We start from the raw sequence: 72,089 nt of genomic DNA on the forward strand, positions 1-72,089 counted from the left end.
CCGTCATTGATTTAGAATTTTGCTGAGTGCGCGGTTAAACGAAAACCAAATATCCACAATATATTTCCCGAAACGGTAACGGTCCTTTCCACCAAAAGGTGCAATATGATTATACTTTTCTTTAAGCGAAGAGATCACAAACGACAAACATATATTGACTTTCTCAGTCATTATACTCTTCTTTAAGCGAAGAGGTGAGGCGAAATGGGGTTAAACTTCGAGTCCAAGATGATTGCACTTATATAGCAACGTGCATGTACGTGTGTGTATGTTGCTTGCACTAGTTCGGACTGATGCCGATTGAGATACCAAGCCGCAGTTTAACAGTAACCCACTCAGACACAGTATACTGACTCAGAGCTGACCAGTCCTTGTTTTAGGCGCTAAATGCCGAGCGCCAGACAAGGTAACAACAAGTACCATCTTTTAACGCCTTTTGGTATGACGAGGCCGGGAACCGAACCCCGGACCTTCTGCTCTCAGTCAAGCAGCCACACGCACACACACACATTCCCCACACGTACATGCACGTCGCTATATAAGTGAAGGGCAGTCGGATAGCCTAGTGGTTAAAACGTTCGCACGTGCCCGTGCATTATTTAATACCTGAGTCTTACATGAATGTTCCATGTGCAAATACCATGGATGACGTACAACAGTGTGTTTGTGCTTGTACTAGTCCGGAATATGCTTGTCGTAAAAGGCGACTAAAGGGATCGGGTGGTGGCCTTCGCTGACTTGGTTGATGCATGTCATCGATCCCTATTGCGTGGATCGATCTCATGATATTAATCACTGGATTGTCTGGTCCAGACTCGATTATTTACAGACCGTCGTCATATAGCTGGAATATTGCTGAGTGCGGCGTTAAACAACCAACCAACCATCGAACCAACTAGTCAGGACTGATGTCGATTTATAGTTCTAGCCCAATGAGATACCATTCTGCAGTTTAACATGAATACCCAACTCAGACACAGTATACTGACTCCGAGCCGACCAGTCCTTGTTTAAGCCCCTCAATGCCGAGCTCAAGACAGGGTACCATCTTTTAACGTCTTTTGGTATGACGCGGGCGGACGCACTACTACTAGACTACTACTACCTACATAAACTGCCCTGTTTAACATATGAGTGGCTGTAAATATTACATACATTCTTACCTTTAGGACCGATGTACTTGATGTGTGAAACATATCTGTTAGTTTTCACGATCATTGGCGGGGACTTGTTCTTTGTGTTTCCATAGTCCAGTTTGTATAGATCGGCTTCGCCTCGGTCCCAATTGGAATGGCTCCTCTGTGACCAGAATAGATACCTTCAAGTGCAGCAGAGTAATAATATAACGATGATGTATTATTTAGCCGTAGATTTTGATTCGTGATAGAATTGTAGGCACATAACAATTACCCTATATGTATATTGTAGATCTAGATGTTTCATTGCAACAGAACTGAGTTATATTGTGCAAAATTATCATCATTTATCGATAAGAAATACATTGTCATTGGCTCGGATTCTACATCCTCTCAGATCATGGCAATTGTCGCTTAATATCCTCATGTAAACGTTTTCAAAATGAATCAAGGGCACTTCTCACACAATGCGTGAGAAACACCAGGACACAATATGTGAGTGAGTGAGTTAATATTTAACGTCACATTGGCAATATTTCAGACATATCGTGAGGAGAAGTTATACATTAATGACACATATATTTAGACTTTATAAAAACCTGTCCTCGAAGGACAATATGACAACGAGAGTATCACAGATTCGATTTCAAGCCAGTTGAGGTACATATTAAAAGCAGAAAGAATAATATGAACCCCTGCTAAAGTATCTATAGAAAGTCAATTTTAGACGCAGTGATGTGCAGTTGGATTCCGATCTCAAGCAGTTTATTATAAAACTGGTCCTACAAACAGAGGTCGGTTGGGTGGTTGGCTGGCTGGTTGGGTTTGTTGTTTAACGCCGCTTAGTTATAATCCAGCTATATGACGCCAGTCTGTATTACAAATAATCGAGTCTGGACCAGACAATCCAGTGATTAATATCATGAGCATTGATCCACGCAATTCAGATCGATGACATGCATCAAACCAAGTTAGCGAGCCTGACCACCCGATCCCGTTAGTCGCCTTTTACGACAGGCATAGTCACCTTTTAAGGCAAGCATGGGTTGCTGAAGAACTATTCTACACCGGAATCTTCACGGGTCGAAGGATTTAAAACGGATATTAGTGCTATATATATACAGTGAACATTAATGTATAATTCTTGAGATGGTTTATTGCATTATTGCAGTTTCCTCGCACAGGCTGCTAACAGGAAAGGTCCTAAATGTTCCAAGATATAGTCTTAGGTTCTTCCATAAACATTGCTGCCATAATTCAATCTAGGGTACATAAGACACCTGCATACTTGGCATTTGGACAATGATCGCAAAGTCCGAAAGCGCTTCCTCTTTCAGATGTTTGTTAATTTTGTCAGATGTAGTTTGTAAGTTGGTTGGTTTGGTTTGTCGTATATACGCCGCACTCAGCAATATTCAGGCTATATGACGGCGGTCTGTAAATAATCGAGTCTGAACCCGACAATCCAGTCATTGGCATCATAAGCATCAATCTACGCATTTGGGATTGATGACATGCATCAACCAAGTCAGCGAGTCTGACCACCCGATCCCGTTCGTCGCCTTTTACGACAGGCATAGTCACCTTTTACGGCAAGCATGGGTTGCTGAAGACCTATTCTACCCGACTCTATTATTTACAGACAGCGGTCATATAGCTGGAATACTGCTGAGTGCGGCGTTAAACAACCAACAAACAAACAAATATTACAGGCATCGACAATGGCTTTAATACCCATGCTATAAGTCATCGATTATCACTTTCACTTTCATACTTACTGTACCTACTATGCTGTACTGCTTACTTTTCTTTAGGTAGGATCATCATATGCATCGGCTTGTAGACTTTTGTTACATGTTCAGGACTCTTTTTCCCCACTTGTATGCTCAGCCTTGTGCACGACATGTAAAATGCGACATCCTCATCGCACTTGACCAATTTGACGTAGCCTGCATATTTTCCACAAGAAAAATAGTGAAATTGTAGTCATGTTCTTCGGATAATCATATAATGTACCTAGTTATCAAGCTTAAGCGTAATCCGAATTTATAAAGAAACCAGGGGTAAATGGCGACAATCTACAGCTATATTCCAGCTATACGACAACGATCTGTAAATAATCGAGTGTGGACCAGACAATCCAATGATTGACATCATGAGCATCGATCCACGCACTTGGGATCGATGTAATGCATCAAACAAGTCGCCCGATCCCGTTAGTCGCCTTTTACGCAAGCATGGGTTGCTGAAGACCTATTCTTCACGGGTCCCGCTTTTTATAGCTGGAATTTGTTTGACTGCGGCACAAAACAGCATCCGTATCACGGGTAGTGCAAATCCATCGCTGAGGTTTATTTGCCTTCACACTGTTCATTATGAGGTAACGTTGTCATGCGTTATCGGGAATGTATGTAGGCCACCATCTTTGAGATGGCCGTTGATGATATCCGTGACCTCAGAACAGTGAGTTTATCGTGTCAGCACTGCAGTGATTGATATCATAAGCATCGAACCACGCATTTGGGTTGGTTGGTTTGTTGTTTAACGCCGCACTCAGCAATATTCAAGCTATATGACGGCGGTCTAAAGAATCGAATCTGGACCAGACAATCCAGTGATTAATACCATGAGCATCGATTCACGTAATTCGGTTTTGATTGATTGGTTTGTTGTTTAACGCCGCACTCGGCGATATTCCAGCTGTATGGCGGCGGTCTGTAAATAATCGAGTCTGGACCAGACAATCCAGTGATTGATATCATGAGCATCGATCCACGCAATTGGGAGCGATGACATGCATCAAGGAAGTCAGCGAGCCTGACCACCCGATCCCGTTAGTCGCCTTTTAAGACAAGCATGGGTTTCTGAAGACCCCTTCTACCCCGGAACTTCACAGGTCTCAACTAATTACAGATATGCATACCTCTTATAGAAATCTTTTCCTCGTGCCATTGCGTGTCCTTGAAATGAAACACTCTGCCATATTCGATTAACCATTTTAGCTGAAGATCAGCCATACAATACTCTATGCCAATAACTTTCCCTGGGGCCTTTATCTCCAGATAACCGGAGTAGTTGTAATGCGGTAGTATGTAGAAGTAGACCTTCTTCTTGTCCATGTCTTTGATGAGAAGGACATCATCTCTTCTAGGGACATCTAGGACAAATAGAGGTGAGGTGAAATTGGGTTTAACGTCGCGTTTAAGATTATTGCACTTGTATAGTGACGTGCATGCACGTGTGTGCGTGTATGTGTGGATGCTCGTACTAGTCCGGACTGATGCCAATTTATAGTGCTAGCTCACTGAGATACCACGCCGCAGTTTAACATGACTACCCCACTCAGACACAGTATACTGACTCCGAGCCGACCAGTCCTTGTTTTGGTCCCTTAATGCCGAGCGCCGGGTTACAACAAGTATCATCTTTTAACATTTTTTGGGTATGACGCGGCCGGGGATCGACCGATCCCGTTAGTCGCCTTTTACGACAAGCATAGTCGCCTGTTACGGCAACCATGGGTTTCTGAAGACCTATTCTATACCTTGAAGTTTGTTTCGTTTGTTTGTTGATTAACGCCGCGCTCAGCATTGTTCCAACTATATGATTGGGGTCTGTAAATAATCGAGTATGGGCCAGTGATTAACGTCGTTAGCATCGATCCACGCAATTGGGATCGATGCATCAACCAAGTCAGCGAGAATTACCAACCTATTCCGTTAGTCGCCTCTTACGACAAGTATGTCGCCTGTTATGGCAAGTATTGGTTGCTGAAGACCTATTCTACCCCAGATATTCACGGCTCCCTTCGAGTTTGTTTGTTTATTTGTTGTTTAACGCCGCACTCAGCAATATTACAGCTATGTGACTGCGGTCATACGATGACATGCATCAAGATCCCGTTAGTCGACTCTCACGACAAATATTGGCTGCTGAAGACTAATTCTAACCTTGATCGTCACGGGTTGCAGCGCTTGTACCAGTACCTGAAGGCGCTGGTGGTGCACTTGTCACTTCATGGCTAGCGTATACTCTGCTACCTGTATGTGATCCAGTGATTGAAATCATGAGCATCGATCCACGCAACTGAGCAAGTGAAAGGTGAAGACAAAAACACACTGATACATAGAACAAATTCAATCAGTTTATTTGAGGCAATCCTCTATACTTCATGATTAGTACACGGACACATTTCACTTACCTTTTGAAGAAACGCGGGTTCTTTTGTATGGCATTGCCTGGAAACCAACATGAAAGTTAGTTAAGAAGCAGTTCATCTGGAACCGGGAAACCGCCGGCAGCCTGGCGATGTCACCAAGTCTGATAACCCGAACCATTAAGTCATCACATATAACCAATACAGGTTGCTTGGACCCTACATGTATTCTAACCTGGAATTCCAACAGAGCCAATTCACACTATGGATAAAGTGCGTGAACCCAATAAATGACCATTACTAGTGAGTGAGTATGGTTTTACACCGCTTATAGCAATATTCAAGCAATATCACGGCGGGGACATAAGTGGTGCCCATTGAAACGAATATGACAGTATGAACAAAACAACACTTACCTGTAACCCTCCACGTGTGATCCTTCCTGACTCCTGCAGCTCATGGTAAACGTAGTTATTCCTATACCGCTCACTAATTACTTTCCTATGAGAAGAAAAAGTAGTACAAATAAGTATAGCTAAATGTCGATTTCTTGACAGGTGAAAAAACCCAATAGTCTTCAGACTTGCTCTAAATATTAGTGTTAAATACTAAAAGACGGACCATTTATTATAATGGGTTGGGAATTTACCGTCACTTTTTCAAGGCATACAACTATTTTCTCTGAAACACATTATTTCAGGACCCAATCATGATTTCGTTCTTGCATGTGGTACAACGGTGATCATAAACTGCATTCTGAACAGCTTTTATCTACCAATGTTGATACCATGCTTGCCGTAAAAGGCGACTATGTTTGTCGTGGGAGGCGATCGTGTATTTAGGTGCAGTCACCGTATCCCAATTGTGTGGACTTATGCTCATGTCTATCACTGTCTGGTCCACTATCTATTTGTACAGACCATCTTCATATAGCTGGAATAACAAACAAACAAAGAAAGTATTTTTCCTCTAACCGCAAAGACAACTCATTTACCTTGACGTAGTCAAGAAGTACATTGTGTCTTCGAATTTGGCAATATCAACGCATGGATCTTTGAAGTCTTTCAATGAGTAAGATTCGATTCTCGTTCTTTCCAAGGTCTTCAGTGTCGGCGAGGGATCGCACAGATAGGCATGGTGGCCTACAATGATGAATGAATGCATGTACTTACCGAACTTAAATTGACACAACATGGAGTCCCCATGGGGATTCCCGGGCCCAATTGTCCTCTGCAACCTATACTTGTCGTAAACATTCCCCAATCCCCCTTTCGGCGTGGATCGTTGGTCATAACATCAATCATTTGTCTGTCTGGTTTAGACTTAATTTACAGACAGCCGTCATTGATTTAGAATTTTGCTGAGTGCGCGGTTAAACGAAAACCAAATATCCACAATATATTTCCCGAAACGGTAACGGTCCTTTCCACCAAAAGGTGCAATATGATTATACTTTTCTTTAAGCGAAGAGATCACAAACGACAAACATATATTGACTTTCTCAGTCATTATACTCTTCTTTAAGCGAAGAGGTGAGGCGAAATGGGGTTAAACTTCGAGTCCAAGATGATTGCACTTATATAGCAACGTGCATGTACGTGTGTGTATGTTGCTTGCACTAGTTCGGACTGATGCCGATTGAGATACCAAGCCGCAGTTTAACAGTAACCCACTCAGACACAGTATACTGACTCAGAGCTGACCAGTCCTTGTTTTAGGCGCTAAATGCCGAGCGCCAGACAAGGTAACAACAAGTACCATCTTTTAACGCCTTTTGGTATGACGAGGCCGGGAACCGAACCCCGGACCTTCTGCTCTCAGTCAAGCAGCCACACGCACACACACACATTCCCCACACGTACATGCACGTCGCTATATAAGTGAAGGGCAGTCGGATAGCCTAGTGGTTAAAACGTTCGCACGTGCCCGTGCATTATTTAATACCTGAGTCTTACATGAATGTTCCATGTGCAAATACCATGGATGACGTACAACAGTGTGTTTGTGCTTGTACTAGTCCGGAATATGCTTGTCGTAAAAGGCGACTAAAGGGATCGGGTGGTGGCCTTCGCTGACTTGGTTGATGCATGTCATCGATCCCTATTGCGTGGATCGATCTCATGATATTAATCACTGGATTGTCTGGTCCAGACTCGATTATTTACAGACCGTCGTCATATAGCTGGAATATTGCTGAGTGCGGCGTTAAACAACCAACCAACCATCGAACCAACTAGTCAGGACTGATGTCGATTTATAGTTCTAGCCCAATGAGATACCATTCTGCAGTTTAACATGAATACCCAACTCAGACACAGTATACTGACTCCGAGCCGACCAGTCCTTGTTTAAGCCCCTCAATGCCGAGCTCAAGACAGGGTACCATCTTTTAACGTCTTTTGGTATGACGCGGGCGGACGCACTACTACTAGACTACTACTACCTACATATACTGCCCTGTTTAACATATGAGTGGCTGTAAATATTACATACATTCTTACCTTTAGGACCGATGTACTTGATGTGTGAAACATATCTGTTAGTTTTCACGATCATTGGCGGGGACTTGTTCTTTGTGTTTCCATAGTCCAGTTTGTATAGATCGGCTTCGCCTCGGTCCCAATTGGAATGGCTCCTCTGTGACCAGAATAGATACCTTCAAGTGCAGCAGAGTAATAATATAACGATGATGTATTATTTAGCCGTAGATTTTGATTCGTGATAGAATTGTAGGCACATAACAATTACCCTATATGTATATTGTAGATCTAGATGTTTCATTGCAACAGAACTGAGTTATATTGTGCAAAATTATCATCATTTATCGATAAGAAATACATTGTCATTGGCTCGGATTCTACATCCTCTCAGATCATGGCAATTGTCGCTTAATATCCTCATGTAAACGTTTTCAAAATGAATCAAGGGCACTTCTCACACAATGCGTGAGAAACACCAGGACACAATATGTGAGTGAGTGAGTTAATATTTAACGTCACATTGGCAATATTTCAGACATATCGTGAGGAGAAGTTATACATTAATGACACATATATTTAGACTTTATAAAAACCTGTCATCGAAGGACAATACGACAACGAGAGTATCACAGATTCGATTTCAAGCCAGTTGAGGTACATATTAAAAGCAGAAAGAATAATATGAACCCCTGCTAAAGTATCTATAGAAAGTCAATTTTAGACGCAGTGATGTGCAGTTGGATTCCGATCTCAAGCAGTTTATTATAAAACTGGTCCTACAAACAGAGGTCGGTTGGGTGGTTGGCTGGCTGGTTGGGTTTGTTGTTTAACGCCGCTTAGTTATAATCCAGCTATATGACGCCAGTCTGTATTACAAATAATCGAGTCTGGACCAGACAATCCAGTGATTAATATCATGAGCATTGATCCACGCAATTCAGATCGATGACATGCATCAACCAAGTTAGCGAGCCTGACCACCCGATCCCGTTAGTCGCCTTTTACGACAGGCATAGTCACCTTTTAAGGCAAGCATGGGTTGCTGAAGAACTATTCTACACCGGAATCTTCACGGGTCGAAGGATTTAAAACGGATATTAGTGCTATATATATACAGTGAACATTAATGTATAATTCTTGAGATGGTTTATTGCATTATTGCAGTTTCCTCGCACAGGCTGCTAACAGGAAAGGTCCTAAATGTTCCAAGATATAGTCTTAGGTTCTTCCATAAACATTGCTGCCATAATTCAATCTAGGGTACATAAGACACCTGCATACTTGGCATTTGGACAATGATCGCAAAGTCCGAAAGCGCTTCCTCTTTCAGATGTTTGTTAATTTTGTCAGATGTAGTTTGTAAGTTGGTTGGTTTGGTTTGTCGTATATACGCCGCACTCAGCAATATTCAGGCTATATGACGGCGGTCTGTAAATAATCGAGTCTGAACCCGACAATCCAGTCATTGGCATCATAAGCATCAATCTACGCATTTGGGATTGATGACATGCATCAACCAAGTCAGCGAGTCTGACCACCCGATCCCGTTCGTCGCCTTTTACGACAGGCATAGTCACCTTTTACGGCAAGCATGGGTTGCTGAAGACCTATTCTACCCGACTCTATTATTTACAGACAGCGGTCATATAGCTGGAATACTGCTGAGTGCGGCGTTAAACAACCAACAAACAAACAAATATTACAGGCATCGACAATGGCTTTAATACCCATGCTATAAGTCATCGATTATCACTTTCACTTTCATACTTACTGTACCTACTATGCTGTACTGCTTACTTTTCTTTAGGTAGGATCATCATATGAATCGGCTTGTAGACTTTTGTTACATGTTCAGGACTCTTTTTCCCCACTTGTATGCTCAGCCTTGTGCACGACATGTAAAATGCGACATCCTCATCGCACTTGACCAATTTGACGTAGCCTGCATATTTTCCACAAGAAAAATAGTGAAATTGTAGTCATGTTCTTCGGATAATCATATAATGTACCTAGTTATCAAGCTTAAGCGTAATCCGAATTTATAAAGAAACCAGGGGTAAATGGCGACAATCTACAGCTATATTCCAGCTATACGACAACGATCTGTAAATAATCGAGTGTGGACCAGACAATCCAATGATTGACATCATGAGCATCGATCCACGCACTTGGGATCGATGTAATGCATCAAACAAGTCGCCCGATCCCGTTAGTCGCCTTTTACGCAAGCATGGGTTGCTGAAGACCTATTCTTCACGGGTCCCGCTTTTTATAGCTGGAATTTGTTTGACTGCGGCACAAAACAGCATTCGTATCACGGGTAGTGCAAATCCATCGCTGAGGTTTATTTGCCTTCACACTGTTCATTATGAGGTAACGTTGTCATGCGTTATCAGGAATGTATGTAGGCCACCATCTTGAGATGGCCGTTGATGATATCCGTGACCTCAGAACAGTGAGTTGATCGTGTCAGCACTGCAAAATGTCTGTGTCAGGGCATCTCTTTCTGACATGTCTCCTGTTTTCCGCAATATACACGCACTCCCCTAATGAAAGGTAACTATATCTCTGTATTACTTTTTTCTCCATTTTCGTCATTTATTGTCTGTGTGTAAACATCACAAGTATATGTTTGAACGTGTACATGTACCTCCTGTGTACATGTACATGTGCTATCACAAAACATTGATCGGGTGGTCAGGCCCGCTGACTTGGTTGATGGATGTCATCGGTCCCAATTGCGTGGATCGATGCTCATGATATTAATCACTAGATTGTCTGTCCAGACTCGATTATTTACAGACCGCCGTCATATAGCTGGAATATCCATGTAATTGGTACTCTTCAGTGGAACCTCAACAATTTATTCTATACAATCGAAGGCTTAGATACCACAAAGTAATAACATTGATTGTTTGTTGTTTTAACGCCGCACTCAGGAATATTCCAGCTATATGACGACGGTCTATAAATAATCGAGTCTGGACCAGGCAATCCAGTGATTGATATCATAAGCATCGATCCACGCATTTGGGTTGGTTGGTTTGTTGTTTAACGCCGCACTCAGCAATATTCAAGCTATATGACGGCGGTCTAAAGAATCGAATCGATCCACGCAATTGGGAGCGATGACATGCATCAACCAAGTCAGCGAGCCTGACCACCCGATCCCGTTGGTCGCCTTTTACGACAAGCATGGGTTTCTGAAGACCTATTCTACCCCGGATCTTCACAGGTCTCAACTAATTACAGATATGCATACCTCTTATAGAAATCTTTTCCTCGTGCCATTGCGTGTCCTTGAAATGAAACACTCTGCCATATTCGATTAACCATTTTAGCTGAAGATCAGCCATACAATACTCTATGCCAATAACTTTCCCTGGGGCCTTTATCTCCAGATAACCGAAGTAGTTGTAATGCGGTAGCATGTAGAAGTAGACCTTCTTCTTGTCCATGTCTTTGATGAGAAGGACATCATCTCTTCTAGGGACATCTAGGACAAATAGAGGTGAGGTGAAATTGGCTTTAACGTCGCGTTTAAGATGATTGCACTTTTATAGTGACGTGCATGCACGTGTGTGCGTGTATGTGTGGATGCTCGTACTAATCCGGACTGATGCCAATTTATAGTGCTAGCTCACTGAGATACCACGCCGCAGTTTAACATGACTACCCAACTCAGGCACAGTATACTGACTCCGAGCCGACCAGTCCTTGTTTTGGTCCCTTAATGCCGAGCGCCAGACAGGGTTACAACAAGTATCATCTTTTAACATTTTTTTGGTATGACGCGGCCGGGGATCGAACCCCGGACCTTCCGCTCTCCGGGCGGACGCTCTACCACAAGACCACGGAGGTGAAGATATCAGTGAAAATAATAATCATGTATTTCCTTCCAAGTTTGTTTCTTTGTTTTTTAACGCCGCACTCAGCAATATTTCAGCTATATGATTTTGGTCTGTAGACAATCGAGTCTGGACCAGACAAACCAGTGATTGACGTCATTAGCATCGTTCCACGCAATTGGGAGCGATGACATACATCAACCAAGTCAGCGAGAATGACCAACCGATCCCATAAGTCGCCTCTTACGACAAGCATTGTCGCCTGTTATGGCAAGCATGGGTGGCTGAAGACCTCTTCTACCCCAGATCTTCAGGGGTCATTTGGCTTGCAGCCTTGGCTTGTAACGTTACAGGCACCTCTAGGTGAAAGTAGTTGTCTTGTAAAATAAAATTATGACTTTTTTGTTTTTTTCTTTGTTGTTGAACGCCGCACTCAGCAGCATTACAGCTATATGACGGCGGTCTATAATCGAATTTGGACCAGACAATCCAGTGATTAAAATCATGAGCATCGATCCATGCAATTTGGATACGAAAACATGCATCCAGAAGGTCAGCGAGCCACACCACCCGATCCCATTAGTCGACTTTCACGACAAGTATTGGCTGCTGAAGACTATATAATAGATATCAATCACTGGATTGTCTGGTCCAGACTCGATTATTTACAAACCGCCGTCAGATAGCTGGAATATTGCTGAGTGCGGCGTTAAACAACAAACCAAAACTAATTCTTACCTTGATCCTCACGGGTTGCGGCGCTGGTGGTACCTGTAGGCGCTGGTGGTACGCTTGTTATATCATGGCTGGCGTATACACTGGTACCTGTATGTGTTGGTAGTAGACTTGTTGTATTGGTGCCATTGCTCGCCGTTTCCTGGAAGACATGAAATGGTCATTTTCAGCAATATTAACAAAAGACTAAATATATAGAAGATCCGTAATGGTACATTTTAGAATGCTTAGGGAATCCATGCAAGACTACCCGTGAAGATCCGGTGTCTTCAGCAACCCATGCTTGCCGTAAAAGGCGACTATCCTTGTCGTAAAAGGCGACTAACGGGATCGGGTGGTCAGGCTCGCTGACTTGGTTGATGCATGTCATCGATCCAAATTGCGTGGAACCCGTGAAGATTCCGGGGTAGAATAGGTCTTCAGCTGCCCATGCTTGCCGTAAAAGGTGACTATGCTTGTCGTAAAGGGCGACTAACGGGATCGGGTGGTCAGGCTTGCTGACTTGGTTGATGCATGTCATCGATCCCAATTGCGTGGAACCCGTGAATATTCCGGGGTAATGGTTTTTTAACGCCGCACTCAGCAGTATTCCAGCTATATGACCGCTGTCTGTAAATAATAGAGTCGGGTAAAGATATGGGTCTTCAGCAACCCATGCTTGCCGTAAAAGGTGACTATGCCTGTCGTAAAAGGCGACGAACGGGATCGGGTGGTCAGGCTCGCTGACTTGGTTGATGCATGTCATCAATCCCAAATGCGTAGGTTGATGCTTATGATGTCAATGACTTTGCGATAATTGTTCAAATGCTGAGTATGCAGGTGTCTTATGTACCCTAGATTGAATTATGGCAGCAATGTTTATGGAAGAACCTAAGACTATATCTTGGAACATTTAGGACCTTTCCTGTTAGCAGCCTGTGCGAGGAAACTGCAATAATGCAGTAAACCATCTCAAGAATTATACATTAATGTTCACTGTATATATATAGCACTAATATCCGTTTAAAATCCTTCGACCCGTGAAGATTCCGGTGTAGAATAGTTCTTCAGCACCCCATGCTTGCCGTAAAAGGTGACTATGCCTGTCGTAAAAGGCGACTAACGGGATCGGGTGGTCAGGCTCGCTAACTTGGTTGATGCATGTCATCGATCCCAATTGCGTGGATCGATGCTCATGATATCAATCACTGGATTGTCTGGTCCAGACTCGATTATTTACAGACCGTCGTCATATAGCTGGAATATTGCTGATTGCGGCGTTAAACAACAAACCAACCAACCAACCTGCCATCGCCAACTTCCGAATAGCAAGAGTATCCAAAAACTCTCGTTACTTTCGGGATATAGAATATCGCGTCCAATTCCAGGGCACTGACACTGTATGATGGTCAAGTTGAGATTCATTGGATTTCCCCGAGTCAATATGTCAACAAGACAAGCAAGGTCAGTTTCACACGTGTACGACTTTTGCACTGGAGTGAATCCGTCAGTAACATCATGTAGTCTTCGAAAGCCAGAAAAACGAATGGAACTATCCACTTTTGCAACAATAACATATGTTATCAAAATTGCAATACCACTCTGGAACTGCATTTTGTCTGATGTTATACCTTACTCTCACATCATAGATGTAAAATGAATGTCCCGTTAGAGACCAGGATATCAACAAGCATAGTCTGCTCAATTATGCATCTATAACGAGTCCTTCGTGTACAAAACATGTTTATTTTGGGGAAACAAAACAGCAACGCGTACGTAATATTAATGATGTGTCCATTGATAGTAGGAACGTGGTTTTATCCCAATCTCAAATATACTCAACAACAAAAGTTCCTGTGGCACCAATATTTTAGTGTATTTTTCAAACAAGTAAAGTTTGGTTTTCAATATTGTAGTACATGTATGGAATCTAGTCCCAAAAACGCAACTGCTACAGAAAAGCATGCATTCCATGCAAAAGCTGACTTTTATAAAATACAAGCCCCATGCATTTCACAACCCAAGAATGGGTATGAAATCATGACATGCGTTAACGGGATTCCATATGCATTGTTTAGCATCTTGCTGACAACAACCACTCAGAAAAACAACAAAATGACACTGCAAACACGAAAACGTCGTTTTTTTCGTATATGGTCATTGGACGGAACAAACGACGTTATTTTCAAACCATCGTTTCTCCGTCCAAATAACGACGTTATTTGACATCGGAATTTACTGAAAGAGAACGATATGATTAAGCGCCTCCCTTTCTTGACTGACATTGTCAATCAAGCATGTACTTTGTGTACCCCTCTGACAAGTGAAAAATGGCACGGCTCCCATGGCCGAAAGCTTTGAACCCACAATACCATTAAGAAAGTGATCAACTGTAACACATATTATATTTGGATAACACTTTCTCAGTAAACTACATATTCTCGTACTTTTTAGGGTTGAGATAATAGACGTTGATGGTTGATTATCAGTAAACAAATTAAAGATAAAAGCTTATGAATGATTGGTAATGGGCAATGGACAAAGGACAAACGGGAGGCCGGGGTAATCAGCGGCAATTATCTGTTGGCTTCCCTTGTTACGTTTCCTTCTTTGCTATCTTTTTACTAGATAAACCTAAGCTCTTGATGAATAACCAACATACACAAAGTGTTTTAGCTACAACAATTCTAAAAATGTTTCGCAGGAGGACGCAGACTAAAGACGTGCTTGTCTGAGATGTAAAGTCACTTTCCCTGAAAAGTAACGGTCTTCATATTATTAGATTTCTACACATCGACAACAGTCTAAAACTATGTCTTTTGAAATTAACATTTGGTATTCTTACTAGAAGATATTCCTTAACATTTAAAACTTGCACGTATGTACTAAACAAGTGGTTTAATCATACTGGTGTTAACATACACATAAATAGGTGTTTCGATGGTTATTTTTCCTATTATTTTGTACTAAAAATTGTCAGCCAGTGATCTTAATAAGCACATATAACGTTAAAATATGGTGTCCAACACAATTGACAGTTCCTTGGCTGCTGGAATAAGAAAGGATGATGGTACAATGTTTTACTTAGATACTTTTATACATGTTTTAATGTACATACGATGTCTCATAAGCCTGTAGAGGCTGGGTGCAATAATGATGATAATTGTTTATATTTACATTGTATATGTTATTTGCACGTGACATCTCTCTCTATCTTTTTACTTTTGTTGTTCTTACAGGTACATACACATGTATACACATGTATATGTTTTCTGCCTTATAGCATTTATTCACCTGATGAAGGAGTAAGTATATACTCCGAAACGTTGTGTCCCTCATAATATAGACGTTGACATCCATAATGTTTTTCCTTATGTGTTTCACTTCATAATGCCATTCAAAGATTCAATCTAGCTTTGTTTTTAAGTGTGGTGATATTTGCGTAAAATATAATATGGCCATGTCCATAAACAGTTGAGTATTTGTCTACATGAGTATTTAGACATACATTTTATAGCTAAGGACATTGCTAAATCTGCGGGAATGCAGTACACGTCATAGCAAGCTGTGATTCACGCTTTAGATATTCGTAATGGAGATCTGTAACTGGAGTTTATCGTTATCCTCCGCAACTTTCACCTCCTGAACAGTTGAACTTCTTAGTGCATTCTGGTGCCATTGTAACATTCCAGGCTGTCCTTCTTTCTCTGATGTTTTGACGGATAAAATCTATTGCGTTATAATAATCTCCGTTTGCTGATATTTAATATGTACATATTGTAAAATATTTACGATATTTTAAACGTGACATTCGATGCATGCAATGCAATTTGAACATAAGTGCGGATGCACGAAGGCGGTTATAGTTATAGTTATAGTGCGATGGATATAGTGACTGACTGACTGAGTATGGTTTTACGCCGCTTTTAGCAATATTCCAGCAATATCACGGCGGGGGACACCAGAATTGGTTTCACACATTGTACCCATGTCGGGAATCGAGCCCGGGTCTTCGGCGTGACGAGCGAACGCTTTAACCACTAGGCTACCCGACCGCCCGCGATGGATATAGGGGAATGGTAGGAGACTGTATGTATTTAAGCACGAATACCGATACACGTGGGTGGATATAGTTATAGTTCGGTGGATGTTGGGGAATGGTGGGAGGATGGATTACGTATGAAAGCATGCACATGGATCCATGATGGCTGACGTAGACATAATTGTGGGGAAAGAAGAATGCGGTGTGTGTGTGTGTGTGTGTGCGTGCATGCGTGCATGCGTTGTGATACGAGGTTTAGCGGACATGTTGTGGGATGATTGTGTAAGTAAGTTAAGTGGTTGAGGATGTGGCAGGTATGAGTATTGATACGTGCAGACTTGGGGTTGGGGGCCTTGGCGTGCCTGTACTGATGTCTTTTGTTTCACTCACGTATAATGTTTCCGTTTACTTTATTCTGCATATCTACCCGAACTACGTAGCCATTTTTATGCTGTACAATTCTTCTTCTTCTGCTTCTTCTTCTTCTTCAAGATGAATGTTTTATGTAATTTCCAACAGGCCCACATTTACACACACACACCTCCCTCAGTCCAGCTATACTGTGCCTAGCACAATATGTTGTTAAAACGTAGCCTTGCTGTGGCCAAACATTTTGTAACAACAGCAAATATAATTCAGTTTTATTTCAACAAAAACTGGAAAAATCGGATCTTACTTATTTTGTGAATACCATAACAATAAATCAAACCAATGGATCGTTTGAGCTAGCATGAATATTAAAAATATTTAGCAAGTGGATAGTCAAAATTCCCTCTGTTGGTCCCTCTTGAAATGTTCTTCATATATACTGTAAATCATGAAATTATCGCATTAATAAGTCAGCACATTTATGTGAGTATAGAACCCTGGCCTTAAATGCGTCATAACATTTATGAGAGTAGCATTGCAAAAATCACTGTAGTCCCACAATTCAATAATGTAGTATTGGCTGATAGACGTTCGACCGAATAATATCAGTTGCTAACTTCAACTGTTCATCTAATTTCCATTAATGTATGTTACATAGTAAACATGTTCATGGGCTTCTTCACTGGATGTATAGTGTGGAGGACTACTTCACTGTAGGATAAGTAACATAAAAAATGATGATATTATTATGATGGCATTGCCATTATTATTCCTTCAGATTATTAAAACAAAGTTATTATGTTTTCATATTGAACATGTCACGATATGGCAGAAATATTGCCGATGTGACGTAAAACTTTAACTCACTCACTCACTCATATTAAACATAGCGAAAGAGGTATGGAGATTGTGGAGATTATTTTTTAGCATCGGAATTGTTAACATAATTCTTAAAGATATTATGTTTTGTTTGTTTGATGTTTAATGCCGCACTCAGCAACGTAAGGACATTACAACATACATACATTTAGGTTCAGTTGTATTTTTTATTTATATTATTATTCCAAATGTTACAGACACCTGTTAACTGATATAATAATGTATAGTCGCTATTCTTAAAAGTAAGAATATGTTAGATTTATCAACCAGAAATATTGCACACCAAAGGATAATCATATTTCATGACACTATTCTATGTCGAAGTCAACGGTATTTGTGTATGCTATTGCTACATGATTGGTATTGACACGGATACGTCATGATAAAACAATGAGAAATTGACATTTGATGAGAACAGAGAAGGAAGCGATATTTATTTCACGATGAAACATTGTTCTATCATGACATGGAGATTAGAACATGCACTCGCAACTTGAAAACGTCTTAAATATGACCTTATTTTTGAGAGGTGTGTATCTAGTGAGTTGTTCCAAATAGATGTAACTGGGGAAGGTGCCCAAACAATCGCATCCGAAAGTGAGAGCGATATGACAATCGGTATTGGGAGAAAAGATACAGATAATCGACGAGAAAATTGTGAGAATATGCGGGAAAGACCAAATTCAACCCCTCCTGTTCATAAAATGGATTTATCTGACATGGCCGCGGTCGGATTCTATTCAAGGAGTCATCATTAATTAATTACGGGTAAATATTTTAAAGCGTGTACTTTTTCCTAATTTAACACCCTTAAAGACGCTGTAAGTAATGTTGATATCTCATATAGAAATACATGAGTCGGGATCCTTGTTTATCGTCGTCTTAATTACATAACCATATAAACTAACATTATATATTTTCATGTTTATCAGTCAACAAAAGCGACATAAGCATTTCCATTATCATAAGGTACCCTTGCCAAAAGTAGCTCCAACTGCACGATCACGACAACACCTGGAGCATGTTTCATGATTCATGATTCATGATTCACCATAAAAAATGATGAAACTGGGTGCTCACAAAGGCGCGAGCTCATTCCGATCCACTCGTGGCACCCGCCACAAACACATGCAAAGGCAAGCCAATTGTTCATCCGAAAAGGCAGAGAATTGCATCAGACATCATTTTGGTCATTGATACGTCAAACCTGGAAATGCCGTCTACACGTCCAACACAAAGCCCAAGCCAGGACCCAAATCCTTTAAACCCGCCCAAAGTTCTGTTAATTACATTCATTTCCCCCTAACCTTAAGTAATCTATACCAGTTCTGAAGTAAATCGTATTTACCCGTATGAATCGTCTTATGTCATTTATTGCCGGTAAACAGAATATGCACACTTTCTGAAAGTAATGTGTGATAAGTCGCACCAAACCTATACTCTCAATATACATGCTGCTTATACTTAACAAGATTAACAAGATACGTATATTAAAGTGACATGCTTTCCTGATGTGCTATCATTTTAATTTGAAATAATGACATAAATAGTTACCACTCATCTTTCAATATTTTTCAAGGTTGGGTTAATCACAAACACCACTTCTTATCCCATACACTGATTATAAACCAGTTATTAGACCTTACATCCATGATCTGATGCAAAAGAAGTGGGACACCCAAGTAGGTATTAATAAATTACATGAAATTAAACCAAATATTGGTTACACCTACTTGGGCTGTCAGTCCAGATTTGAAAAGGTCATTATGCGACGATGTCGTATTGGCCACTGATATACACATGAGTATATATTAAAAGGTGAGGGTCCTCCGTTTTGTGTCCCTTGTGGTGAAATCACGGTCAAGCATGTCCTGCTTGACTGTATTGATTTTTCCATCACAAGGTATAAATATTTCAGTGTAAAAACAGTGAAGGACCTTTTTAGTAAAGTTAACTCTCATTTAATACTATGTTTTTTAAAGGAAATATACCTTATTCACAAATTTTGATGTATTTACTGTATTGTTTTAAAAATTGGTAGTGCAAAATTCACAACTTAGATTGTTAGTGGCTGTATCCTCGAGGGGGTTTGAAGTAGCGTAAAATGACTGTCCCCCTAAGAGGGTATGTAAGTCCCATATCATTCGATGTATTTTTCTGCATGCCAGGCTTTTAAACGTAGAATATTCGTCATTTTAATCTTTGGCTTAATTGGTACACTGTCGCCAGTGACTGAAGGGATGATATAAATCCTGCCGGGGTCCATGCAGGAAGCAAAGGCACTGTAAGTCCCCATGGTCCCCAGTATGGTGATCCCCCTTCAGTGGCTGACGATTTCTAGTCCATTATTGTGTTGTTCATTACTGCTTACTGTTTTTTTAATATTCTCAACTAGTTTTAAATCAAGTTTGTGATATTCTAGTTATTATACTGTCCATCGTTGACAGCTTTTTTATATTGTCTAAATATATGCATTATAAATGTACTTCTCGTCACGATATGGCTGAAATACTGTCGATGTGACGTTAAATTTTAACTAACTCACTCACATATTTGAATATATACAACAGCTATACTTACTTATCTTCATACTTAAAAGAATCAGGTTTGCCTGTCATAGAGGCGCCGTCGTCTAAGGCGCCGCGATTCGCAGTACAGAGTTGCGTCCTTTGGGCACGCCAGAAACCTATGATTGTGGGTTCGAATCCCGGTTCGCCCCGATTATGTTTCGAGGTTTGTCAGCACCATACCCGTGCTTGTGGGTTTCACCAAAGTGGTAAACGTCTGAGACCTACATCACATCGGGCTTTCCTCCCACGTTAAGCTGACACGCCGTGATATAACTGGAATACTGTTAAGGGCGGCGTTAAACCCAACTCACTCACTTATCTGTCATACAAACCCTGAAACAAATATGTTCAATACAGCCCAATATTTGGCAAAATGAAAAAGTCTCTTGGCTCCTTTTAATTATATTTCATAACTATTGTTTAACAACAGGTTGTTTCGGTAAAATATGTTCATTTCAGAGATTAGATGTAATTCCAGCATCAGGTCTGTGGTACGTTCACTGCATCAGCGTTGACATTAAAACAATATTTACATATATAAATACATACAGAGGAAATGCTTAGCACTTACCTTTTAAGGAAGAGTGCAGGACAACTTGCGCAATACATATATGCGTATGTGGACATATATGTATGGACATTTGGATGAATATAGATATACCTCTTTACAGATTCGTAGATGATTGTAGAATGTGCATGAAGAAAATGGAATAATTATGTGAGTAATCGGGTTAATACCACGTTTAGCAAAATTCAGCCATATTGCGATATTGGTTTCCAACATACAAGACGGACCATGAAATTATGACTTGAATTTGGACCTTGCTTTCTGGTGTGATGTAACACCCTATAATCTCCTGTCGAAAAAGAACTTAAAGCTCGAATAAAGATCACGAGATGATACTGATGTATACATCTGGACATATATTTGCGTAGTATTACTACGTTAATTCATCAGTATATATGTATTTTGCGCAAAAGGATAGTGTAGGATCGACGCAGACATGCGCATATAACCTATTCACCAGTGATGTAATATTTAATTCATTTGTCTTTTGACACATATCGATAGGAACATGGAGAGTCTGTCTGAAGATATATAGACATGCATGGGATCTTTTGGATAGTTGTACTTCACGGCTATACTAACGCTTAGTTTCTGAAAATATATTATTTTGATTAAAACAAGAAACTATATTTGAATTTAAAAGGAGGCCCAGAGGGATGGAAATTTCAGCCTGAACCTGTTGATCATCTAGGCATGTTTCATTTGGGGCTATAGCATTGCAGTAAGGCCTGGACGCAAGGGAAAACCCATCAGATACCAGTCACTACTTCTCTCTCCAAACGAAAAAAAGAATACAAAAAATGTGATGCTGGTACCGTTTTGTCGCCATTGTGTAGCCTTTGTGGAGTTATTATGAATATCAAATACATGTCGTGGAATATGGACTAGTAAAAGAACTCATCATTGAACCATATGCAGTCTAACCCATTTAATTGGCGTGTATGGACATATTATCCATCTACTTATACACACTTATTATGGACTTAAACAGAATTTCATTGTACCTTATTATTAAAAAAAAGACCCAAGAAGATCCGGGCTAGAATAGGTCTTCAACAACCCATGCTTGTACGAAGGCGACTAACATAATCGGGTGTTCAGGCTCGTGGACTTGGTTGATGCATGTCATCGTATCCCAATTGCGTAGATCGGTGCTCTTGATGATAATAACTGAATTGTCTGGTCCAGATTGGATTATTTACGAACCACCGTCATAGAGCTGGTATATTGCTGAGTGCGGCGTTTAACAACAAACAATCAAACAAAAACTATCATTAAACACCTTCCAACAATGAGAAATGTAACTTGTATTTTCTATATATTTTGTTATATTTATAACATAATTTGATTCATAAGTTAATTATTGCGTTGCTTTCTTGTCTGTCATTCAATGTAAATGTTCAAACCCCTAAATATTTGATTTTTCACAAATGGTTACCTTAGTGAGTTGCCTAGATCTCTCGTTACCTACTCATACGAACAGATAATTTGTTTTGACTATCATATTTCAGTTTATTTAATTCATAATACGAAATTAATAATTCATTTATCACAGTTTAGATCATATTCGTTTATTTCACTATTTGGTGTTTAGGTTTTATTGCAGAAATTATAATGAATTATAAATGTAGAAGGATACACAATTTGCCATTATTTGACTTTCAACTATACAAAGTATAATATAATTATTAGAATGCCTGTAACAGACAGTATTTAGTCGATTAGTCCCATTTTTCAGATATGCCCTTCAGTGGTAGTATTGTATATCTCCAGAAAGGTTGACATTGTAGTTCTCATTATTTGTGGATGTATAAAAAAGCAACATAGAAAATACATATTCTACCATGACGAAAGAATACAGAGAATACAATAACTCGCAATTGTTCAAAAGAGATTTCAAATCACAATAACATATCTGATATAAACAGAGGTGGTAATGATTTAATCTCTACATTGTGCCCTTGTTCGTGAGCCCTTGTTCTATTCAGCAAACAGCCCAAACCCGAAACTCCACAACATATCCGATTACACTGCCCCCGGCTGCCCCAGTTCTCCATGCCATAATGACGCCATTGTACGTCTCCCAGACCATAGAGAATAAATTTGAAAGGAATCCAGCTCAAGTCTAGAACGATTTGGTTTTTACTGACACCGGCGCTGTCCCTATTGAAGCTATTTATAGCTCGAATAAGAATAAGAATAAGTCCATTGTTCGATGTCAATACATCGACGAGAAGTGAGGATATCATATAGTAATCGTTTATGCCGCGCTACACTATAATAAAAATTATATCAAGTTGACTAGTATGTACATTACTACAGTGAACATGTACATGATCATGCCCTGATAATCAAATGCCGTAATATCCGATAGAGGTAACTTTGCATAACGGAGGGATATCAGGCTCACTGAAATGTTATCACAATAAACTTGGTAACATGGTTTGGTTTGACTTCTTGGCGCGGGTATGAATTCCATTAACATGCTACATATCCTAAAACTGGCTTATTAGCAAATCTCGCTGCACTGCCCGCGTCAGATACTAGAGCAAGGCATGCCAGAAATACGAAACCTAATGCTTCCGATTTTCTGGTCCAGATTCGATTATTTACAGACCGCCGTCATATAGTCAGCGAGCCTGACCACCCGATCCCGTCAGTCGCCTCTTACGACAAGCATAGTCGCCTTTTACAGCAAGCATGGGTTGCTGAAGACCTATTCTTCCCCGGATCTTCACGGGTCCTGCTTATTATAGCTGGAATTTGTATGACTGCGGCGCAAAACTGCATTCGTATCACAGGTCCATCGCTGAGGTTTATTGGCCTTCACACTGTTCATTATCAGTTTACGTTATCAGAAAACGTTGTCATGCGTTATCAGCAATGTATGTAGGCCACCATCTTGAGATGACCGTCGATGATATCCGTGACCTCAGAACAGTGAGTTGATCGTGTCAGCACTGCAAAATGTCTGTGTCAGGGCATCTCTTTCTGACATGTCTCCTGTTTTCCGCAATACACGCGTCTCCCCTAATGAAAGGTAACTAAATCTCTGTATTATTTTTCTCGATTTTCGTCATTAATTGTCTGTGTGTAAACATCACAAGAATAATTTTGTACGTGTACCTCCCGACTCTTATATCACAAAACATTGATCGGGTGGTCATGCTCGCTGACGTGGTTGATGCATGTCATCGATCCCAATTGCGTGGATCGATGCTCATGATATTAATCAATGGATTTTCTGGTCCAGACTCGATTATTTACAGACCGCCGTCATATAGCTGGACTATTGCTGAGTGCGGCGTTAAACAACAAACCAACCAACTAACCAACTGTAGATGATCGAATTTGGACCAGGTATACCGACCTCAGCGTTTAACAGCGCAGCGTTAAACAAACAGCGTGCAGCGTTAAACAAACTAGGCACACTGGTGATTGATATATTAACCCAGGGTTAGAGACACTATCAAACAATGTCACTGAGCCTTACCAACCGATCCATTAATTCGCCTCATACGAGAAACTTAAGTGAGTACTGACCAATACTTATCCTGAATACTATAGGAACACCTTACGTTGTCACATTGTTACTTTTACAAAAGAAAAATTCATTTTTCAGATGCCGTTGTCGTTGATGATGACTTCAAAGTTGAAGTTTCAACAGACGGCACATATAGTATCAGTATCAAAAACCAAACATGGCTGCCAAATGCGCACACGTTCTTCCGCGCAGACGGCTTCCCGTTTTCTACAGCAGACGATACACTTGTTCTGAAAGGGGCTTCACGCAAAAGTGGTTCTGACAAACTTGGCGGATGGACGTCCATGGACTTTGAATATAGTGCAGGACAATATATAATCATAGCTCGTGTAAAGGAATACACGCAGTCAAATCTCGGAGATTTTGTGATATTTGAGCAGGTGAGGAGACGATATTTAATTTCACCATTTTCGATGCAAATATACCCAGGGAAAACATTTAAGCACCATGAACTTTATATGTCCATATGAAATATAATATTTACGACAAAATACATCATTTTCTACAAATCTTTCCGAGATCGCGGAATCGCTGAATTCGTCTGGTACTTATCTGGAAGAAACTGCAGTGGAGGTCTCGTCAGTATCTTGGAAAGTAAACACAATGACATCAATGTCAGAATTATATATTACGAATATATTTCCGGAAGATGTATGAAAGATTGGGATAAACGAAATGGTGGTGCTTACCATTTCCCGATGTACATGTATGCTTCCACACTGCCAATCTCATTAAAATCATACCTCAGTTCTCGCTACCGCTAAACAAAGAGCTGAGGACATCCGATTAGGGGTCACGTCAAAACGACTTTTCATCCGACCAATCAGAGCATCGCTTACCAGATCATGAAAGTGATAGTCGGAATGTGATTTCTGATCATGCAGCCTCGAAAACTTAAACTCCGAACGATAGTTACAGGTTTAACCACTGAATCCATACAATCTAGACCATCAATTAGCCATTCCAGAATGTTCTTGTGTTCAGGTTTCAAATTTGTAAACGAGAATTTGTCAAAATATGTTTCGAAGCGTAGTCGCCAATTTGAAATTAGTGCCGTAAAGCACGAGAAAGCTGCCTTCTGATTGTTCATTCCATTGGTCGGTCAAATTTCGCGCAAGGTCGGTCTGACGTGACCCGTAATGGGATGTCCTCAGATCTGTGTTTAGCGGTAGCGAGAACTAAGATCTGATTTTAATGAGATTGCCACACTGCTTGTTTAATTGGATACTCGAATGTTTACGAAAGACAAAAGACTTACTGGTCCAGACTTGATTACTAACAGACCGTCACCATATAGCTGGAATATTGCTGAGTGCTGCGTTACACAACAAACAAACAAACACATTTAATTGGACACTCGAATGTTTACGAAAGACAAAAAACTCAATAGGTAGTTCATATAGAATATATTCAAATAAATGCAATATCTTTTCCTATGGTACCTTGTTCTGTTTCGGTTTCCCATTCGTGAAGATTCCGGGGTAGAATAGGTCTTCAGCAACCCATGCTTGCCGTAAAAGGCGACTGTGCTTGTGGTGAAAGGCGACTAACGGGATCGCATGGTCAGGCTCGCTGACTTTGTTGATGCATGTCATCGATCCCAATTGCGCGGATCGATGCTCATGATATTAATCACTGGATTGTCTGGTCCAGACTCGATTATTTACAGACCGCCGTCATGTAGCTGGAATATTGCTGAGTGCGGCCAAAAACAACAACTCAACCAACCAACCAATCCTATTCAGCTAATGAAACTTCAATGTAGAAAACTTTTTTCGGATATTAACTAGTTCACCGACTCCCTTTATCCACGAAGACACGCACTAATAATTTGTAAATATACTTTTTTCGAAAACGGTGTTTATAACACAAGTATCAACTTGCAGCATTATAAAGAAGGAGCTCTAATGACGGGCACCTTCAACCACAATGAAGTCATCAGCAGTTTCCCGTCATTCTACATCACCGACAACGTCCCTGACCTTGGCTTCCTGTCATATGGCGGCATCATGGTTGGGGATACTGATAAGATGATTGGGAGGTATTGTATGACAGTGACTGTCGTTTTGTAGTAAGCGTGAGTGGGGGATTAAAAATGTTACAGCACATCGGCAATATCTCGAAAACTGGTAACGCCGTTATTCTGGACCCCGGTAGTTGGAAACACCTTGTAGTTAGCCATGTTCCAGCAATATGACGACAGGGCTTCACACGTTGTACGACCGCCTCCGTGGTCTTGTGGTAGAGCGTCCGCCCGGAGAGCGGAAGGTCCAGGGTTCGAACCAGGGCCGCGTCATACAAAAAGACGTTAAAAGATTGTACTTGTTGTTACCCTGTCTGGCGCTCGGCATTAAGGGGCTAAAACAAGGACTGGTCGGCTCGGAGTCAGTATACTGTGTCTGAGTGGGGTATTCATGTTAAACTGCGGCATGGTATCTCAGTCAGCTAGCACTATAAATCGGCATCAGTCCGGACTAGTACAAGCAGCCACACACACACATACACGTGCATGCACGTCGCTATATAAGTGCAATAATCTTGGACGCGACGTTAAACCCAATTTCACCTCACCTCACCTCACACGTTGTACCTATGTGGGGAATCGAACCCAGGTCTTCGGCGTGAAGCGCGAAGGCTTTCACCACTAGGCTACCCAACTGACCCTGTATCGAAATGACCCTGTATCGACATTTGACTAGGAACAGTAACTGTGGATTTTGTTTGTTTGTTTAACATCACACGTCCAGCCGTATTCAAGCTATATGTCCCAATTTCACGACGCATGACGTCAGAAATGTGCTTCACACATTGTGACCATGTAGGGAATCGAACCCGGGCTTTCGGTGTGGTGAGCGAACGCTTTACCCGCTAGGCTACCCCACCGCCAACACATTTATACTACGAACTATGTTTCAGATGGCAGAAGGGACAAGCTATGCCAAACTCTGGCATCGATGGAGGACCCTTGTGTATTTTCAATGAAAATAGAGACGCCGTAGTTATCTCCCCTTTCAACCAATTCATGGCGGGGTCCGTGTGGCATGACAGGCTCACCACTGATTCAGTAAACTGGGGCATCATGGGACGAGTTGGTCGTGTTCCTGCTGACTTCGTGTATCAAACCGTTGTCTTTTACAGCGCTCAAGGCATAAATAAGGTAATAAGGTTTACCAAAACATGATGCAACGGAAGGTATACCAATGATATGAACTTATTACAATTTCAAAAAAATCGTCAATACATCACGTGTTTGTATACGCTAGGGCATACGTGGTATGTTAAGTTAGTGAGTGAGTGTGGTTTTACGCCGCTTTTAGCAAAATTCCAGCAATATTACGGCGGGGGACAGCAGAAATGGGCTTCACACATTGTACCCATGTCGGGAATCGAACCCGAGTCTTCGGCGTGACGAGCGAACGCTTTAACCACTAGGCTACCCGACAACCCCTCGGTATTTTAAAGCAACTAATCAAACGACCGCCTGATTCAAGCAACAACTCAGACCTCAGTTTGCATGCGTCATGTTTCTCTCTTGACATCGTGTGCAGCAGAGTGGTAGGGGTAGCCCAGGGGTTAAAGCATTCGTACATCACGCCGAAGTCCCGAGTTCTATTCCTCACACGGGTACAATGGTTGAAGCCGATTTCTGGTGCTCCCCACATGTGTCTACACAATGTGGGGCAGTGGTTTGGTACGCACAAGTTCCCCATCGTTGAAAGTATGTTAATGCATGTCAGACTTTTAAACGTAGTATATTCATCATTCTTAAATTTTGGCTAAACTAGTTTTGGTTTGGTTTGTTTATACGCCGCACACAGCAGTATTCCAGCTATATGACGGCGGTCTGTAAATAATCATGAGCATCGATCCACGCAATTGGGATTGATGACCTGCATCAACCAAGTCAGCGAGCCTGACCACCCGATCCCGTTAGTCGCCTTTTACGACAAGCATAGTCGCCTTTTACGGCAAACATGGGTTGCTGAAGACCTATTCTACCCCGGATCTTCACGGGTCATATATATATGTAACCTTTCGTCGCGATTTGGCTGAAATATTGTCGATGAGACGTTAAAGTTTAACTCACTCACTCGTACACTGAATAATAGACTGTCTTACAGAACCTGATACAAGTATATCAAATACAGCCCTTGCAAGTCTATAATGTTTGGCAAGTCTAGATTACTGCAGTATCAGAAAATGAAGAGAGTCTCTAGGCTCCTTTTTAATACATTTTAATTAAGAACAACTATGCTTTCTTTTGTACGATATATTCATTTGAGAGACTAGATGTTAGTCTAACCTAGGAGAGCTCATTGGACTTTCGTGAGTTTTAGATGGCCTCATTTCTGTAGCGGTACATGCACATGCACATGGAGCTGTCACTACACTTGTCATTTAGCAAAAGGAAACTTACAACGAAATGACAAACCAAGGGTTATAAACGTTTCGATTCTTGACTAACTCTTGACTCACTCACATTATAGACTTGCAAGGGCTGTATTTGATATACTTGTATCAGGAGGGTATCCAGATGGGTAGAAAATAACCTGTAAAATCAACCTATTTATGTTTCAGGCTTTTGAAGGCTGGGGGAAGCTGCTACGTACATATCACGACAAAGATCAGAAGATGCGGGAAGCTGATTTTACGCTGAACTATCTTGGATACTGGACTGATGGCGGTAGGTCACCACAACAGGAGTTCCCACATTTCAACTGACACTGAATAAGAAAAACCGTTATCTTAAAGAGCTTGAAAAGGATGTTCAATTCCGGTTAAGAATATCTATGTATATTTGAATTAGATTTCCGCTCATATTCGTCGGAAATAGGTTTTTAATTGCCGATATAGCAGTGAGAAGTCTTCATTCAAACCTTCACAGTTCTATCACAGAAATGTTGTCTGGCTAGAAAGTCTTGTCGTTCCTCACTCTATCCCAACTAAAATCAGATCTTAGTGCTCACCATGCTATACAAAGATCTCAGGCATTCCGATCAATACAGATCACGTAAGAACGACCTTTCGCAAACTTTGACCGACCAATGAAATGACGAACTGGAAGTCGAATTAAGCCAATCCGAAAGCAGCTTTCTGAACCGTTACGGCACTAGTTTTAAGATGGCAACTTCCATTCTACGCTTTGAAAAACATTTTGACAAAGTTATCGATTGAAATTTAAAAGACCCGTGAATATCCGGGATAGAATAGGTCTTCAGCAACCCATGCTAGCAGTAAAAGGCGACTATGCTTGTCGTAAGAGGCGACTAAGGGGATCGGGTGGTCAGGCTCGCTGACTTGGGTGATGCATGTCATCGATCCGAATTGCGTGGATCGATGCTCATGATGTCTATCACTAGATTGTCTGGTGCGGAGAAAAAACATTGTTTTGTTGATGCTTGATTAACAATATTTAAGTTTCAAACTTGTGAAATTAAAAAAACATTGCCTGCCACAAAAAAATCAATCTATCTTTTATAACACACACACACACACACACACACACACACACACACACACACACACACACACACACACACACACATTGAATTTTTTAATTATGAATCTTGATATTGAATGCCACATTTGTTCTCAACATAGGTGCCTTTTATTACTACAACACAGAGAAGAATAAAAACTACGAACAAACAATTCTGGACGTCAGAGCAGAAGTTGAGAAGAACAAGATACCATACAGGTGGGATATTCTTGACGAAACCTGATCATAGACTCATGCAACATTTTAATCCACCGTATCTTACAGTACACATGAACATCTTAGTGTATGATCGCAATTGGTTAACCTGAGGCTGGTGTCCGAGAAGACGTTGTTTCTTCACGCCAAGTCCCAGGTGAAATGTCAAAATGGTTACATTGTGTAGAGAACATTCTTGGTGACCCCTGTCGTGATATGGTTGGAATATTGCTTAACGCGATATAAAACTTGTCTTGATCACTCAAATTCAAAGAAGACCCGTGAAGATTCCGGGGTGGAATAGGTCTTCAGCAACCCATGCTTGCCGTAAAAGGTGACTATGCTTGTCGTAAAAGGCGACTAACGGGATCGGGTGGTCAGGCTCGCTGACTTGGTTGATGCATGTCATCAATCCCAATTGCGTGGATCGATGCTCATGATGTAAATCACTAGATTGTCTGGTCCAGACTCGATTATTTACAGACCGCCGTCATATTGTTGGAATATTGCTGAGTGCGGCGTAAAACAACAAACAAACAAACAAACAAACCAAATTCAATGAAAAGGTTCTGTGAATAGTGAGTGAGTACGGTTTTACGCCACTTTTAGCAATATTCCAGCAATAGCACGGCGGGGTGACCAGAAATGGGCTTCACACATTGTCCCCATGTCGGGAACGCTTTAACCTCTAGGCTACCCGAACGCCCCGTTCTGTGAATAGGATCGGCATATGCTTTGTAAAAACACGTTCTGAATGTTAACAATATAATCCATATGGTATGCTATTTCATTTTGAGATTACTTTTGATTGATTTATGTAAATTTATGCATGTTTAACACATTTTAATAAGGGCTTATCCACGGATGTTTGCTTTTCGCGAACACCTTGTGTCGCCACTGATTTACAGTGATCCGGGGGCAAGGGTAACCAAGTCGTCTTAGGCGCCGCGATTCGCTCTGCAGAGTTGCGTCCCTTGGGCACGCCAAAAACCTCTGATTGTGGGTTCAAATCCCGGTTTGCCCCGATTATGTTTCTAGGATTGTCAGCACCATACCCGTGCTAGTAGGTTTCACCGAAGTGGTAAACGTCTGAGACCTGCATCACTTCGGGCTATCCTCCCACATTAAGCTTACACGCCGCGATATAACTGGAATACTGTTAAAAGCGGCGTTAAACCCAACTCACTCACTCACTTCAGTGATCCATTCAAATTACGCCCATATGTTTTGTTGGACAGTCGAAATTGGGTTTATTTTACATTGTAGATATGTGCAGTATGACTCCTACTGGTATTATAAAGGGATAGGGAAAGGGGTCAAGACATGGGAGCCAATGCCTGACATTTTCCCGAACGGTTTGCAGTAAGTATCAAAACACTAACCTGTCAATCCTCAATCTTTGTTTTGAGGCAAAAATTTACTTGAAACTTCATCATTAATTTTTGCAATACATACACTGAAATGCCCCCGTGAAGATCGACACTGTAATGACCCGTGAAGATCCGGATCACAATTGGTTTTCAGGAAGCAATAGGCATACACGTTGTAAGAGGCGGCTAACGGGATCGGGTGGTCGGGCTCGCCGACTTGGGTGATGCATGTCATCAATCCCAATTGCGGGGATCGATACTCATGATGTCTATCACTGGATTCTCTGGTCCAGACTCGATTATTTACAGACCACCGTCATATAGCTGGAATATTGCTGCGTTAAACAACACATCCTTTACGTGTCATCTAATAATAGGGGGCACGGGTGGCCCAGTCGTCTAAGGCGCCGCGATTCGCTGTGCAGAGTTGCGTCCCTTGGGCACGCCAGAAACCTATGATTGTGGGTTAGAATCCCGGTTCGCCCCAATTATGTTTCTAGGTTTGTCAGCACCATACCCGTGCTCGTGGGTTTCACCGAAGTGGTAACCGTCTGAGACCTGCATCACTTCGGGCTTTCCTCCCACATTAAGCTGACACGCCGTGATATAACTGGAATACTGTTAAAAGCGGCGTTAAACCCAACTCACTCACTCACTCATCTAATAATAACTAGTATGCTAATTGCGTAAATCAATGCTGATCGTGGTCATCACTGATTGTCTGTCAAGACTCGATTAGATTATTAAACAGCAGCAGTCATATTGCATGAATATTGCCGATTGCAGCGTTACACAAACAACAACATTCCTGTAATGAAATGTGACTGATGTTTCAGACGCGATTTCTTTACAGACCGCCGTCATACAGCTTGAATATTGCTGAGTGTGGCGTAAAACAACAACCAACCATCACATTATATTGATACTGTTTAATTTGATAAATGTCTAAGCTACCACCGATTCGTGGTTCCCTTTTTTACAAAGAACTGAGTAATATAGGATTCAAATAACCACAAGAAGCAATTAAAAATATCATCGACCTGTTGTGAATTAAAATTACGGAATGTGTTCCTTGCTACGTGATATCTTAATTGGATTGGTACAAACATTTCTGGCTGCCTGGGAGGTTATAATGAATAAAACAGAATTTAATCCAAGGCTGGGCCGGCGTTTCTTTGCCAACATCTGACTGCTAGCTGGTGTAGTGCTGTTTCAAAATATTTCATCAGTGAACCAATAGCAGTTTCCATATTTCGACCTTACCATGTCAACGAAACCAAAGGCGTTTCGTCAGTAAATAAATGTAGGACACGATTTTTAAAAATGGTTATTGTTTTTCCATGTTTGTTTATATGTGCCAGTGATTACTATGGTTCGGGATACTTGCTAACTTTGAAACTTTATGCTTGCAGGTTTCTATATAACATGACGGGGTGGCCAGCAGGAGCGCATAACCGGTTTTGGTAAGTCTCTCTCTCTCTCTCTCTCTCTCTCTCTCTCTCTCTCTCTCTCTCTTGGTTGATTGATTGATTAATTGATTGATTGATGATCATATCGTGTATTATTACTCTCTGTGTGTGTCTTCTAGGGCAAGCGACACTACTTACGCCAAACAAAATGGAGGGCAGTTTGACTTCATTGTTGAAATCCTGAAAGCCGTACCAATGTCAGAGGTGAAATACATAAGCCTTCTTGTAGAGAATTGGATTCGACCAGAAGACCAATGTGCATCGCCAGTACTTCACAAGTTTTGTATACACCTCCATCCACCGTGACTACATATGATTCCTATGTGATGTCATAGCGATGTGTGTTTATATCTAGTCCGCCAATACACCCTACCATTGCCTGGTATTGATGCAATGTGAAGAGAAGATTATCGCGTACATGTACACATGTGCACAAGTTGCACGAGAAATGTTGCCGATGTTATCTGAACGCTCATTGGTCTGATGTCCTGGCGGTTTACCTCTCGCTGGAACCAGGCCGCGCGGCTTGATTTGTTGCCTGAATATACCGACCGTAAGGAGTCCGTTTGTGGGAGCGTATATGGACTCATGAAACATTGAAGAACCCGTTAAATATAAACTTTGTATACCATCATACTTACAAACTGACCCGTGAAGAATCCGGGGTAGACTAGGTCTTCAGCAACCCATGCTTGTAAGAGGCGACCATACTTGTCGTAAGAGGCGACTAGTTGGATTGGGTGGTCAGGCTCGCTGACTTGGCTAATGTATCCCATTTGCGTAGATCGATGCTCATGATATCAATTACTGGATTGCCTGGTCTACAGGCCGCCGTCATTTAGCTTGAATATTTGCTGAGTGCGGCGTTAAACAGCAAACATTGAGCGTGATCAATGTGTTGATCTTATCTGATCTGTGTGGTTGACAAAAATATTAACTCTTTGGTAGTTTGACTATGAACTTAAGATACTTTTGAAATTAAATTTTACTCATCTCCATTAAATTATCCATGAATGTTTAGGACAATGCAATTCGTTACAGGCGGACAGCCAAGGTAGCATGCATGTAACATTGGTTCTTTTCTTCTTCCTATTGTAGGATTTCTGGGATCATCTGTTCTCAAATGCACGGAAATGGGGTCTTATCTTGTACGAACAAGTAAGTGATAATGACATACCAAAGTAACTGTTTTCTCTTAAATTGGGTTGCACAGGTCAACTGAGTTTATACCATGATAAGATCCGCCTTTGTGGCGTGTCATCATACATGTACCCCGACACAGTGGAACGTTTGTCCTTATGTCAACCACAACTTCGATTATTAACCGTTGTGATATAGGTGAAATATTGCCTACAGCAGCATAAAGCAACCAATAAGAAGAACGGAAAGAAAGCAGTTGTCCCCCTGAAAGCTTTGACAGGAATCTCGTCATATGGATTATTATTGCTGTAGAGGTTAGCATCATACCATTTTGTTCTTAGCAATATCGTTTTATGTTTTAAACTATACCTATTCATTCAAATGTGAGTGAGTGTGGCTTCACGCTGCAATACTCCAGTAATATCAAGGGAGGAGGCACGTGCGCCAGAAATGGTCTTCCCAACCGCATGACGAGAGGTGAGGTGAAATTGGGTTTAACGTCGCGTCCAAGATTATTGCACTTATATAGCGACGTGCATGCACGTGTATGTGTGTGTGTGGCTGCTTGTACTAGTCCGGACTGATGCCGATTTATAGTGCTAGCTCACTCAGATACTATGCCGCAGTTTAACATGAATACCCCACTCAGACACAGTATACTGACTCCGAGCCGACCAGTCCTTGTTTTAGCTCCTTAATGCCGAGCGCCAGACAGGGTAACAACAAGTACAATCTTTTAACGTCTTTTTGTATGACGCGGCCCGGGATCGAACCCTGGACCTTCCGCTCTCCGGGCGGACGCTCTACCACAAGACCACGGAGGCGGTCCGCTTGACGAGAGAAAGCTTGAACCACGAGCCGACCCCATTTAAATAGCATACAGGCAGATTATACTTATGAGACAAAATAACGGGTTTCATGAATTTTACGTTGTCATGACTTGTATGTACCTTTAGTGGTTCGGGCAGGATCCTGGTTAACCCATTCCGTTAACACAGAGCTGCGTGTAGGTGGGCGTTATCACTGACTTTCAGTGATCCATTTACATAATTGTCACCCCTTTTGGGCCATTTTCGGCGGATAACCGAGACTATTTGTTCTCTGGCGTTGACTCTGGAATTCGAACTGACGACTAATCGACTGCAAAAGCAACACGACTGGTCTAGTTACCTCTTCAAATAATTCCTGATGCCATTCATTGGCGACGACTTTTTAATCTTGCAGCTATAAACCCACTGCGTACAGTTCAATGAATAAGTTTAATTAGTGGATGGCCCATAATTCAGTGTTAAAGCTCGACGATGGTGTGATCAATTCCTTAACGCCGTTAAATACTTAATGCTTCATGGTCATAATAACTACTGTTACAAATTATGTCATGACAGCCTCCCTGGTCTAGTCGATAGAGCGTCATTCCGGAGAGCGGAAGGTCGGGAGTTCGATACCCAGCCGCGTCGTACCAAAAGACGTTAAAATATGGTTCTTGTTGTTACCCTGCATGGCGCTCCGCATTAAGGGGATAAAACAAGGACTTGTCGGTGGGAGTCTGTTTTTGGTATTTGTATATTGTCTCATTTGGGTATACAGTAAACTACGGTTATAACGAACACGCTTATAACGAACTGACGGATATAACGAACTTACTTTTTGGTCCCGACTATTTGCTGTAGTTATGCTGTTTATATGCTTATAACGAACTACGGTTATAACGAACTAAAATTAGTAGTCCCTTTGAGTTCGTTATAACCGTAGTTTACTGTACATGTTTAACTGAGGCATGACATCTAAACTGGGTTAGCAATATAAAAGTACAAGTACACGCACGCACACACGCACGCACGCACGCACGCACGCACGCACGCACGCACGCACGCACGCACGCACACTGTCGACTTCCAAATTGAAACAATATGTATAACCCAGAAATATATACTTAATTATATTCAATGTGAAACAAAGAAACCACAAAGCAACGATATACACTTAACAGTTGTATTATATAATTTACTCTGTTTACAAATCAATTCAAATTACTGCCAAGTAATTTCAATGGCTGTACACAATAGAATGACAGTGCCAAATTCAATGGCAGTACAATTACAATGGCAGTATAAATATAGAATACTAAACGAGCTCCCGTGTAATACCAATTTTATGAAACGAGTGAATAGTTCTGGTATCTGACGAGCGAAAGCGAGTCAGATACCACAACTATTCACGAGTTTCATAAAATTGGTTTTACACGAGAGCGAGTTTAGTATTTTATTTATAACTTGTCAATTATAATGTTTTTAAAATTATACTGTTGAGTGTAAATAGGCTGACACCTACACGATCCATGGCATAATCCAATTGAGTTTAACAGAATAATACTTCAAACACGTCAAAAGTTGAAACGTATGAATTTAATATCATACAATGGTCCACCTTTAGAATTCAGGCGTTCGTCCCACAAAATTATCGTAGTGCTAAGGCTATCACAACTCACATAATTTAACTTAGACTAACGACTGTCGTTGCGCTAGAGTACGATCGCCTTGTGGAACGGGGCCTTGCACCTCAAAGTTTACAATCACGTCACAATACCCGATGACGTAATTTGTGGAATTTTGTTGCAAGATCCATCGGCGAAACAATGCCATGTGACGTCAGCCTAGCAACAAGGTTGCTGGGGTCATCGAGTGTGCATAAGCTCCTCCCAGTGATCTATCATCTCCACACACAATGTCGTTGAATACGCCAAGGGATGTTGAGAGCTTTCAATATTTGTTCGTGAAACGTGTTCCGAGAGTACATAAGCACGCGTTTTGGTATTACACAATGTGTAATAAAGCTGTATGTTTATTAAACGGGTGATCTCTTCACGGGCAAGTAATAAAATACAATATCAATGGTGCTATCAAAGAGTCAGTGACAATAATATTCACCTAGCTGCTCCAGTGGTCAAGCTTCCATGTAGGCCTAGGCTTGATATCTAGGGTGAAAACGTGATCTTCACACGGTCTTGATAATGTCTTCCACGCCACTGCTTACAATTGATAGCACTACATTCATGACAACTAACCATTGTCAAAACACAATGCTATGAACTTCTACTGATTCTTAAGAGAAACAATGTAATTCAATTGCTTAACAATAAATTACACTTCCATATAACAACACACACACACACACATTAACACGTCGCTGTACAAGTGCAATAATATTGAACGCGTCGTTAATGCAGACTTCACCGGAAAGTTTTAATCCCCCCCCCCCCCCCCCCCATTCTCTCTATTTACAGCTACGAATGCGTGACAGTGCGTTTACTTTGAAGACCTTATTTTTGGATAGAAATGCTCCTTTGTATCATTGAATGTGACTTCTATTTAAACTGTTCCTAATGCCTACTCATGTCATCCCTTATTCTTTCCATAAGCGTCAGTTCAATTTGTAAAATTATCATATTTTTCCCATTTATAAGGATTGGCTGAACGACGAATTCAACGGAATGAACGCGCTATTAACCAACATTAGTGTTGGTCGTGATTGGTTGATGCTGATGGGTCGATCTGCCAGGAAGAATGGCATCACCATCATGTACTGCATGTCCTATTCCAGAGAAGCCTTGCAGAGTCTCGAGATTCCAGCAGTTACAATGGTAACACTATTCATTCTTGTTCGAAGTTCGAAGTGCTTTTCACGTGGACGCAGTACTTACTTATATCGTTCTGTCGTCCTTGAGTGTCCTCCTTGAGTATTTCATACTGCACGGAACGGTATCAAATATGTAAGAGGATGTTAAGAGGAGCTATGAGTTTGGTTTGAGAGGGATTATTTTTAACGCTTTAGGATACACAATGTATCAGAACATCCACAATGTTCAGTGAACGATTTACATCATTTGAGATAACCTGAGGTCATATTGGGTATTTTCAAGCATATTCGGGAACAAATATTATTTGTAGAAGCTTTCCAGTTCCCGAACGAATATAAATTGGTCGACCCTTTAGTTCAGCGACTTCCGGACTTTTGGTGTATGTTTTGTTTGTTCGTTTTGTTTATTCCAGCTATATGACTGCGGTCTGTAAAAAATCGAGTCTGCACGAGACAATCCAGTGATTGACATCATGAGCATCGATCCACGCAATTAGGATACGATGACATGCATTAACCAAGTCAGCGAGCCTGACCACCAAAAACTTAACTTATACCAGTTATCAAGATGCAGAGTAACTATCAAACGACCCGACATTGCTCAAGATAGTGTGCTTTCACCACAAGGCTATCGCCCCTGCTTCAAGCGGGTACATGGAATCCTTTGGGATTTCGCGCGGATTAGATCCCAGTTACACCATGCATAGGAGTCAACAAAAAAGGGGATCGGGTGGTGAAAATATCAAGCAATGAATCTCACAGAAAAGTCACACCAGAAGTCGAAACTACATAAACTGTTTGTTTGTTTGTTTGTTGTTTGAGGCGGTACTCAGCAATATTCCAGCTAAATGACGGCGGTCTGTGAATAATCGAGTCTGGAACAGTCAATCCAGTGATTGACATCATGAGCATCGATCCATGCAATTGGGATACGATGACATTCATCAACCAAGTCAGCGAGCCTGACCACCCGATCCCGTTAGTCGCCTATTTCGACAAGCGTAGTCGTCTTTTTCGGCAAGCATGGGTCTACATTAACTGATATCGTTCGTTTTCACACAGGCGCGTTCCAGCAATGACTACAGCCCCGGTAACGACAACTGGAGAATTGGTATATCATCGATATTGGCAGATGCCATTGGTCTTGCCCCCTTTAAGGATACGTTCTGGAGTACGACCAATCAACCTGGAAACTCTTACAGTAAGACACCTTGCTTCTTGTCCAAGCAGTGTTTATGTTGATCCTCAAAAGGGGTTTGAAGAAGCGTAAAATAATTGTCCCCCTCAGAGAGTAAGACCAGATCTTTCAAGGTAAGGTTATTCCGACTACTATTTTAAGCGTTAAACAACAAACAAACAAAAGCTTACACATAAAAGCAGATCTTTCACCAAAGTCGAGAATTCAAAAGGTATAGGTAGCTCAGTTGTTGTATTTATGTCGGTATGGGTTCGAATCCTAGATTCGGCCCGAAAACTCTACTTGTTTTTTTCAGCACCATACCCATATCATATACTGCGGTATCTAGGGTGTTCTTCCAGCATTAAATTGACAGGTCGTGACAAACTGAAATAGTTGCCCAGAGCGATGTTAAAGATACCTCACAGCAATGCTGTTGTATTTTGTCATCACAAAGTAGATGATATTGGGTAATAGTTAGCAACCTTTGTTTGTCGTATGAGGCGGCTTAATGGATCGGGTGGTCAGGTTTCATGATTTCGTTGATTTGACGTCATTATGCAATAACTAATATGTCTGATCAAGACTTGAAAATATACTGGCCGTCGTGATATTATAATAGCTGGAACATTGCTGGCAAAACGAGAGGCCAGTTGATCCTTTAACTTGTCACTGGATCGATGCTCATGATATTAATCACTGGATTGTTTGGTCCAAAGTCGATTATTTACAGACCTCCGTCATATAGCTGGAATATTGCTGAGTGCGGCGTTAAGCAACCAACCAACCAACCTTGATTGAACGTCCCATAGAATATCTGGGGAATGCTATTGGTGTCATTGCCCTCAATATTTCCAGACAAGTCGGAGCCAAACCCAGGACTGCACCTGACAGTGGCTACCCTCAGCACTGCGGCAGTTGGACCCGGAGATTCTGTGACAGGCATGAATGTCTCCTTGATTGAAACGTGCGTTGGAGTTCGGCCTTTTCATTTCTGCTTTTCATTATCTTTTTGTCAAAGGGTCAGTGGTGGAAATATATATAAATTTTGAATAAATTGTTTTTAGAATGAAATCTCAATAAAATGTTGGTTTGATTAAATAACATAAATGTAAAATAGTTTTCTTTGAATATTAACTTCCTTGGAACATCTATCTACGTTTGATTTATTATTACCCAAGTATTAAGGTAAACACATTTGGCGGAAGGAAACATTTGTTTACCATAACTAAAGTTTAAAAATGTTATTCCACAATGATGAAAGTTTAAACCAACCCGCACACCAAGTAACAAAAGCATCCTTTGCTGATCGGCCCCTTGTGTTGAGTGATATCAATCAGTCCTAAATGAATTCTGCGATTCCGTAATCGACGTAAGATTTGCAGAAAATGTAACTCATCGCGGAATTGGAGAAAATTGCGGAATTTGCCTTTTGTTGTCAATCAGTACACCAATTTTCATTACTTTCAAGCTTTTCTGTCGACTTTTTGCGCTCGAATGATGTATCAAAATTTAAAATGCGATTCAAACACACGTAACATGAATCGTGCAATAAAACGTAATTTGCAATACATAATTCTCACTTGTAAACGTTCTTGTTGTATCATGACTTCATAAACTGTTTTACATCTAATCATATATAGATATAAGTGACGCTATACATAAATATTTGCATAATTAATAATTATCCAATAATAACTGTTCATAATGACAATTCGTTGAATTATTTCGTTTCGGATTTGGATTTGGATTTTAGAGGCAAATGAGTACGTTGTTAGCGCAGAATGTGTCGCAGAAATTTGTAATTCGCCATGGGACTGATCATATCTTAGATTCTATAACGGGATCGGGTGGTCAGACACGCCGACTTGGTTGATACATGTCATCGATCCCAATTGCGTGGATCGATGCTCATGATGTCAATCACTGGGTTGTCTGGTCCAGACTGGATTACTTTACAGAACGCCGACATATAGCTAGAATATTGTTGAGTGCGGCGTTGAACAACAAACAAACAAACAAAACATCCTGATCCTGACAACATTGTTTCTTTATTGTCAACGTTGTTCATCACGAAATGATTTAGGCCACGAGAGATCCAGTTGCCTATGGCGACACAGTTCACAGTACCGAGATGCGCCCCTTAGGCGTGCCAGAACCCATAAGCGTGTGTTGAAATCCCAGTTTTTGCCCTGATAATGATAACTGATTTTTATCATCCAAAACTGGCTCCCACAGGAGATATCGCTTGGATGAGATCAAGCGATATCTACACTGTAGATATCTCTGCAATGAAATTACATCACAATGCTTTGCAGACCAATGTGACGTCATTGGTTACCATGACGTCACAATCAAATGACATCACTAATGGCTCTGCTACTGAAGCTGTTAGCAGTACTTTTTACACTGAAGACACTGCTAATTACTGTCTCCAAATTGAAAAAGTTGGAAGAATGATGTTGGATGATAAATAAAATCTCACCCTCGTGTCTTTTGACATCAAATATATCAACACTCGTTGATAAAAGTGGCAAAAATCCTCGGCAAGCCTCGGAATTTTTTCACTTTTATCAACTCGTGTTGATATATTTGATATCAAAAGACACTCGGGTGAGATTCTCTATGTCACAGACGTGCTCGTGGCTATCACCAAAGTGGTAAACGTCTAAGATTTGCATCACATATAGTTTTCTCCCACATGAAGCTGACACACTTGATATAGCGGAACTATTGGTGTTGTAAATACCATTATTTTTCAATATATTTTCTGGAGGAATACTGAAGCGCTGAGTAGTAAATGTTTCCTTACAGCTATTGAACTCGGAGAGTCCCCTTTGTTAACCAAACAAAATACTGACAATACGGAGTCTTAATCAGCGTCATTCCAGTGTCAATTTATTGTCGGGAGGAATATTAAATCGCTGAATATTAATTGTTTGTTTCCTTACAGCTATTGGATATAATAATATAACTCCCCTTTGTTAACCGAACAAAATACTGACAATACGGAGTCTTAATCAGCGTCATTCCAGTGTCAATTTATTGTCGGGAGAAATATTAAATCGCTGAATATTAATTGTTTGTTTCCTTACAGCTATTGGATATAATAATATAACTCCCCTTTGTTAACCAAACAAAATACTGACAATACGGAGTCTTAATCAGCGTCATTCCAGTGTCAATATATTGTCGGGAGGAATATTAAAGCGCTGAATATTAAATGTTTGTTTCCTTACAGCTATTGGATATAATAATATAACTCCCCTTTGTTAACCAAACAAAATACTGACAATACGGAGTCTTAATCAGTATCACTACACTTGGGCACTCCAGCACAATATATTTTGTTAATAGCAGGAAGATTAATAGTTGCGCTAAGCTGCAGACCAATATATAATAAGCATGTGTATACTTCAGATGCTGTGACGCTGACGGCAGGATATTAAAGCCTACGAAACCAGCAATGGCAATTGATGCTCAAATAATTCAGGTTTGTCATTAACATTATCACTTTCTGAGAGAAACAGTATATTTCATGGCGTTCTGTAGTTCCAAATCAAGTTTTGAATGAAATCCGTGCATTTCACGTCAGACCCGTGAAGATCCCGGGATGAATAGGTCTTCAGCAACCCATGCTTGCCGTAAAATGCGACTATGCTTGTCGTAAGGTGCAACTAATGAGATCGGGTGGTCAGGCTCGCTGACTTGGTTGATGCATGTCATCGATCCCAATTGCGTGGATCGATGTTCATGTTGTCAATCACTGGATTGTCTGGTCCAGACTCGATTATTTACAGACCGCCGTCATATAGCTGGAATATTGCTGAGTGCGGCGTAAAACAACAAACGAACCAACCAACCAAATGTTATGTAAGCGACGAACACCCCTGTCAAGCCTGGTTAAATCCCCTCACCTAACCATCATTAAAATTATTAATTGAATATAACCGAACATGTTTACATTCTGCTCAGTCTGCTCTTGGGGGAGCCGTTGGCCCAGTGGGTGAAGTATGGACGACGTATTCCAACATTCAGAACTTCTACTTTGGTATCGTCCTGGCAGCGGCCATATCAAACACGTTCCCTCTCAGACCTTCTGACACCACTTTTGCAGACAAGGTACCGTTCCACGTCATTCAAGCGACCCGTGAAGATCCGGGGTAGAATAGGTCTTCAGCAACCCATGCTTGCCGTAAAAGGCGACTATGCTTGTCGAAAAAGGAGACTAACGGGATCGGGTGGTCAGGCTCGCTGACCTGGTTGATGCATGTCATCGATGCTCCTGATATTAATCACTGGATTGTCTGGTTTAGACTCGATTATTTACAGACCGCCGTCATATAGCTGGAATATTGCTGAGTGCGGCGTTAAACAACCAACCAACCAACAACCAACGTCATTCAAGCATAAGGCAGTTACCAACGTAACGCTACATCGGCAATACTGCCATGTTGCGACGATGCGCACAATAATATCACAGCTTTTCTGACGATGGCCTGTAAATAATCGAGTCTGGACCAGACAAATCAATTATTTTTATCTCAAACAACGCGGTCGGGTACGATGACACGCAATCAACCAAATCACCGCTGAATGGACTCACCTTTATCTGACAAGAAGGGGAAGCAACTCTTGTCGTACGAGGCGACTTACGTAGTTGACGGCGTGTCATCGCACCCTGACGATGTGGATCGTTGCTCGTAATATCAATCACTGGATTGTCTTTTCCAGATTCGATTATATACAGGCCGTCGTCATATAGCTGGGACATTGCTTAGTGCGGCGTTAAACAATAAACACACACACTTATTCAGAGGACACTGTTAAGTATGGACCGTGGGGTGTTGCAACTAGCTCATGACGAGACGCTATTTTTATCAATATTTATCATTAGAATATCAGAAGCTACAGCAGCATTGGTCGCCTCAGTGACCACAAACATATAGAATTAACCATATATAAACTGTTTTGAACATGAATCCTTTGATTGTCCTTAACGTGATACACAGTTTTGGTTTGACAAAGGTTTGACAAAGGTTTGACATTTCGCCTGATACGGTCGTTACAATATCCCTGTCATTGCGGCTCTGAGACAGAGTAATGTCAAAGTTTTTCACAGTTGCTACAAAAACAGGCAAATTTTGATCAACAAAGAATAGGTTTATGTCAAGGTGCCCTGATGTCAATGTATTAGGTCTGTTGTTTTCCCTGAAAACAAAAGGCTTTTTGATAAAATAATATCTAACAATGATAACGATGCTTCATTGTTGACAACACAGTGTTGTACGCGTTTAATTGAGTTTAAGACTGAAATTGCCGTTATTGCCATATTGAAGTATAACAAGATCTAATGTATATATCAATATCTAGATGTTAATGTGTATTTGAACAGTTGCAGGATGGAAAGGTGTACACATCACAGTCCTGGATGTCACTCACGGATTTCAATGAGTCAAAGCCTATAACTATCAAGGGTTGCTCTGCACAGCATTATTGCCTTTATTACATTGCTCCAGTCCTCATGAGCAGGTCAGTACAAGGGAGTTGGGTAGCTATGTGGTCAAACCGTTCTCTCGTCCCACCGAAGACCAGGGTTCCACATATGAGTACAATGTGTGAAGCCCATTTCTAGTGGCCCCTGTTGTGATGCTGCCCCAATACGAATGGGTGAAATATAATTTTACGCCCATTGTTTGCAATATTCCAACAACATCACGGCCGGGGACGCCAGAAATAGGATTCACACATTGTACCCATTGTACATTGTAGCAACGCTTCTACCCCCACAGTTACACTCCCCACATCAGCGTTAGGAACAAGTAGCAGTCGTACATGTATCATAGCCCAAACCTAATCTCATTAAAATCAGGTATTTTATTCCGATACGGTAAGTCTCTGCGTGAAGATTCGACTCGTCCTGTGAAGGTCCCCTCAATCGGTTTTACCGGAGTGAAGATTATAGTCATTAAATAACCACCCCCCCCCCCCCCCCCCCCCCCCCCCCAAAGCAATACATCAACAACCACATTCCATCCTCTTTCCTCGGACATTGTAATGCGCATCAAATTGATATTACGTCATACAGTTCTTTGAAGATACAACAGGAAAGACACATGCCCGTTTAGCTTAATGGTTATATTTATTTCTATTTCCAGTCCTGAGGTGGTTCTTCTTGGCGAAGTACCAGCTAAGGTAGTACCAGTATCCCCACAACGCTTCACTCAGATTTCTATAGACACTGACGTGACCTTGACCTTGACTGGCGGTGTCAAGGAGAACGTCACTGTCTGGTACAGCGTGAGTGGAACGTCAAAAAGTCACACCTGCCAGCTCGGGACAACAGGGGAAGCAACTCTGACTCTTCTTGGGGGAATATGTAGGCCAAACTAATTATTAATTTCATGTATATGTTTCGGTTCAATAAATGTTGTGATGAAAAGGGCCATGTTTGCTGATTTATCACATAATATGTATACCAACACGTTTGAACGTAACTTTAACTTTGCTTCCATAAGTCGATAAACCCCCAGTGGGATTTCCATGAAATATGACAAATATATATTTGTGCTTCGAGGATCACGGATCACGGTGACTTGGCTGGTTGCGTGTCATTGTAACCTGAAGGTGGCTGACGTTGCTATCACTGGGTTGTCTAGTCAGTGCTCCCTTATTTACAATCCGCCGTCGTAAAGATGGATTTGAGTGTTGCCTTAAACAACAGAGACACAAACAGACATAACTTGATATAACGTTCACGAGGATGCATTACATATTTATTAACCTCATACCGAAGTCTCGAGTCAACAGAATGAGTAACCTAACAACATGTCCACAGTGATAGGGGCACAAGTTGCCCAGTCGTCTAATTTCAATTCAGAGTTGTCTCTTGAGCACGCCAGAAACCTGAGATCATGGGTTCGAATCCCATTTTGCCCCAATTATGATTTCACGGTTTTGTCAGCACAAAACCCGTTCTCGTGGTTTTCACAAAAGTGGCAAAGGTCTAAGACCTGCTTCACTAAGGCTTTCCTCCCACACCAAGCTGACACGCCGCGATATAAAGAAAATAATTTAAAAGAGGCGTTAATCCCAACGCACCCACCCACTCCACAATAATGACATCAATTCGCATCCAATGACATCACTTCCGTTTGGGAAAATACATGTCCAATAAAACGGAAACTGCCGCTATGAGAAGGCCATTAACATTGTTAATATGAAATTGATAGTTAGTCTTTGAAGACTTCACCTTCGGTTTTTGGAAATTAACGGCCAGTGCTTAAACAACCTCCTTAACAAAAAAGTTATACACACTTCCGTTTGAATGATATTATTTCCGGTTTGGGAAAATTCATGTCATAGTCAGTCGGACGTAAAAATAAAATAGCTTAAGCTACTGTACATTAATAACAACGTTATTTGTATACAGCTAACATCAAAAGAATATCAAATTTATAAAGGCCAATGATGTAAAATATAAAAATTTATATTGTATGTAAAATGGTGTCCTGGAAAATTGCGTCATTTACGAGTCAAGATCAGCGTGGTTACATTAAGAATTGTGAAATATGAATGTTCATTTGCATTACAGATCATTGTGCATTTGTATGTAAAAAGTAAGAAGTTTCAATCAAATTAACCCAATTTTGACATATATTTTAGAAACTATAAAATCTCTTTTAATCTAATTATGATGTAATTATGATGCATTTTAGTGAAAATGACAAACATACTTTACGTTTCACGTAAGTCACTTTCAACCTTTACAGATCTGGACCCCGCCCTAACGATGACATGTATCACGTTACACAGACGTACAGTAAATCCTTCTCGAGTTAAACAAATCTATTTTTCAGGCTGTGGCCTTGAGGATTACCTTGACCATTGGAGAGGTGATATGCATGATGTGATAGCCTTGAGATGGCCAAGCACCGCATTGTTTCAAAAACAATATAACAAGTACTATACGAACGTACAATGACCGTTCTAGTGATCTCATGATTGCCATCGTTTATCATACATAAGTGTTCCAACTTTATAACCACTACGTATATACATGCAAAATGCGTTAAAAGCAGAATACATTTTAATGGGAAGCATACTTTATGAATGACCTTCACCTTACATGTCAGGTTACGGAAAGGGGCGAGTGGTGACGAATGGGTTTTGAGTGAAAAGACCGAGGGATTTCTGCAAATGATAATGCCCTGAAAAAAAGCGTTACCGTTATTATAGCTAAAATGGATGGAATTTGTTATCAAATAAAAAGAAACAACAATTTCGGTTTTGAAACATTTACTGCAATCAACACACACTCCGGCGCAGTGGTGACTCAGCATAACACCACTGCCACAGGCTAATTTGCATATCACGTGACCGGACTTTTCTCTCGTTTGTAAACAAACGCGCTTTTTCAGAAATCAGTATAGAACGGACTAATGCAAGTTTTTTGGGGCGCTTTACATATTGTTTTGCATAATTATATAGATATGCTACTACAACTGCGACAGTGAGTTGCATGACAATATATATTTATGCATCAAAGTGACCCTATCGCTATCTCTCCATATGGCTTCGATGACAGCACGTGGAGCCGTACAACCAATGTAAACAAAGGATAACTACGCAAAAACAAGTAGATTTTCACGTATTAGGATACTTTCTTAATGAACCGTAACCATTCTTTGACATTTGTTCATGAAAATGTGTAGACTTGTCAAACATGAAACGGATGAAAAGCAGATGCAATATCTTGAATGGACTGTGAAAGATGTGACGAATCGTCACATGGCGCTGGCCTGTGGCAGAGGTACTATGCTGGCTGGCTGCCGGTCGCATGGAACTCTGGGTAGGAGAGTGCAATCAACACGAATGTCACTCATTCGTCACCACTCGGCCCTTTCCGTAACCTGAAAGAAGACTCGTCCCCCTCTCGATGAATGTTATGTGCGAAAATACGACAAACCAATCAGAAAGCGCGTTTGGCTTCAAGTACATCGGTCAAAGAATCCCTCAGCTATAATTTTTGATTTTACATACGTCTTGTATCCAAAAATAAACCCAAGATACAGATAAATTTGTTCAATCATATTTCATATTAATTTAAGTCCGATGTGTTTTAAATATTATCTGGAATATATAACATATAGGGGAAAAAATATGTGTGAATCATTACGCAAAATGGCCGCTGAATTTGAAACAGCGTTGGCGTATGCCAAAGACAATATTGACATCAGTTTTAAATTAAAGGACAAGCAAGAAGAAACTTTAAAAACAGTGTTCGCAGGACGTGACTGCATAGCTGTGTTGCCAACAGGATATGGGAAAAGTCTCATTTTTCAACTTTTGCCTTTTCTTCTCCAGAGAGATCGGCCAGTTCCAGGAATTGTCATCGTCGTCAGCCCCCTGAATTCACTCATGCAGGACCAAGTCATCTCACTATGTGAGAAAGGGGTCAAAGCCTGTTTTCTGAACTGTCAAGGTAAGCAGGTACATATGTCATGTCTATAGGCCTATATGTTTGAAATGCTGACATGAGTCAATATTTTATGGTAGAATCTAACAGATAACCGTAATATGTTCATGAAAAAGGCTTAATTAGCGTAAATTAAAACTTGACTGTTCATTGTTCATCAGCATCAGCAAGAAATCGAACTGGCTTAAATAGTATCGTGATCTATCATGAAAAGATGCATAGACTTATATACACTTGTTAACTGCAGTTTGATCAGTTCACACATTTATTATTTCATCATAAGTATGATGGCTTCATACTTTGATGAAATAATAACGAAGTGTATATATTTTAATGTTGAAATTAGATGTAATGAAGAAGCTTTTGAATGGTAGTCCGCAAGATTTATCTTTGGACATCGGTTCCATTCCGGTCAAAGGCAAACACATCGTAAATCCTTATTTATTACATGTATTTTTATTTTGTGATTCAATCTCATATTTTGTTTAAGTATTATTATTATTATTATTATTATTATTATTATTATTATAGATGTTTTCTAACAACTAATTACTTCATTGCAAATAAAAATACACACATATTCTTCTGTTTGCTTTATGATTTGTTAATTGATCAATTACCTTGCCACGTAGGACATAAACTTAATTCAACCATATTACTTTCAGGATATGCTGGAAACACATTTAGGATAGTCACCCGACATATTGTAGGAGATGAAAATGATGAACGAGAAGAGGGTGATGGAGAACCCAGTGAGACCGATGTCCATGCACCTGTATATGTCAGCATGGCTGACTTAAGAAAAGGTGTATATAACCTTGTGTATGCTCATCCTGAGACTTTAGTAAACAACAAGACTGTTGGAACAATGCTGCGTTCCAAAATCTATCAAGACAGTGTTTGTGCAGTTGCCATTGATGAGGTGCACATGATATCTGAATGGTTGGTTATAGTGTTATTGTTACTGTTTGTAAATAACTACAAGTATGTATGTTAAAAAGGAATCTTAAGCACAGTGATAAGTATTTACAATTGTGAAGAGACCGCCTCCGTGGTCCAGTGGTAGATCGTCCGCCCGGAGAGCGGAAGGTCCGGGGTTCGATCCCCAGCCGCGTCATACCAAAAGACGTTTAAAGATGGTACTTGTTGTCACCCTGTCTGGCGTTCGGCATTAAGGGGCTAAAACAAGGACTGGTCGGCTCGGAGTCAGTATACTGTGTCTGAGTAGGATATTCATGTTAAACTGCGGCATGGTATCTCAGTGTGCTAGCACTATAAATCGGCACCAGTCCGGACTAGTACAAGCAGCCACACACACACATACACGTGCATGCACATTGCTATATAAGTGCAATAATCTTGGCCGTGACGTTAAACCCCATTTCACCTCACCTACAGATGTGAAGCATACATAACTATATGCACTGTTTTCACAGGGGTCCCAAGTTCCGGACAGCTTTCAATAAGCTATCAGAAGTTATCTGCATTTTCCCCGATGCTGCACACCTTGCTCTGACAGCCACCGCCACACCTGCTGCTGTTAAGACACTTGCCTCAAATCTGCAGTTCACAGATCATGGATTGGTTACGATCAACCCTGATCGTCCAAATATATATCTTGAGGTTAGTGCACTTATATATTGAAATTGCTAATAATCTTGACAGTGAGCATGGTGATGCTGAATAGTTTATGTATATATTGTACCAATTATCCGACAAGAGCTATATACATATTTGGAAATGGTGCATTTATTACCATTACTTCCAGCAGCTGCTGATCATGTTAATGTGTTGTGTCATAAGGTAACATTGTGTTACAAATTAAATTTGTGTGTGCAGAGGATATAATGATATAAACTATTAACTGTGCTGTGTAAATGATAAATATGTTGAGTAAACATACATTCTCTTCAACAGGTTAAATCAAGGCTGCCGAATATAAGGAAGTTTGACAAGTTAGATGACCTAATACATCCTCTAGCACAAGAGTTGCATTCCAAACTTGCCGATTTCCCAGTCACAATTGTATACATAAACAATGATGCAGACCTAGGCTATTCCTACCAATATGTTGCAAGATACCTTGGACAAGATGGGTATTTACCTAAAGACTGCCCTACTCCAGAGAATAGGTTGTTTGCTCAGTTCAACAAGGACTATACAGAAGCAATGAAACTTCACATTATTCAGGAGCTCAGGAAACAAAGTCCGAAATTAAGACTTGTTTTAGCTACAGTGGCTTTGGGTATGGGATTGAATGCCCCAAGCATTGCTCGTGTGATGCATTTCCAACCACCAACAACCTTGGAAAAGTATTTCCAAGAAATCGGCCGTGCTGGTAGGTCCGGACAACCCTCAAGTGCAGTCTTGTTTTACAATAAAAGTGACATTGCAGCGAACCGTGAAGACATGACAGATGCAATGGTGCAGTATTGTGTCACAAAAGAATGTTTGAGATTACACCTAGGGTCTTACTTTGGATTTGACTCAGTATTGTTCAATGGAGATTCTGACCATTGTTGTTCGAACTGTAGAACAAAGAAAGGCTCTTGCCTTTCATGAATGTATATGAGGATTTTCAGAGACTGTACTGTATGTACATTGTTTTGCTTTTTTCTTGTACATGATCAGGAAATAACAAGTTCATGCAATGTTTGAGCAGACACTGAAAAGATACCAGGGTTTACATATGTTTCAATTGTGGTCCCCTGTTTTAGGTCATTGTCGTTTTTTGCTAAATTGTCTGGAGATACATTGTATATGGCATTGGATTGAAAAGGATGGTAACATCAAGAAATATTGTGGGCATTTAATCTATTTACCATGTGTATCTCATGACGGGGATATTGTCAGGTCAAATTTATTGGTTGTGTCTTTCTAAAATGTTATGGTTATATGAACATAATTCTGTATTTGTAAGTCAGGATAAGCTGAGTTGTGACCTGATAATAAACAGTGTATGACCATGTTTGAGGTCTGGTTGAGAATGTATGATATGGCCATGCCCAGCAAGCTTTGACATCAACTTCTATCAAACAATTTTCATGAGAGAATTATTATACTCTCAACCCTCAACATGCTCCACAGGAAGAACCTTTGAAGTTTCTATGATTAACAATTGTAGTCTGAATGAATTTTCTTGAAAACAACTCATAATTCTGTTTTCAGATTCCTGACAATGAAGATATTTATCAGATGTATGCAATATACTGATCAAATTACTGCCATAACCTTATGTTAGCCAGTAAAATACCTTAAATGTGCACTATTGTGCAGAAATTTGTTGTCTAAAGTCTCTGGGAACAAATACTTTCCAAAGCCCCGGTGATTAAGGTAGAATGACACCATTAAAGGCTAACAACTAGCAGAAACCTGTTGGTTTTCCACTTGGATTCATTATTTTTGGCAACAGTAATCTTGTCCAGAGTAATAGCGTCTGTCCTGTCACCAGATAGTACAAATACAAATAATAATTGCACCTTTGGTCTTTGCAGGTCACTTACTTTCCAGTACTATCATGGCACCATATGCTCTTGAAAATAATTGTTATTTTACAAAATAAATATTATGAGTATATTCGACTGTCAGAATGGAACTCAACCAGTTTGCTTTTTGTAGTGCAAGGGATAAGTCATTGTCCTAAGCTGGCATTATGTCATAGTTTGTCTCTCCTGTCACTGTCTCAGCTGTCACTTTAAAAAAAGTGACAGGACAGACATAGTGTTCAATAAATGTTTCAACATATATATATATATTAAAAGACAAAGAAAACATGAATGGTAATTTATTTGGTATGGTTGCTCGTTGCATGAAAATCTGAATATTACTAACATTTGGGTCAATAAACACTGATTACACTGCACAGTAGATCTTTGGTAACAGCACAGACTTTTAATAGTGACAGCACAGACACTTTTCAGTGACAAAGACATTTTAGGATTATTATTCTTTTTAACATGTTGAGAAATAATGAACAATTATTCATTTTACTCGTCCTTTGTACATGATTAAGAAATGTAACATATTTAGCAACTCTAAAGGAAAGTAATGTTACATGATCACTTCAAACACTGTCTATGAGAGTGGAGGTGTGTGTGCTGACAGAATGAAGAGTCTGAATGATTATGAGATTCACCAAAAGACAAGTAAGGAAATGGTACAAAGTTCAGATGATATAGATGGAAAGACAAAAGGAAATTACCCAGCCAGTTGATACAAATGAATGCCTGGGGAAATATGTTGTCATTATGTATAACATATCATATCTTGGTTCTGTTGAAGATATAGATCAAGGTGATGTTTTTGTGGAATGTATGCATAAAATGGGAAAGCACAGGAATGCAAATTGTTTCTTCTGGACACGCAAACTTAAAGACAAATGCTGGTACCATTTTGAGGACAAAGTTAGCTTGGTACCAGAGCCTTCCAAAATATCACTGTCCTCTGACTATAATACATATTAAGCCTGCACACTTTACACTTATATTCAATAACTGCTGTTATTTATCAGCTCAATAAAAACATTTCAAAAGTGAATTCTGATTTGTTGTTTTTTCATAGGCCAAAATGTTACTTTTTTAGAGAATGACTCATATATGAATTTGGTTCCTAAGGAGGATGTGACAGTTGAAGTCCTAACCGGAATCACCATTAACTTTGTACTTTTTTCACCTAGACCCACCAAATGTTCAATCTTACTGACTGTGCATGAGGGATTGCCAATGAAGTCAACATCTGTGTTCCAAACTGGAAATACTCAACACTTTGTTACGAAGTTATAATAAAGTAAGGAATCTTGATAATGCAGTAAGAAATAATGTCATTGGAAACCTCTTATGGCTGATCACATCTATATTTATTATTCTTCGTCTTCGGTTTCACAATCTCCATGCTGCAATATGACCCCTTGCTTCAGTCTTGTCAAAGTGTTTGCAACACTTGTCTTGAACAATTCCAGATTGAAAGTATAGGGAGACTTGCATATTCCAGCAAAGTCAGATAGGTCTCTTCCTGGTGTTACTTTCCATGGATTGTTGTTTTTCAGTACTGATAGAATTTCCAGAATATCTTCAGTTTCCGATCTTTTGCGATGCCTTGACACGAAGTTTGTTGTATCTGTCATGAGTAGTAAATTGTCCACCACACTTTCAACTACTGGGGCTCCCTTAGATATCTTTACTATGGACTTCTCTGTTTTGTTTGCACCTAATCCACGGATCAAGTCCTTTAACACTAATACTTGATTCTCTTTTTGCATGTCAGATGCTTTGTTGTGCCCTCTCCTGCCAGTGGGATTTACAAAAGAGGCAGCCCTAACTTTCAGAGACTTGCGTGGAGTCATCATGACCTCTATTTTGAGGATGTAGTCCAGGCACTCGGTCATGTATTTTGACAGGGATGAGTGTGAATAAAATAGTGGTGTCATGAATTTCAAGACGATGTTGCAAAGTTCACGGTTTCCCTCACTTGTAGCCTCTTGCATGCCAAGAATAACAAAATACCAGTTCAGGAAATTCACAGCGTAATTGTGCAGATCATCATTCATTGATGCATCCTCTTGTATGGTAACTGGGGTGGTGAGACCAGGAATTGTAACGGACACCCCATTCCTCACTTGTCCTGTAGATACACTAATAATGAATCTGTTGCCTGGTGTGTGCACTGTCACCTTGATCCATCCATCCTCAACGGGCAAGGTTAGTTTCCTGGTGTTCATTCGAATGATGACACTGATATCTGCTGTCTTGGAGCTCGATGTCTGAAAATTGTAAAAAAAACAGATGATAAGTGCATCAGTTTAACTACTGCAGAGAGTCCAACAGAATTATGCAAGCTTTTGTTTTAGTGGTATAGACCACACTCTGCAAAACAAGATATTTAATTGTTCAAGAGTTATATATACTGTTAATCTTGAAATTAATGCAAGTGTGAATTAAATACGAATAAGGCGAGTGGTCTTTGCTCGCATGAATTAATTTATGTCTCATTGCACACTTTATTTGCTGTTCGGTTGGATTAAGGTAAGGATAAGTATCATTCCACTGGGTGGGGTGGGGGAAGAGCCTTATTGATATTGATTACCATTTTCGCCTAGCGGTCGGCAGTCGTTATATTTTGAGACGCATTAATTTCCAGATTTAAAGTATGTATATGTGGAAGCTTACAACTTGTTGTTGCAGTGGTGGAATGAACACAGAGTCAATGATGTCATCCATGAACTTGTTGAAAACTTCTTCCTTTTTGTTGCTGTGCCACATCTTAATGGTTTCGGGCATGTCTGGGTGATGTGGACTGTCATTGATAGTTTGCATGTTCAACTTTTCCATTGCCAGATTCAGGAGATAAGAAGTACCCACAACATCCACAAACTGTTCGTGGGCCTGTGAAAATAAAAACTGACATCAGTGTCACACAGTACATAGTTCTTATCACTTTAGAAATAAACGAAGTGGGAGTTTATCGTACAATGTCTGTACCTTTTCTTCCAATACCAATTCTCAATCTCGCCCACTTTTCGGCCATCCTGTTTATCTGTATAGCCAAGCTACATATATGGGGAACATCTTACAAGACAATTCCCTCTCGAAAATAACATTGTCCAATATATGAGGTCATCAAGTTGAATCTCCAGAAATCATGTCACGATAGAACAATGGTTTATGGTTAAATAAAAAACATTTGACTCTTCACTGTTCTTTGCTTTCTTATATATTATTAGTTTAGCTAACCAAGCAAAACATGATTAGTTTGTAAGGCTTAGTGACACAATGCTTATAAAATGATATTGAAACCATATCTTGACATCCTGGGTTATGTCATACCTTAAATCTGACCTTCACCTTGCCATTCACATTTGTTCTCTGGATAACCATCTTGAGGTGACATAGCGTACCCTTGTCGGTACCCTTATCGAGTTTTAGAAATTTCTTGCAAAGTTTCTGGATGAAAGAAATTCTGAGATAATTCTCTACTAATAATCAGTTATCAGCACACCACATTTATATAAACTGGCACTGATCAATACTTCCAGTTTATCATCTGAATTCATTATTCAGGTTGATCATTCATTTATTTTGCCTTAAAACAACAAGTTCCACAAACATGTATCTTGACTTTGGAGTATCCTTGCAGCATATTCAGAAGCATGAAATATATTTAACAGTTAAAATAATCATTTCAGGGGTTGAAAAGAATATGAAAAATGTTACTTGACCAAGGGAAAGTATGACGAACAGTCTTACTTGCCATATTTTGAAATGTACTTGTCCAAAATCAAACCAATAAATTAAGTAAAATGTTACATCTACAGAACTGAGAATCAGAGATAATGTTCCCTCACTATTACGCCCCTCAATATTGCATTAATTCAGTTTTAGCGTGGTAACGGGAATGCATGGCTCCCAAAATTTAATTACATATTTAATAAACGCAAGTTTTACACTGACACAATGTTTCCCCCCCCCATCTCTGAAACCATTATCAGCTGATACCCACGATTACATGTCTTACCTTTGTGGAATGACTGTATTCATTAGCCAATTTCATGAGATTGTTACATAGAAGATATCACATGTGAAAATGAACCAGATGAACAATGAATAACCATACCTCCAGAAAGTCCTGTAGTGTGTGAAACATTTCCACAACAACTGGTTCTAGTTGCTCAAATCTCTCCTGTTGAGTGTGGCATCCTTCCCTTAGGGCCTTGGCCCCTTGAAGACAAACTCTGGTTAGTTGATCTCCCCAACAGGGACTTGCAAATGCTCTAACTCTGATCCTGCAACGACATAAGTATGGGTGTCATTTCCTTGGTTTGTATAAAAAAATAAACTGGTAAATAAAAAAGATTTACAATGGTTATCAAAGCTTCATTTCAAACTACTGCCTTAATGCTGTTGTCAAAAAAGATGTTATGGAGCAGATGTACATTGTATAGAGAGAAAAGTAATGAATTATTCAATCCATTCCACCTATGTAATTAATTTCTCTTTCAAATACATTTGCATACTGTGATTGTAGCTGTCTTAGCTTCTGATTATTGTGAGCTATGTTGCTAGCAAGTAAATTACCTCTTCCTGCTTTGGCATACCAACGGTTTATCCATTCCACATAACCATCCATGATGCCAATGCAGTCTGAGTACTTGGACTCGTTCTTCAACATTATTGGAAGGATGAATATGGATGATCGCTTTGACATTTCCTCTTGATGATCATGGGGTATATGTTCTGGAAGAATGCTTTTCATCCAAGACAGTCCACTAATGTTATGAACTAATTTCCTTGCAATGAAAATTTTGAGGCAGTTTCTGAATTTTTTAATTTCTTCAGGGTTTGGGAGAAAATGATCTGGACCAATCTGGTCAGTATTTCCAATTGGAGCATTATCTGGAAGATGCATCACATTAACACGGTCCAAAACAAAATCTGAGGCAAAGAAGTGGTAAACTTTGGACTTGTTGGTCATTCTGATATCATTTGTATTGACCCTCAGATCAAGATTGTGCCCATTGATCTTTCCATCAGCTCCTGCAAAACAAAGTCAAGTCATACATTGCTCTCTCCCAAAATTGCAGTGGTGGTCATAGCTCTCGAGTCTGAAAAACATTAAGTAAACAATTGTAAAAGAGAAAAAAACATGATTGAAAAAAATAACAGTAAAATATATGGACTATTAAATGAATTTTTGAGCACACAAATGTTATAGTTTCCATTTTGTAAAAAATTACAATGATTTTCAGAACAGATCCCTGTAACTGCAAAGTCAACAATTCAGTATTTCTGTCAGTAAGGAAGCTTAAGCCATCTCTGCATTGTTACCAATACTAAAACTTGACTTTTGTAAAGTAATAATGTTTTTACTTGCACTACAGTAATCAATTGTATATATTTTGTTGTTAGAAAACAAACAACACGTATGATAGTACAGATATTAATCTTTACACAAGAATAAGACATTGAATCACAAAATACATATACATGCAATGAATAAGGATTCTCAATGTGTTTGCCTTTGACTGGAATCAAACCGATGTCAAAAGATTAATCTTTCAGACTACCATTCAAAAGCTTCATTACATCAAATTTCAATATTAAAAATATACACACTGTTGTTATGCACAGATCATACTTGTGAAGAAATAATAAATGTGTGAACCTTTCACACTTGTGGAGGAAATATAAACACTTAACCAGTCACTACTCATTACATTTACTCGTCAAAAGCTACCCTTTCCCGTTCCATATGTACAAATGTCTCATATTGATCATACCTGATGAAATAGATCTGATGATATCTTCCTCACAATGACTGACAAAGCTGTCCAGCAACTGATCTTTTGACTTGTCTGATAGAGTGACATGAACTTTGTTTGAGCAAGGACAACAGCTGCAACATTATAGAAGACATTCAATGATTCATTAAAAGGAAGAATATGAACAATGTCAAATTACACACAATCATGTTGAGCTTTTTCTACTATGTTTCACTTTGACTTTACTATTTATTTGATGTAAATCTCCTATAATGAAGGTACTCCTGTAACTACTATAATTTAGCACATGAATTCACCATATCAACACTGGGGTTTCAAAAATATTCTGATTTACTTACTTTGACATGCGAAACACTCCTTTCTAGCAAAAATCATGCTAAAACAAATGAAAAGGAAACATGAAACAAATTTATATTTAACTATCAAAACTTCACAACAATGTAATATTTGGTGTTGTCAGTTCATGTCAGATTAAGATTTGAAAACTATACATGAAATGATCCCAAAATGACAAAAGAAGTGAAATTACATTGCAACAGATGCTTTCTTCAAATTACACAGGATTCCTGCTTCACACATGGAAAGCAACTCAGTTCGTCTTCAATAGTGTAAGGCCTATATATGTACTTTCATTAACTGAATTTTAAAACTGTATCCAAAAATAATATGTCCAATAGAGCTTTGACAGTAACTGAACTTACACACCAAATACAACAAATACATGAAGGTCAGTATTCAAAATTCCGAAATGCTGAAACATGCTAAAGTCACATTACACTGTAGTTATTTCACTGTAAACATCATGAACATGCTCCAAATGTTTGTTCCAATAATTTATATAAATTCTTTGTCAAACATGCTGTCAGTAAAGTGTTGCCATGTGTTAGTTAATCGTGAAAAACAATCATTGATAATAAAATGTGCATTATTGTAAAACGATATTCTCACACACCTGTCAGGTGAAAGAATGCATGGGTGCAGAGTAAATGCATTCATGTTAACCACATAATAATGTTGTCATTATAATTATTACATCTTTACATCATTAAATAACTTCCACAAGAAAAGATGGTGAATATACCAACAGTTGTTGACATACTATATTCTGGCGATGCGACCATGTTTATTAGTATCAGAGTATGCATTCTTTCAACTTTGGTCTGCAATGAAACTTACTTCAAACTTTGGCAAACTGGAATGAACTGAAAACTGTAAGAAAGAGCTAGTCATATATACTTTGTTGTCGGCATGATACTTTATGGCTGCTGTTGTGAACAATCTCTGCTCTGCTGACACCTTATTATTGTTGCAGTGCAGTATCATGCCATATATTGTGGCAATTGTTGCAACCTTTGAACTTTGAGGTATCTTATCACCTAGAGCTGCCTGGATAACGTGAAATTACAACGGACAATATGCTTTCAGTTCACAGACAGCAGCAGCAAACACATTTGTGTCTGACAAGTGGTCTGGAGTCTTATAATATAATACACTCTTGCCTGGGGAACACATGATTCTAATTTGTCCAGTGAGGGCTTTGGTATCACCATCAAGTGTGACAGGTACTTCCAAAAGTTTAACTGCAGAAGACTGCTGCTCCTCTTTATTTGCGCCGGGCTGGGCTGATATCAAAGGCTTACAGTACGTGTGTTCAACTTGACACTCTTCTGTAGGTCTACGGGAGTCCAGTGATGTGTCCTGACGTGTTCCTGCACCAGTAATAGCACTGACAGACTCAGCTATAACTTCAGCCACTGTCCTTCGCCTTGGTTTAGTTGGGAGTAACTTCCTCTTGGCTTTTACCTTTGGTTTTAGTACTGTGTCAGATGGGTCTGTGCTAGATCTATCGTCTCTGGTGTCCTCACTAACGTGTACTTTTTTCCTAGATGCCCCAGCTGGCGTTCGGGCTTGTCTTTTAACACGTTGTAGTGTAGACAATATATGTATAGCATGTTGCGAAGCAGCTGATCTAAATTCATGATAATTGTTTATCTTTGTAAAACAAGTCGTACACAGAAACAAATAAGGTTGGTCTTTCTCATACAAATCTACACTGAAAAAGTCTTCCAAACGATCTATGACTGTTTGTTTGCCACTTATCTTCCGACCACTCAGTTGGAACAGTCTATATGGGTTTGTACATCCCGCCAAACACAGCTTACTTTGTGTTTTGATCGGCGTCGAATGGATCGGCGTTATATCGGCAGCCATGTTGGAAGTAGTCCCACAAGTTGACAATTATTTTAGCTTTGCCCGTTTGCGCTCAGACGGAACCCAGTCGCAAAAATGGCCACGAGAGGGGCACGAGTCGCTATTCGGCTTGTCCCGGAATAACACTAGTTGGTCACGAATGGAATGTCACTGACATTTACAAATATGGAAACGTCATAGAACAAACCAGATGACGTCACTATTGAACATGACGTCACCAATCCCTATCCTATGACGTCACCTAATAACGGGCGTGATATTCCCCCGTCGTCAAGCAATATGAGGCACGCTGATTTCTGATAACATGCGGGCGGTTAATGATAATTCTATCCATTTTAGCTATAACGAGCAACAACAGTTATTGGTGGGGCTGAACGCATATTTACCCCTTTTCTGACCTTGAATGCATTCCAAAGGTATTTTTAGCTTTATAAAAATCTTCACTGAAATTGCCGGACCGGGAAACTAAACTTGTACTGTTTCAATCAGAATGCCTGCCTTGAAGTCAGCAACAGTTCTAAACAGCCCCATGTAAATAGCGATGCTTTGAGGTTTGGTGTGAATTACCACTGTCGCAGTTAATGGAAGACCTCAGGCTTCTGCAAATGATAATGCCCTGAAAATTAGCGTTACCCTTATAACACCGCACTCAGCAATGCTGGAACGAGGTTATTAACATAATGTTATTAGACACAACGCGTCAAATCATTAATTACCACATACTGTGTACGGCCAGCATACGTTGTAGGTTGCTAGGGGCCTTACGAACCCGGTATTTCAAAGGAACTACATATATACCTACATATATACCAACTCTCGTTACATTTTGAACAAATATGACCGAGTAGTGGTCTTAAATAGGTTTTCTTATATAGCTGCTATGGTACAGCCTTCCAACAGCGAATGTCACAGCATCCATTCCATATTCAAAATGTTCAAGGTCGTTGCTATATTTGTCCATGCTCATTGATGATGAATAGTTTGTATTTTTAACAATAACCCACATACATAGGGGTTATCTAACCTAAATATCTATATACAGTTATAGCAGCTACACTCCTGAATTGTGATAAGATTACTAACGACATATATAAGGTTGACACAGGATCTAGTTCTGGTGCCAACCACTCGGTACAATGGTGAAAATACCACTTGCACGTTTTTTCCTTATGATATTGATGCCATCAACATCATGTTCTTTATCGACAGAAAACATTTTGGTGAAGACGAACAAGGTCGTACAAGAAATCGGTGATATGTTTGTGGGGTTCACATTGGACACATACTTACTGCGGGTTGGATGGGGCCGATTTAACTTCAGGTAAGCGTTAATTCTTGATCTCACACCTGCTTGTTTTTCATTACCAAAATGACATCGTTTTCCTCGTCTCTGCTGAGTTAACCATCCACTAGCAAGGATCCACTCTGAGATTCAGTTGGATTATTGTGAATATTCATATCTGGGCCAGATAAACGAGTGATTGATATCATGAGCACCGTCCTGGTGCGACAAACATTCAGTGTGTCGCTGAGTCTGACGATCCATTCAGATGCCTCGAACGAGAAGTAAAGGTATGTGGGGACCTATTCTTACCTGGAATTGACACCTATAGGGCCGTGGTCTTTTACCACCATAACACGCTTCTTAATTTCTACTCGTGGGAGGGGGCACGGGTGGCCAAGTCATCTAAGGCGCCGCGATTCGCTGTGCAGAGTTGCGTCCCCTGGACACGCCAGAAACCTATGATTGTGGGTTCGAATCCCGGTTCGCCCCGATTATGTTTCTAGGTTTGTCAGCACCATACCCGTCCTCGTGGGTTTCACCGAAGTGGTAAACGTCTGAGACCTGCATCACTTCGAGCTTTCCCCCCACATTAAGCTGACACGCCATGATATAACTGGAATACTGTTAAAAGCGGCGTTAAACCCCACTCACTCACTCACTCTACACGTGGGCATTCCGGGTAGGAATACAGGTCCCTAGTAACCTACGTTTGTCGTGAGAGACGTCTAATTGGATCAGTTGGTAAGGCTAGGTGATGTGGTTGATTGCATGTCATCGTATTCCTATTGCGTGGATCGATGCTGATGATGCCATTCACTGGATTGTCTGGTCTAGACGTAACTATTTACTGGCCGCTTGAACTCGATGAAAGCAATGTCTCCCTGTTATATCACATTTTTTTATCACTGGTCATCAGCTCCCCGAAAGTCTTGATTTCGATGAAAACATTGGCTTCCTTCTGTATGCTTGTTGATCTTCCAGTTCCCTGAAAAATTCGAACCACATGAAGGCAGTGGCTCCCTGTTAAGATTATTGCTGAGTGTGGCATTAAAAAGGAATCACACGAACACAGTGTTCAACGTCTACATATGTGACAGGCGTAGGTATTTCTCCCACATTAAGCGGAGGTGCCATGATGGAACTGAAATTCTTTAAACAGTATATAAAAGTAAGCAGCGTTTAACCGCTTTACCGAAAGCCTTGAACCTGAAGAAAACCATGGCTCCCTGTTAGATTTTTACAGATCAACAGCTCCCCGAAGCCTTGAATCTGATAAAACAAGTGGCTCCCTCTAATGGTGTATTTTTTTTTTCATCAGCACCTTAAACCTGATTAAGACAATCATGGCTCCCTGTTTTGTAATATATTTATTTATCAACTGTTTCCTAAAGCTTTGCACTCGAAGAAAGCAATGACTTTCTGATATATCCTTATCGATCGTTAGGTCCCAGAAAGCTCGATAAAAGATATGTCTCGCTGTTATATAAAATTGTTTGTATCATCAGCTCCCCGAAAGTCTTGAACTAGACGAAAGCAAAGGTTCCCTGTTCTATAAAAGTGTTTTTTGTCATCAGCTCCCCGAAAGTCTTGAACTAGACGAAAGCAAAGGCTCCCTGTTCTATACAAGTGTTTTTATCATCAGTTTTTTTTATCGAATTGGCTTCCTGCTATATCCTTATTGATCATCCAGCTCCCCGAAAGCCTTGAACCTGATGAAAGCAGTGGCTCCCAGCTATATTCGAGTGGGGGGATCCATGGGGGATGACCTGGTGTTTGACCCCCATGCTGGTCCAGTAGCGCACATACCTCCAGCTGGGCACCCATTCAAACTCACAGGTAAGTGCATTGAAAGGCACGACCGTTTTGCCCAATTACCTAACATTGCATATGCGTTACCGTTTGTTTGTTGCTCAGCAATATTCAGGCTATGTGAGGGGCGGTCGGGTAGCCTAGTGGTTAAAGCGTTCGCTCGTCACGCCGAAGACCCGAGTTCGATTCTCGACATGGGTACAATGTGTGAATCCCATTTCTGGTGTCCCCCGCCGTGATATTGCTGGAATATTGCTAAAAGCGGCGTAAAACCATACTCACTCACTCACTCTAGGTATGTGACGGTGGTCTTATAAATAATTCAAGGCAGGAACAGAAAAAACCAGTGGTTGATATTATGAGCAACATCCCACGCCGTTGAGTGACAATTGTACGCAATTACGACATGGAGGCCGACCACCAGATACATTTTATCGCATCTTACAGCAGTCACCTGTGGCTGGGGATATACTCTTCTCAACGGGCCAATACGATAACACAGGGCAGTTGGGTAGCAACATGGTCGTTAAATTACTGCTTCTCCATATAGGCACGCTCTCTGAAGGCGATGCTTGGTATCCCCGTCGTAATAAGGCAGGACTATTGCTAAAAATCGGCGTTGATTATAAAACGTCAACGCCAGAGAAATACCAGTCTCGATTATCCGACAAAACAGATTGCAATGGGCGTAAAGGGCAACATGGCGGTGAAAAGTATGTCAATGAATCACTGAAAATCAGTAATAACAGGTGTTTGCGAAAAGGGTAAGCAGGTCTTGGCCTACATGCAGCACCCGCCACCAACACAATTTGAATGAAATGGCATGTGTTTGTTGCTTGACAACGCATAGCAGTACTTCTTCCAAGTAATGAACCAGAAGTCCATCCAACAATAGTACATTTACTGATTTTGATGAAACGTAAAACGAAACGTATATTTTGGATTCGTCTGTGTAGAAGTACAGAGATGTAGTAACGAAAAAAAACGATTAAGAAAGATGTTGGAATTGAAACACTTTGGGTCAGTTATAATGTCTCAGTCCACTAATGTAATGCAGTTTGATAAGAACAATGACGTATTTGACCAATATGTCATCTGAATTTGGTGAATCTGTGTTCAAAGTATTACTAAGTATTGCAAATATCTACAGCTGCTCCTTTTGTGACTCTATTTATTGCATATGATATTTTATAGCGACACGGTGGGACGAGCTCAACGAATTTATACATAATGCTGGATTGAAGTTGATATTTGCCTTCAATGCTTTTCAACGGAAAAATGATGTGTGGGATCCTACGAATGCAGAATTGTTGATGAACTATTCGTCTCAGAAGCATTACGACATCGCTGGCTGGGAGCTTGGAAATGGTATGACTTTATATGTCTAATGTTAAAGTACGCTGTGTATTCAGTTAGTTGGCTTCCGATACTGAAGGTAATGTAACTAGATATCCAGCTGGAAGATAGACGTTTTAAGATTTGTCGACGCTATGTAGTATTCGATGCCCTGAAGTTTCATACATGCTCAAATTTGAAAAAGTTAAATTAACATATCGCGATATATTTTTTCATTGTGTATCCATGACAACGCCCGGTTATTCAAATATATAGACCGCCTCCGTGGTCTAGTGGTAGAGCGTCCGTCCGGAGAACGGAAGGTCCGGGGTTCGATCCCCGGCCGCGTCATACCAAAAGACGTTAAAAGATGGTACTTGCCGCAGTTTAACATGAATAGCCAACTCAGACACTGTATACTGACTCCAATCTAACCAGTCCTTGTTTTAGCCCCATAATTCCTATCGCCAGGCAAGGTAACAACAAATACCTTCATTTAACGTGTTTTGGTATGACGCGGCCGGGGATCGAGCCCCCGATCTTCCGCAGCTCAGCAGTTCATAACATGTAATATGCCGAATTGCATAGTGGATTAAAACTTAGGCAGTAACATGAAATGCTGCAATATTCATGCATGCACAGTTCTTAACGTCCATTCGCAATAATATGCGCAATTATTGTTTACATGATGCCTCTTAAGATGTTACAGATTGGTGCCTGTAATATGTTTGATCGCAATGTGTTGTTTACAATGTACATTTATCATCCAAAACTGGCTCCCACAGGAGATATCGCTTGGGTGAGATCAAGCAATATCTATACTGTAGATATCGCGGCAATGAAATTGCATCACAATGCTTTGCAGACCATTGTGACGCCATTGGTTACCATGACGTCACAATTAAATGACATCACTAATGGCTCTGCTACTGAAGCTGATAGCAGTACTTTTTATTACTTTCTACAAACTGAAAAAGTTGGAAGAATGATGTTGGATGATAAATAAAATCTCACCCTCGTGTCTTTTGATATCAAATATATCAACACTCGTTGATAAAAGTGGAAAAAAAATCCTCGGCAAGCCTCGGAGTTTTCCCACTTTTATCAACTCGTGTTGATATATTTGATGTCAAAATGCAATCGGGTGACATTCTCTATATCCTGCGCCCTCCTTCAACAGAGCCGGACCTGTATGTACGGAATGGACGGCAAAATATCACGGGAGCAATGATGGGCGCCGATTTCACAGTACTCAGACAGATCCTAGAAAAATCCCCATATAAATCCAGTCTCCTTCTTGGACCAGACATGACTCCGTTGGATGGATACAGAGACCCACTCATGCGGGAGTATGTTCAATAAACACAAGACAAGGTTTCGTTAGAATAAATCTTCTTTGTGGGTGTGCTCGTGGGTATCACCAAACAGTTAAACGTCTGAGACCTGCATCACTTCAGGCTTTCCTCCCACATAAAGCTGACAGGCCGTGATATGACTGGAATACTGTTCAAAGCGGCGTTATAACCAACTCACTCACTCACTCTTTGTAGATGGCGGTACAGTAGTACCACAATATATATATATATATACCTGTATATATGTTTGATTCTGTTGTCATCCCTCCACAGGTTTCTGAGTGCGGTGACAAACGTTGCCTAACTTGCAGCAATATAATTAAAGGCTGTTCAGTCCAAATTACAAAGGACACTAAGTTTACAGTAAAACAAAATATGACTTGTGATACTAGAAATGTTATTTACTTGTTTGTTTGTAGTGGATGAAATGAAAAGTATATATATATATATATGGAACTTGATCTAAGTAAGTCGATGTTGAGATTTACTTCCCTTTGTCGTGCAAGGATCCTCTGATCTTTGATCCGAATCGAAGCTTGATCTGTTAGAATCTTACCGTGAGTAGCACGTGAGTTGCTTTGAGTGTGCCCTTAGCTAGGTCACGATAGAATGGAATTATTGTTTTGATATAAATTTGAAACTATAATTAATAATTCATCTAGACTCTCATTTTGACGGGTGATCCGAGTCGTTATTGGTCACATGTTGTTTGTTGGCATTGGGTGGCACATGACAACAGACTTTTGTTCATTAAACAAGTCTTCACGCAATATTGTCTTTGGCTATTTTAACAGATAAACTGACGTCCAAAAGAAACTTTACCAGAGTTTGAAATCACTCTTGCTCAAAAACAGCAAAACATACATGCATGAAGTAAAGTGTATTGAGAAGATCAATATATCAACATAATCAACACTGAAAATGACAATCATACCGCGACCGAGAATGACGTCAGAGCCCCCCAAAGTTGGGTGTGGTACAAAACTCGAGCTTTCAGAATCATGGACAATAGGCAGAGTACATAAACAATTGCTCACGTTCAATAACAAGTCATTAGTAGCGTGTGTGACCACCAAATGCCTCAATACACGCAAAAACTCTTCGACGCACAGAAAAAGTCAGTCGTCTGATGACGTACAGCCCTAAACGTACAGAATCGACTTTCGTCAGTGAAGACAGCCCACTGCCAGTCACGTTGTTGCCAAAGTCGTACAGTCCGGGCCCATCTAAATCGCAGACGACGATGTTGCGCTGTCAATAGCTGTCCTGTATGGTCTAAAAGCCCTGATCCCATGAGCCCTGAGTCTCCTGGCCACTGTCTGTCGGCTAATCCTGTGACCTAAGGCATTTGTCGCCGATGACGTCAATGTCAGGAAGTGATTTCGGAGGTGCAAGGTACGCAAGTTCCGGTCATCATGGGGCGTGGTCACCCTTGGTCTGCCTGTTCTTGGCCTGTCAGTGGTGGGCCCTGTCTGTCTGTAACGTTGCATCAAGTTGGTAACGGCAACACGGGAGCAACCGAAGGTTCGTACAATATGGGCGTGGGTGGCTCCCATCTGTACCATACCCAAGGCTCGTTCACGTTGTTCGACTGTGAGTCGTGGCATTTCTTTTGTGTTTTTTTTATCACTGTGGATGTCTGACTTGCCGTAACGGTTGCAATCGTTTTATACCCTTACCCGCACGTGCATTTGCAGTTGTCGTGGTGCACGTGTTTTTCACTTTTTCGCGTGTCATCTCGCTAACATGTAACAGACGATGAACATTTTCTGCATACACTATTGTTGTATTTAGGTTATGTGTTTTAGATACTATTAGACTTAATCGAAAAAAAAATTATACTTTGTCTGAAATTTATATTTTCAGTTGGTAAAGTTTCTTTTGGACGTCAGTTTACATACAATTTGACGTTTTACCTTTTAATTGGTGATCCTTAGCAATTTGGAGTGGTATAGATTGGTAGCATGAACAGCTATCAACTTCAACATCACTGCAGCATTTTGCCGGAAGATCATAAATAAACACTGTCCCACATTTGCTTATGATCATGTTGAATATACCAGTATGTATGACTATTTTTAACTTAAGTAAAAAAATTGTTTATCCTTGGTTTTATAATCTATACCAAACACCCAACTATCTGATACAATGTTTCAACTTTTGAATTTCATGCTTTCAAGTTAATATTCTTTGGCAAAATGATATGATTTGTTCAATGGGCAAAACCGGCCTTTGAAGCAATAAACAATTAAATAATAAATAAATGCTATATTTTTATAGGTTCCTCAGTCATGGTGGAGCATCAGCCGTGGATGTTGTCACCATTCACCAGTAGGTTGACAGAAGTATCTGATATTTACACATCCAAACAATACATGACAGCGGTAGTTTCATTTGAAATGTCTTAAATGACGGTGACACTATTTTACAACATAAATATATTTTTCTACGATTACTAAATAATTTGTGCAAATATCGCATCTTACTATTAGCGACGAAACACATAATTCATTATCGAAAACGGGGGGACGGGTGGCCCAGTTATCTAAGGCGCCGCGATTCGCTGCACAGAGTTACGTCCCTTGGGCACGCCAGAATCCTATGATTGTGGGTTCGAATCCCGGTTCGCCCCGATTATGTTTCTAGGTTTGTCAGCACCATACCCGTGCTCGTGGTTTTCACCGAAGTTGTAAACATCTGAGACCTGCATCACTTCGGAATTTCCTCCCACATTAAGCTGCTACGCCGTGATATAACTGGAATACTGTTAAAAGCGGCGTTAAACCCAACTCACTCACTCACTATTATCGATAACTGCCGATAATACCATACATTATCAAACTCCCTGTCAAAAGTTAAATCATTTGTGCATCATTCTGTCACTAGCTATTATTTCAACGGCCATACTGCACATGAGGGTTCCTTCGTGTCCCTGTGGTGGCTGAACAAGCTGGCTTCCAGAATGATCCATGCTGTACACCTCATCGACGACTATCAGCCTGTCAGGCCACTGTGGCTAGGAGAAACATCCACTGGGTGGTCAGGAGGTGCCTTGCATCTCTCGGATGCTTATGCAGCTGGCTTCTTGTAAGAACATATTTTCTTGAAGAATTTTTAAGCATACATGTATTTCATGTTTGTTTGTTGCTTAACGCCGTACTCATAAACACTCCAGCTATGAATATAGACAACCAGTGATTGATATTATGGGCAAAGATCCGCGCTTTCGGTCATGTCACCTGGCCACCCAAGAGCCTGGCTACCCGATCCTTTAAATTGCCTCATATGACATGCTTAGGTTTGGGGGGGGCTCATGTTTTTGTTGTAATAAAGACAAAGTCATTTTAGGATTAAGATCAAAAGGTATCTCGGGGATAGTTTGCAAAGATAATTTTGAAAATGCATACAGTCACTTGACCTTAGATATAACCACGTTTATAAAACAAAACATTCCGCGGATTGACAAACAAAAATTGCTTTGAATCCGTTTTGTGCATAATTTGCCTATATATGTGTGACGTGTGCCACCGGTGAGGCAGGATACGCTCACCTTTTCGTGAACATCTTGGTTTGTTTGTTGTTTAACGCCGCACTCAGCAATATTCCAGCTATATGACGGCGGTCTGTAAATAATCGAGTCTGGACAAGACAATCCAGTGGTTGATATCGTGAGCATCGATCCACGAAATGGGGATCGATGACATGCATCAACAAAGTCAGCGAGCCTGACCACCCGATCCCGTTAGTCGCCTCTAACGACACGTATAGTCGCCATTTATGGCAAGCATGGGTTGCTGAAGACCTTTTCTACCCCGGATCTTCACGGGTCTCGTGAACATCTGGTTTCATCACTGTTTCATAGTGATTCGTACACATTCCTTTTGACATATTCGGAATCGTACAATGGACTTTAGCCAAGATTTCTTGTGATTATGGAAAGTCGTGTTTCGGTTGTATTAATAGTAAGTCCATGTTTCCACCCCATGCATTAAGTCCAATCTCATTCAAATCATATATTTTAATCCGATACAATGTCTTCTTCTAAGATCGAAATTTCCGAATCGAGGTGAAAAAACCCCAACATTAAGCCGAAGCGTTGTAGAAAGCTGACTTGTTGGTTCAAGAAGCCATAATATTCCGGGGTAGAATAGGTATTCAGCAACCCATGCTTGCCGTAAAAGGCGACTATGCTTGTCGTAAAAGGCGACTTTCGGGATCGGGTGGTCAGGCTCGCTGACTTGGTTGATGCATGTCATTGATCCCAATTGCGTGGATCGATGCTCATGATATCAATCACTGGATTGTCTGTTCAAGACTCGATTATTTTCAGACCGCCGTCATATAGCTGGAATATTGTCGAGTGCGGCGTTAAACAACCAACCAACCAACCAACCAACCAATCAAGAAGCCAGATATCAGTCATTTCGCTTGGGCTTATAGAGTTGTCATCAGATCTTCAGGCATAGTGGTATTCTGTCCATGTAAAAATATCGGACTGTAATGAGATTTGGGAAATGTCACCAGAATCAACATGGGCATTAATGAACATTCTTTGTCATCATTCATGTACATTCAACAGAAGTATGTAATGCCGCAGTTTTGTTCCGTTCTAGATGGATGGACAAGCTTGGCGTGTGTGCCAGGTATGGTATCAAAGGTGTGTTGAGACAGTCCCTTTATGGCGGCAACTATGGAGTACTCCAGTCTGATATGGACCCAAATCCTGTAAGTATTCTTTCCAAGTTGCTGAACGCCACATCCAGCAATATTCCAGCTATACGGCGGCCTGTAACTAACCAATCATTGGTAATATGCGTCAGGTCCCAAACCGACGTTGGTACGATGACAAGCAATCTTTCAAGTCACCACTCAGTTCAATAGGGCCGCCTCGTACCACAAGAAAGGAATGCTTGTAACATTATTTTATTTTGTGACGTCAGGAAGTCCTTGAAGGGGGAAATGTGTCTCTAGTACCGTTGCATTCGAAGGCAGCAGCCGAGATCGTAATGGATTTCACGGACAAGATAGACAATGGGCTGCAGTGTCGTTTCCTATTAATATAGCGTGACGGGGGCCGTTCTAGACATTTGCATAGAGAAGAATTTACCAGAAGTACATACTTACGTTTGAATTGCCTTTCTTATCAACTCTTTCGGAGTCTGTGTGAGTCATCCAACCCAGTGGACTGGCACAATTAAACTGCCATTAGCCTAGTACAAGCTGAATCAGTTCGTTGAACTCAAAACCATACAAGAATTGTTCCAATAAGCTGTTTCAAGTGTACCTAACTTGTTTTTCATTGAGCCTCATGCATTAAACCTGTTCATTCAGGATTACTGGCTAACTCTGCTCTACAAGCGTCTGGTTGGAAATAAAGTGTTTGACGTCACATCTCCTTCCAAGTTTGTCCGAGTGTATGCTCACTGCACTAAGCTCCAAAAGTAGGTGGATATTTCATATTTCGAATTTGACACAAGTGGAAATAATACGATTCTCAAAAACTCAAAGGGTTTTCTTCACTTTTTACATTCACAGAAAAGGACGACGTTCAGTTCTGTCGTTTGATTTTTTCAACTTTGTCCACCACTCCCCGACATGACAAACGTAAGGGAAAACCTCCCTGATTCATGGGGCATTTGTTTCTAAACATGGTGACCATAGAAACAGTTACATGTCTAATGTCGGGCGATTTGTCAGAAATGAAAACAAACGTCATCCTTGATCAACGGGACTTTTAGAACAAAACATGGTGACCATAGAAACAGTTTCATGTCTAATGTCGGGCGATTTGTCAGAAATGAAAACAAATGTCATCCTTGATCAACGGGACTTTTAGAACAAAACATGGTGACCATAGATACAGTTACACGTCTAATGTCGGGCGATTTGTCAGAAATGAAAACAAATGTCATCCTTGATCAGCGGGACTTTTATAACAAAACGTGGTGACCATAGAAACAGTTACATGTCTAATGTCGGGCGATTTGTCAGAAATGAAAACAAACGTCATCCTTGATCAACGGGACTTTTATAACAAAACGTGGTGACCATAGAAACAGTTACATGTCTAATGTCGGGCGATTTGTCAGAAATGAAAACAAATGTCATCCTTGATCAGCGGGACTTTTAGAACAAAACGTGGTGACCATAGAAACAGTTACACGTCTAATGTCGGGCGATTTGTCAGAAATGAAAACAAATGTCATCCTTGATCAACGGGACTTTCATAACAAAACGTGGTGACCATAGAAACAGTTACACGTCTAATGTCGGGCGATTTGTCAGAAATGAAAACAAATGTCATCCTTGATCAACGGGACTTTCATAACAAAACGTGGTGACCATAGAAACAGTTACACGTCTAATGTCGGGCGATTTGTCAGAAATGAAAACAAATGTCATCCTCGATCAACGGGATTTTCATAACAAAACGTGGTGACCAAAGAAACAGTTATCTTCAGGGGTTCAGGTCAATGTATGAAAATAAAAGCAAATGCGATCTGATGTTTACTGAAGGAACAATATGTGAAATGCTAGAGTTCGTCACTG

General features: G+C 40.4%; 3 protein-coding genes and 1 pseudogene across 3 annotated transcripts in view; 3 read left to right on the plus strand and 1 right to left on the minus strand.

Moving 5' to 3' along the window:
- Positions 1-23,703: 23,703 nt before the first annotated feature.
- On the plus strand, positions 23,704-45,235 carry LOC124139356. The gene is made up of 17 exons (XM_046506359.2): positions 23,704-23,802; positions 24,385-24,686; positions 26,193-26,347; positions 27,223-27,463; positions 28,885-28,990; positions 29,908-30,004; positions 31,268-31,363; positions 32,784-32,834; positions 32,960-33,044; positions 33,939-33,998; positions 37,444-37,620; positions 38,679-38,817; positions 39,652-39,760; positions 42,214-42,286; positions 42,769-42,915; positions 44,189-44,325; positions 44,952-45,235. The coding sequence occupies exons 1-17, from the start codon at positions 23,730-23,732 to the stop codon at positions 45,184-45,186; spliced, it is 2,283 nt and encodes a 760-aa protein (XP_046362315.2). The 5' UTR covers positions 23,704-23,729; the 3' UTR covers positions 45,187-45,235.
- Positions 45,236-47,971: 2,736 nt separating this feature from the next.
- On the plus strand, positions 47,972-51,447 carry LOC124128740 (ATP-dependent DNA helicase RecQ-like). The gene is made up of 5 exons (XM_048389747.1): positions 47,972-48,277; positions 48,937-49,213; positions 49,708-49,894; positions 50,189-50,720; positions 51,440-51,447. The coding sequence occupies exons 1-5, from the start codon at positions 47,977-47,979 to the stop codon at positions 51,445-51,447; spliced, it is 1,305 nt and encodes a 434-aa protein (XP_048245704.1). The 5' UTR covers positions 47,972-47,976.
- Positions 51,448-53,129: 1,682 nt separating this feature from the next.
- LOC125376990 lies at positions 53,130-56,752 on the minus strand (annotated as a pseudogene).
- A 4,090-nt stretch (positions 56,753-60,842) lies between these two features.
- Positions 60,843-72,089, plus strand: part of LOC124139296 (heparanase-like) — a 13,569-nt gene continuing 2,322 nt past the window's right edge. The window contains exons 1-8 of the mRNA XM_046506259.2: positions 60,843-61,077; positions 62,732-62,877; positions 64,045-64,218; positions 65,366-65,534; positions 67,821-67,871; positions 68,427-68,627; positions 70,154-70,265; positions 70,872-70,981. Coding sequence (XP_046362215.2) covers positions 60,893-61,077; positions 62,732-62,877; positions 64,045-64,218; positions 65,366-65,534; positions 67,821-67,871; positions 68,427-68,627; positions 70,154-70,265; positions 70,872-70,981 — 1,148 coding nt within the window. The 5' untranslated portion in view covers positions 60,843-60,892. The remainder of the gene's footprint in view (positions 61,078-62,731; positions 62,878-64,044; positions 64,219-65,365; positions 65,535-67,820; positions 67,872-68,426; positions 68,628-70,153; positions 70,266-70,871; positions 70,982-72,089) is intronic.

The sequence above is a fragment of the Haliotis rufescens genome, unplaced genomic scaffold (genome assembly GCF_023055435.1).
Source record: "Haliotis rufescens isolate VD_foot unplaced genomic scaffold, xgHalRufe1.0.p SCAF_8, whole genome shotgun sequence".
Classification (NCBI taxonomy): domain Eukaryota; kingdom Metazoa; phylum Mollusca; class Gastropoda; order Lepetellida; family Haliotidae; genus Haliotis; species Haliotis rufescens.

What these genes read in the sequence shown, in the direction of transcription:
- LOC124139356 (XM_046506359.2), top strand. Translation starts at nt 23,730, where the DNA reads ATGTCTGTGTCAGGGCATCTCTTTCTGACATGTCTCCTGTTTTCCGCA. An exon ending in CGCGTCTCCCCTAATGAAAG is followed by an intron (nt 23,803 to 24,384) that starts GTAACTAAATCT and finishes TTCATTTTTCAG; the next exon opens with ATGCCGTTGTCGTTGATGAT. An exon ending in AGATTCCAGCAGTTACAATG is followed by an intron (nt 37,621 to 38,678) that starts GTAACACTATTC and finishes GTTTTCACACAG; the next exon opens with GCGCGTTCCAGCAATGACTA.
- LOC124128740 (XM_048389747.1), top strand. Translation starts at nt 47,977, where the DNA reads ATGGCCGCTGAATTTGAAACAGCGTTGGCGTATGCCAAAGACAATATT. An exon ending in CTGTTTTCTGAACTGTCAAG is followed by an intron (nt 48,278 to 48,936) that starts GTAAGCAGGTAC and finishes TATTACTTTCAG; the next exon opens with GATATGCTGGAAACACATTT. An exon ending in GTCCAAATATATATCTTGAG is followed by an intron (nt 49,895 to 50,188) that starts GTTAGTGCACTT and finishes TCTCTTCAACAG; the next exon opens with GTTAAATCAAGGCTGCCGAA.